Source organism: Nicotiana tabacum, chromosome 22 (genome assembly GCF_000715075.1).
Source record: "Nicotiana tabacum cultivar K326 chromosome 22, ASM71507v2, whole genome shotgun sequence".
NCBI classification, from domain to species: Eukaryota; Viridiplantae; Streptophyta; class Magnoliopsida; order Solanales; family Solanaceae; genus Nicotiana; species Nicotiana tabacum.
In genome coordinates, this window is record NC_134101.1 from 6,125,312 (window position 1) to 6,197,400 (window position 72,089).

At 39.2% G+C, this 72,089-nt stretch overlaps 1 protein-coding gene and 1 pseudogene across 1 annotated transcript in view; both read left to right on the forward strand.

Annotated features, from left to right (window-relative positions):
• The window catches only part of LOC107830534 (putative serine/threonine-protein kinase PBL25), a 4,622-nt gene extending 195 nt beyond the window's left edge, over nucleotides 1–4,427 (forward strand). Inside the window, exons 1-5 of the mRNA XM_016658129.2 lie at nucleotides 1–226; nucleotides 697–893; nucleotides 1,561–1,750; nucleotides 2,346–2,737; nucleotides 3,804–4,427. The exon at nucleotides 1–226 is cut by the window's left edge and continues 195 nt beyond it. Of these exons, the coding sequence (XP_016513615.2) occupies nucleotides 19–226; nucleotides 697–893; nucleotides 1,561–1,750; nucleotides 2,346–2,737; nucleotides 3,804–4,166 (1,350 nt within the window). The 5' untranslated portion in view covers nucleotides 1–18 and the 3' untranslated portion in view covers nucleotides 4,167–4,427. The remainder of the gene's footprint in view (nucleotides 227–696; nucleotides 894–1,560; nucleotides 1,751–2,345; nucleotides 2,738–3,803) is intronic.
• Nucleotides 4,428–5,705: 1,278 nt separating this feature from the next.
• LOC107808477 (tropinone reductase homolog At5g06060-like) lies at nucleotides 5,706–46,667 on the forward strand (annotated as a pseudogene).
• The last annotated feature ends 25,422 nt before the right edge of the window (nucleotides 46,668–72,089 follow it).

Here is a 72,089-nt window from a genome sequence, read left to right on the forward strand (position 1 = left end):
TTTAAAGAATAAAAAGACATGATTTGTTTTTCATGTTTTTCGTCCAATGGGAGTACAACATCCAAAAGGAAATGTACAAAAAGAAAAGAAACATCAACAACTGCTGTTCATCCTCATAGAGAAAACTTATCGCCACAACAAGCACAACCTTGGTCGTCTAAGCCAAAGACGCATCAATATAAGCCACATTCTCACCCGCCGCAACGACCACAGTCGTCACAGCCAGGTAACCCGAAACAGATTCACAATTTAAACGTGATACGTTCATTCTTTATATTCTTACCACTACCCATTACACTTTTGAAATGATTCAAAATTTAATATTTATTGAAATTTTAGTGATTTTTCGCATATATCTGAGTCTGGCATAAAATTTGCTGAATTCAAAACTCTTGAAATCCATATTTTTCATGTAAACTTTTCATTATGAATCGTTCTTTTTGGACCGATTTTGATCCTTACTGCTTCAATTGTTAGAGAACCTTTAGGATATATAGTAACATCAATCGAAAACTAGAGGTGGATCCAAAATTTAAAAGTAATGAATTGTGGTTTATATTATATTTGTGTACGTCTTTCAATTTTATTCTTATACCAATCGAAATGATTTCACAGCCCATTATAGCATCAGCTAATAGGAATATTTTCGTGTGATGTTTTCTTTTCCTAAATAAATCATATATTTCCAATTCTCAGAAAAAATAAGAAACGTTCCAGCAGAAACCAGACACCAAAATTCATCTAAGAAGGATGAAGAGAACAAGAATATTGCAGCTCAAACTTTCACTTATAGGGAATTGGCAACAGCTACAAAGAATTTCCGTCAAGAATATCTGATTGGTGAAGGTGGATTTGGACGTGTTTATAAGGGTCGCCTTGACAAAACTGGCCAGGTACTTCAAATATTTTAAAAATCTGCTAATAAATTGCTCTGGATAATGAAAAGGAGCCTTAGAGCTACAGTGAAATTGTTTCCGTGTGACCTATAGGTCATGGGTTCGAGCCATAGAATCAGCCATGATATCAGGGGTAGGCTGTCTACATCACACCCCTTGGGTTGTGGCCTTCCCCGAATCATGCGTGAACTCGGGATACTTCGTGCATTGGTTTGCCCGTTAAATTGATCTGTATAATACATTTGAACCTGAAATTGTACTAGTATTAGTTCATTTTTCTTCTACCTATGGTTTCTCTATAATAATTTGCAAATCTACATCGGCTTTGATTCTCTTATTAGCACTTGTGCCAGTAGAGATTTCTCAATTACAAGATGTATCGAAACCTTAGGTAGTAAAAACGAGTTATGTTCAATGACAATTTGCATAGATTTTTTTATACTATCAGGTTAAATTGACCTACAATAGCACGTAACTCTTCCTACGAAGTCAAATTTGCTATAACTATACTGATAGTATAAAAGTTCTTTACATATCTGACTATATAACTTAAATTCGATAGAAAGGAAATAACCAGGACATGTCTTTTACCTTACTTGAATAGCTGAGTGGTCAATGGTCGTTGATAAAAAAAACAAGTCCTAATCCGAGACTTCTCTTTCAGGTTGTAGCAGTAAAGCAGCTTGACCGTAATGGATTACAAGGAAACAGAGAATTCCTTGTAGAAGTGTTGATGTTAAGCCTTTTGCACGATACCAATCTTGTAAATTTGATTGGATATTGTGCTGATGGAGATCAGAGACTTCTGGTGTATGAGTATATGCCATTGGGGGCATTAGAGGATCATCTATTTGGTAAAAAGAATTTCTTCTTATTTTTCTACCCTATTTTTCTTGCATTATTTGCCTTATTCTCCACGTTAATAATCCCTCTTTTTATGAATTGTTAAATGTAATTATCTTTTTATAATCAGATTGCGTAAAGATAGCTATAGGTAACTTTTCGTGAAAAAAAAAATCAGTAACCTGAAAAATAAAGCAGTTGTCACGCTATAACATGTCAAAGTGCACCGATAATGTAAATAATCTTTGCATTGCCAGTGTATAGAAGTTAAATTGATTCTTTGTCCTCCACAATCATACAAAAAGAAAAGATTGAAAATAATGAACTGGAATCTTAGTATCCAATTTGTCATATGTAAACTCTTTTTACTGATGCAATTTGCTCCCGTTATCTTATTACCTTATTGTTGCTATTATTTTTTGCTTACTTTTCACTGTTCCTTGAGCCGAGCGTCTATCAGAAACAGTCTCTCAACCTTCATAAGGTAGGGATAAGGTCTGCATACACATTACCCTCCTCAGACTCTACTTGTGGAATTACACTGAGTTTGTTATTGTTGTTGTAATACATAGAAAAATATCAAACTAATATAGAACTATTTTTTAGATATTCCACCAGATCGAACTCCACTGGATTGGTTCACAAGGATGAAAATAGCATTAAATGCAGCAAAGGGTCTTGAATATTTACATCATAAAGCCAATCCACCAGTTATTTACCGTGATTTGAAGTCCTCAAATATCTTGCTGGATAAAGAGTATAATGCAAAATTATCAGACTTTGGTTTAGCCAAACTTGGACCAATGGGTGATAATTCCCATGTTTCTTCCAGAGTTATGGGAACTTATGGTTATTGTGCACCAGAGTATCAAAGAACAGGACAACTTACTGTCAAATCTGATGTCTATAGCTTTGGTGTTGTTTTATTGGAGCTAATTACAGGACAGAGAGCTGTTGATACTACAAAGAATGGCCATGATCAGATTTTAGTTGCTTGGGTAAGTGAAACATTTTTCTCTTCCTCTGTTTTAACCTATGTTGTTCGGACTCTTCAAAAATCTCGCCAGATATATATCGGATTCTTCAAAAGTAGTGTATTTTTTAAAGATCCAACATGGATGAGGTAATATTTTCAGAGAGTCCAAGCAACATAAATATTTTAATGTTAGAAGCATTTTCATGATTAGGTGATCTTTTGGTAGAAGGATTTTAAGTTTTATATATACTGACAGTACAAAGATTTCGCTTATAATATTGGTGCACTTTAACCTTTAATAGTAGGTTAGTTATATTTTTACCTGGTTATTGATTAAAACTTACACTTATAAGTTGGCCTATAAGAATAAACATTGTACTCCCTCCGTTTTAATTTAGATGAGGTACTTTGACTCCGCAAAGAGTTTAAGAAAAAAAAAAACTTTTGAAACTTGTGGTCTTAAAGCTTAAGGGGTAAAAACTTTGTGGGACCATGACATTTGTGTGGTTATAAAAGCTTCTCATTAAGGGTAAAATGAGTAATATAAAAAGTTTAAAATTAAATTATTTCCAAATTTATAAATGTGTCATTTATTTTGGAACAGACTAAAAAGGAAAGTATCTCATCTAATTTAAAACGGAGGGAGCAACTCTTTATTGCAAACCCGATATATAGTAGCCTAAAAATAGAATAATAACCTACTATAGCCGATTGAATTATAATGATAGTGTATACATTCTTTATAGAGAAATGCATATTTTTAGGTACTCCCAAAAATGACTGAGAAAATATATATTCTTTTTGTATATATGTGTATTATATATATAATATATTTTATCATTTTTTGCCTAGCGAATGCAATTAGTTTCGACTAACCAGAAAATGTTGTATTTTGCCCTTCTCTATTCTGTCATTATATATAACTTAAATCCTTTTTGTTTTATGTTTTAAGTTATTATTACCGTAATCCCATGGTGTTGTACATAGTTTCATCTAATTTTGGGATATTTACGCAAATAGTCAGTCAGATTTACCTTTTATTTTTTTAACCGTACATGAATTATGCATCGGTCTCTCTAATTTTTTAGGCTGAGCCAATTTTCAAAGACACAAATAGATACACAGAATTGGCAGATCCACTTCTTAAAGGAGACTTCCCAAAAAGAAGTTTCAATCAAGCAGTTGCTATTGCTGCAATGTGCCTACAAGAAGATCCAGCAGTACGTCCACTGATCAATGATGTTGTCACTGCTCTCAGTTTCCTTTGGGCTGAATCATCTGATAACGGATTCGTTTCGTCAATATCTCCTGATCCATTACCTGAAGTTTCAGCTGATAATGAAAGTGATAATGAAGAAATTAAAACATCTGCAAAAGAACGTCAGAGAGCAGTTGCAGAAGCCATAGAATGGGGTTCAAATTCAAGAACTCAAAATGAAAGATTACCATAGCATCTTTTTATAGTTGGCGTATGTAAAATTTTGCCTAAAACAATGGCAGTTTATTGTCATACATTTGAATTGTAAGTGAGTTTGAGTCCGAGTATGAGACTGTAGTGATCTTAAGGCGTTACTTCATATCTCAAAATTGATATTTACTTTCTATTATTTTCAGGCGGAGTTATTTGTTGTATATATAATTATTAGTTTTCTTAAAACATACATATATTACAGGCACATAGATCCGTCAATGGTGTCGGATGAAGCCTCTTATTACAGGGTGTTTTCGCGACTGATCTTCTTGTTTTTTTATTTTTGAGTTAATCATTTGATATCCGGAACTCAGTGGTCCGATGAATCTGAATTCTTTCCGTAGAAAAGTTACTATGGGGGTTTAGCGCTCCCTACCAAAGAAGACTTCACTTCTAGGTCTCGAACTTGAAACCTCTGGTTAGAGAACCTTTACCATTCTTCTACGTGTACCCGTTGGTGGTTGATCTTCTTGTGGTTTAGCGCTCCCTACCAAAGAAGACTTCACTTCTAGGTCTCGAACTTGAAACCTCTGGTTAGAGAACCTTTACCATTCTTCTACGTGTACCCGTTGGTGGTTGATCTTCTTGTTCTTCAACTATATATATATATATATATATATATATATATATATATATCAACTTCAAATTTTCAATCATCAAACAGATGTTGGATTGAAGTTTGTTTGATGTGACTTTTGTGGCTTCAGTACTCCATAGAAATGACTAATTAAGTGATGGAGGAATGAGAATCAAGTGCTAGAAATTGTTGAATTCTTAAGGAAAATAAAGCCAGGAGTAAGAATAGTAATTCAGATATTTCATATGTGATGGCGTATTACAAACGGGCAGTTTTATTACAACCATTTTACTAAGGAAACAAGGTAAATTTGTATAGATAGATCAATTGAAAGAACAAGAAAAAAGTATTATTTCAACCATTTTTGCAGTTTCTAGTAAAATTAATTCAATAAAATAATAGGAGAAATTTTGAAATGAAAGAAAAAAAATATTTTTATTTTATTTATTATTTCTAGAAGTTATTCGAGGAGCACCTATGTCATGTTGTTTAAGTCGGTTGAATTTTAGAAAACTTAAGTCATGTTCATCACGTCCAGAGAATGAAATGATGTTTGAAAAAAGTCAATGAAATGTTTACGAAATCAAAGTTAGCATTAATTTGCTAAAATATAAATGATTTCATTAATTTACAAACGTAACATATTTAAAATGTTGGGTATAACTTAACAACCGTTTACTTATTTCTATGTAACTGAAAGGTTGAATAGCCAAATAGATATACATTAATGACTTAGTCATTAAAATTACTGAGGTGGATGCTGATTTGTCATCCCAATGACTGTATTTACGCTTCACACGTTAAACATTAGTTTTGAAGAGGTGCAGATGTTTGAATACCATAATGGAGTATTGATCAACCAATATTTGTCGAATTTGAAAAAAAGAATTAGATCCTCTTATTTTGATTCTCGAATCAAGAAATCCATGAATTAGAATCCTAATGGATAAAGATATAAATGGTCCAATCGGAGCAAAAATTTCCAATAACATTTGGAACAGTCTGTTTCGGGGCATAAGAGTGGTTTTCAAGTAATGTTCCATTAATACAAGGGTGTATATACCTTATCCTATGCGGTTTTAAGGGACACCACTTCGTCAATTATTTTTACTATTTATGTATAAGAAAAATAAAAATGTTAGGGATAAATATAAAAAATGATACTACTTACAAATACAATAAGTTATTTATTTGTTCATTTCTTAAAATTATGACACCGCTTATGAAAAATCATGCGTACGCCACTGGACTTCGGAACACAATCATGTGCAGACTATAAGTGTCTTTTGACTATTCAACCTAACTAAAAAGAAGAAGCTGCGAGATTAAAACACTCCTATTGGCTATAGATTCTACAAGTTTGCTGGAAATTTGTATTGAAATTTAAAGCTTGTAACTATTGCTGATCATCTTTAACAACCCTACTAGGTAGGACGTGAAACTAAACAAAAAAAAGGAAATAAAATGAAACAACTGGGAGCAACACATTTATTAGTGAATTATAGATGTTACAAATAAGAGTGGTAAATACTCTATTTCTTTTTGAAAATAGTTATATATATATACCGCAAAAACATTCTAATCAATCAATGGCGAAGATTGAAGGATTTGCCAATAGATGCTCTTACTGGTTTGACTGCTCTTGTCACTGGCGGCACTTTTGGAATTGGGTGAGTTAAATTTTAAATTTTCTTCTACAGTAGTGTTTGGTATTGACGGAAATCATTTTTTTAGGCAAATGTTTTATGAAAAAGTCGTTTTTGATTTAATTGCTAGATTTTTCAATAAAAAGGAGAAAATGACTTACCTCACTTATGGAGAATAACTTTTAACTTCTTATTCGTTGTTCCAACTAACACTAAGACATTATCATTAATACATATATACTTGAAAAATTAATTCACTCACAAATCGAATACGAAAAAATAATTTTCCATGAAAAATGGTACTAGAAACACTCAACACGTTTTGCAGTCATCTTATTAAGTATGGATGGTATGGATGACCATTATGTTTTTTCTTGGGATCTTTACACAAATAGTCTTTCGGATTCACGATTTACTTTTTTCGTCAATATACATAGATATTTATATGCGGTTATACACATATCGCACATAGATTATACATATATTATATATTGTTGGCTACTTAAATTTAAGCGATTGGATATGCGACTGTTTTTGGTTAATTCTTCTTTTTTCTATAGGCGTGCAGTTGTAGAGAAGCTTGAGCAACTTGGTGCAACAGCGTACACATGTTCGAGAGAAGAATCAGAGCTCAATAAATCTTTGCAAGACTGGGCAGACAAAGGCTTTCAAGTAAAAGGTTCGATATGCGATGTAACCTCTAGAGAGCAAAGAGTTCAGCTCATGAAAAGGGTTTCCTCTGCATTCAATGGAAAACTCAACATTCTTGTGAGAACTATATCCTTAGTAATTAATTGTTGGTTAAAGTATAGAAGGCGAGTTTTAGAGCAACAGGAATTTTTGTAAGCGGTGTCGAAATTTATAGAAGAATAATAACTTTAATTATCATATTTTTGGACAAGAAGTAGCCTTAATCTGTTGGTTTTGTTGAGTCTTAAATTAGAAAAGGTCACGAGTTCGATTTTATTTCTTCACAATTTTTAACCACAGAGGCTCTCTCAAATATTTGAAAACAATGTGTTAGTTGTGTATCGATTCTTTCACTTTTTAGAGCAAAATCAAACACATAACCAACATACTGAGACACAATTTATGGAAAATGACGTCATTTTTTCCTAAGTTATCCGTTTCCTCACGGTATTGTCACGACCCGAAATTCTCACATTCGGACCGTGATGGCGTCTAATATTTCACTTGCTAGGCAAGCCAACGTTAGAATAATATTATCAATTTTTAAAATAATTTTTAAATTTATTAATAACAAAGAACAATTGCGGAAGTAAATTCTGAAATATAATGAATAATCCATAAAAATAACGGTGTCTAAATACCATCCCACGATTGGTGTCACAAGTGCACGAGCTTCTAGAATAAATATAAATAAAGGTCTGAGTTACCCGATTTATTTCTATTATTTGTTGTTACTAATATTGCGTACCGGTTAATGTAAGTGACCCGCCTTAGCCTCGTCACTACTTCGTCGAGGTTAGGCTCAGCATTTACCAGTACATGGGGTCGGTTGTACTGATATTACACTCTGCACTTCGGGCTACGTGCCGCGATGGAAGTTATACCAGGATGAGATCCTTGTGATTACATTCACGTGTTTTAAATTCTCCATTTGTGAAATCTTATATAGTACTAATAGGAAGTCATGCCTGTTAGGCTTATATGATAATTCTTTTATGTTTTTCTGTGCATATTCAGCCAGATTCGTGTTGTAATTATTGAGTTTTAGCCTACGAGGCGAGTGCCTAGATGGCGTTAAATATGAATCGTTAATTCGGGTAAATAATTATGAGGTCTTCATGCCTCGCGAATTAGTGTCAATATTGTGAAAATTTGAAACGAGATTTTTGGTTATTACGAGATTAATTGAGGATGCTGGAATTAAGAATGAACAATTACTATGACCAGAGATGTGGTTATGGGCATACATATGATGTGTGCGTAGGCACGAGTTGCTATAGCTAGTTGAAACTAATAGCGTGCGTTGATGTAAAAATAAGGCCTTTTGAAAATGTTTGGAATATAAGAAATTGGTTTTAAAGTGTATAAATGTAGATAAAAGAAATAATCTCAACTGAGATGGTGTTGTCGAACCCATGTTAAGTTTGCGGTGACATAGAATCACCGGCGAGTATGGGTGTAGTAAATACACTCAGTAAATTAAAGTCCTTAGAAAGATTCTTGGCACGTTCGAGGACGAACATATGTTTAAGAGGGGGGAGAATATAACGACCCGATTTATCATTTTGTGAATTAGCATCTTGCTCAGTGACTCAAGGTCCCCAAAAAGCTTTGTAATGTGTATTATGACTTGTGTGGGTGCTCGAGTTTGATTTACGGAAGATTCAGAACTTAATTGAAAGAACTATACTTATTTTTGAAGCTTAAATGAAAAAGAGTTGACCGGAGATTGCCTTGTGAGCAAACGACTCCGAAATGGAAATTTGATGATGCCAATAGCTTCTTATGGTGATTTTGGACTTAGGTGTATATCCAGATTGAGATTTGGAAGTCCATAGGCCAATTTGACGCATTTTGGCTAAAATAGGAAGTTTAAGTTCGAAGTTTGACCAAGGAGTTGACTTTTTGATATCGGGGTTGGAATCTAGTTCTGAAACTCTTAGTTTGTTTAAGCTTGAATTGGGGTATGATTCGTGGTTTTAGCATTTTGTTATGTGATTTGAGGTTTCGAATAAGTCCGTAATATGTTTTGAGACTTGTTGGTATGTTCGGACGAGGTCCCGAGTGGCTCGAGTGAGTTTCGGGATGGTTTCAGACCATTTCTCGGCCATTTTGTAGCTGCTGGTTTTTGGCTACAGTAGTGTGCAGTGTGATCGCGGAAGGCCTTTTGCGATCACGTAGAGTAAAATCCTGTTGTGACTAACCTGACTTTGGAAGCATATATCTCGCAATCTATAAGGAATTTAGATATGATCCAAAAATAAAAGTTGTAGCCATTGGTGTCTATTTTTCATAAAGTTAAACCATTTGTTATTTAGAATTTTGTACAAAATGTTATGACCATTAAACTAGAGACTGTTCGAAAGAGTTGGAAAAGATTGTTGGAAATTTTGTTAATCGCGATTGCGGGGGAATGGCCGCGATCGCATAGAGTAAAATTTTGCTTGAAATATTTTGTGCTTCGCGATCGCGAGACTTGGTCTGCGATCGCATAGAGGAAATGACTGGGCAGAGAATTTAAGTTCTGAAAATGGGACTTTGTCCCATTTTTCATTTTTGATGAATTGGAGCTCGGGAATAGGACTTCGTCCCATATTGGTCAATTACCCGAATCCATGGTTGTTTTTAACATTTATTTGGTTGAACTCATGGTTGAATGTGCGTTCATATTTTGTAACTTTTGTCGGGTACCGAGACGTGGACCCCACAAGTAATTTTTGAGTTAAATTTCGGATTTTTGTTTGAAAATTAGTATTTTCATATGGAATTAATTCCAATAATTTTTATTGACTAATCAAATTAATTGTGACTAAATACGAGGCTTTCGGAGGCCAATTGGCCAGACAAAGGCATAGCGCAGTAAAGAATTTCACGGTTTGAAGTAAGTATCTTGCGTAACCTTGAGTGGGGGAAATGCCCCTTTGTAACGACCTGACCGGTCATTTTGATTTCTAGAACCCCGTTCCCCTAAATAAGACCTCCCGTACATTCTTTTACTATTTTATGACTTGCGGGATGGTTAGTTCGAGATTTGGAAGAGTTCAGGTTGAAATTGGAACACTTGGTTAAGGCTGGCTTAAAAGGCCATGTTTGACTTCGATCAGCATTTTATATTTCGGAGTTGGTCCCAGCGGCGCACCATAGACTTGCTCGGATTTCATATAATAATTGAAGTCAACTCAGCAATCATAACCAATTATCATTTCCATCAATTTTGTTGCAGCGTGCAACCCACTCTCACAATATATTCATATTCAATTCTGTTGCAGCATGCAACCCGCTCTCACAATATATTCATTTTCAATCCTCTCATATAATTATTTTTAATCAAGTGTATATATTAACTTTTAAATAAGTCTATTGCGGCATGCAATCCGATCCCCCAAATATTGACTTTTAATAAGTCTATTGCGGCGTGCAATCCGATCCCCCAAATATTGACTTTTAATAAGTCTGTTGCGGCATGCAACCCGATCCTCCAATATGGACTTTTTAATAAGTCTGTTGCGGCGAACAACCCGATCCTCCAATATATCCATTTCAATCAATTCTGTTGCGGCGTGCAACCCGATCCTTCAATATATCCATTTACCAATTCTTATAGAAGTAATTTCCCCAATAAATACAATAATTACTATAAAATTATAAGACAACAAGCATACAATAATCATGATTTAATTATGAAACAAACAATGACAAATAGAAAATTATTATGGAAATCGGGGAGAAAATAGTTAGTTTAATATTTAACATGCTTAATGTCAAATAACAATTGAGACACATAATTCAAATAGCATGTAACAATTAATGCAGGAATTCAAGAAATAATATTTGACAAAGAATAGGAGAGAAACAATTATTATAATAATTAATTCATGATTAAAACAAATTATAATTTTTCAAGTAAATATGCAAACAATTAATTTAACGACGTATAGACACTCGTCACCTCGCCTATACGTCGTTCACATGCATTTCACATAACAAATAGTTTAAGGGTTCTATTCCCTCAAGTCAAGGTTAACCACGACACTTACCTCACTTTGCAAATTCCAATCAATTATTCGACCACAAATTTTCCTTTTAAATATATCTCCAAAGCTTCAAATCTATTCATAAACAATTCAATATAATCAATACGAATCATAGGAATTAATTCCATATGAATTTACTAATTTTTCGGATAAACATCCGAAATTCATTAAAATATTTGCTAGTGGGACCCACGTCTCAAATATCGGAAAAACTTACGAAATTCGAACACTCGTTCCGATACGAGTCCAACCATATAAAATTTATCAAATTCCGATATCAAATGGACCTTCAAATCTTAAATTTTTGTTTTTGGAAGATTTTATAAAATTTCCAATTTCTTCCATCTAAATCCGAAATAAATGATGAATATAGACTTAGATTTATGAAATACAATCACTATATGATAAAGAACACTTACCCAGTTCGAAATCATGAAAAACTCCTTTGAAATCGCCCCTAAACCGAGTTCTAATTGAGGGTTTGTAAAAAATGGGAAAAATCCCATTTTGGTTCTGTTTTAAGTCACAGGCGTCAGGCCTTCTTCGCGTTCGCGAAGGGCCTGTCGCATTCGCTTTGAGTAGAAGCCCGTGGCTTTCACGTTCGCGAGTCCTCCTTCGCGTTCGTGAAGGCTTTTCACCCCTGGCCTTCGCATTCGCGTGCCAGTGCTCGCGCTCCCGTAGAAGGGCGACTGACCCCTCCCCCAGGCCTCTAAAGCTCCGCGTTCGCGTTGAGCTGGTCGCGTTCACGAAGGGTAAAGTCCCCATAGCTTTGCGTTCGCGAAGAAGGAAAATTCAGCCAACCCAGTTTGCTCTTCGCATTCGCGAGAGTACATTCGCGAACGCGATGAAGGAAATACCAGAAGCCTGAAGTTGCAGAAAACCAGATTGTTCTAAGTTCAAAATCATCCTGTATCCTATCCGAAACTCACCCGAGCCCTCGGGGCTCCAAACCAAACGTGCACATAAGTCCAAAAACCTCATACGAACTTGTTCGTACGATTAAATCGCTAAAATAACACCTAGAACTATGAATCGGACACCAAATCAAAGGAAGTTTTCAAGAAAACTTTAAAACTTATATTTTCACAACCGGACGTCCGAATCACGTTAAATCAACTCCGATTCTCACCAAATTTGGCAGACAAGTCATAAATATTATAGTGGACCTATACCGGGCTCCGAAACCAAAATACAGACCCGGGGTTAATAAATCCAACATCAGTAATTTCTTAAAAATCATTAAGCTTTCAAGCTTTTAATTTTTCATCAAAATTCCATATCTCGGGTTAGGGACCTCGGAATTCAATTCCGGGCATACGCCCAAGTCCCAAATCAGGATACGGACCTACCGGAATTGTAAAAAGATTGATCTAGGTTTGGTTGCTCAAAATATTGACCAAAGTCAACTTAGTTGAGTTTTAAAGCTCTATTTCACATTTTAATCCATTTTTCACATAAAAACTTTCTGGAAAATTATACGGAACTGCGCATGCAAGTCGAGAATGATAAATGGTGCTTTTAGAGGTTTTAGAACACATAATTACTTATTAAATTTAAAGATGACATTTTGGGTCATCACATTTTCCACCTCTAAAAGAAACGTTCGTCCTCGAACGGAGTTAGAAAAAAAGTACCTGAGCTGGTGAATAAGTGTGGATATTTACTCTACATGTTCGACTCGGACTCCTAGGTAGATGCCTCTACCGACTGACCTCTCCATTGCATTCGAACTGAAGGATAACTCTTAGACCTCAACTGTCGGACCTGCCGGTCTAGAATAGCCACCGGCTCCTCCGCGTAAGTCAAATCTTTGTCCAATTGGACTGAGCTTAAATCTAACACATGGGACGGATCACCATGATATTTCCGGAGCATAGACACATGGAACACCGGATGAACCACTGATAAACTAGGTGGTAATGCAAGCCTGTAGGCTACTTCACCTACCCTTTCAAGAATTTCAAAGGGTCCGATATACCTAGGGTACAACTTACCCTTCTTTCCGAACCTCATTACACCTTTCATAGGTGAAACTCGGAGCAATATTATTTCTCCAACCATGAATGCAATATCACGAACTTTATGGCTGGCATAACTCTTTTGCCTAGACTGAGCTATGCGGAGTCGATCCTGAATAATCTTGACCTTATCCAAGGCATCTCATACCAAATCGGTACCCAATAACCGAGCCTCTACCGGTTCAAACCAACCAACTGGCGATCGGCATCGCCTTCCGTATAATGCCTCATATGAAGCCATCTGAATGCTCGACTGGTAGCTATTACTATAAGAAAACTACGCAAGTGGCAAGAAATGATCCCAAGAAACTCCAAAGTCCATAACATAAGCGCGAAGCATATCTTCCAATTTCTGAATGGTGCGCTCTGACTGTCTGTCTGTCTCTGGATGAAATACTGTACTCAACTCAACCTGCGTGCCTAACTCACGATGTACAACCCTCCAAAAATGTGAGGTAAACTGCGTACCTCGATCTGAAATAATAGACACGGGCACACCGTGAAGGCGGACAATCTCACGAATGTAAATTTCAGCTAACCTCTCTGAAGAATAGGTAACTGCCACTGGAATGAAATGTGCTGACTTGGTCAACCTGTCCACAATGACCCATACTGCATAAAATTTTCTCTAAGTCCGTGGGATCCCAACAACAACATCCATAGTGATACGCTCCCACTTCTACTCAGGAATTTCTAACTTCTGAAGCAAACCACCAGGTCTTTGACGCTCGTACTTAACTTGCTGACAATTCAAACATCGAGCTACATATGCAACTATATCCTTTTTCATTCTCCTCCACCAATAATGTTGCCGCAAATCTTGATACATTTTGGCGGTACCTAGATGAATAGAGTACCTGGAACTGTGTGCCTCTTCGAGAATTAATTCACGAAGCCCATCCACATTAGGCATACAAATACGACCCTGCATTCGTGGAACTCCATCTTCCCCCACAGCAACCTGTTAAGCATCACTGTGCTGCACCGTGTCCTTAAGGACAAGTAAATGAGGATCATCATACTGCCTCTCTCTAATACGCTCATACAAGGAAGACCGAGCGACTGTGCAAGCCAGAACACGACTTGGTTATGAAACATCTAACCTCACGAACTGATTAGCCAAAGTCTGAACATCTGCAACTAATGGTCTCTCACCAACCGGAATATACGCAAGACTGCCCATACTCACAGCCTTTCTACTCAAAGCATCGGCCACCACATTGGCCTTTCCGGGGTGATACAAAATGGTGATATCATAGTCTTTCAACAACTCTAACCATGTTCTCTGCCTCAAATTAAGATTCTTTTGTTTGAACAGATACTGGCTATGATGATCAGTAAATACCTCGCACGAGACACCATAGAGGTAATGCCTCCAAAACTTCAGCGCATGAATAATGGCTGCCAATTCTAAGTCATGAACATGATAATTCATCTCGTGAACTTTCAACTGCTGCGACGCATATGCAATTACCTTGTCATCTTTCATTAATACTGCACCAAGCCCAATGTGAAATGCGTCACAATATACCGTATACGATCTTGAAACTGTGGGTAATACCAATACTGGCGCCGTAGTCAAAACAGTCTTGAGCTTCTGAAAGCTCAACTCATACTCGTCTGACCATCTGAATGGGACACCTTTTTGGGTCAGTCTGGTCGATGGGCTTGCTATAGATGAAAATCCTTCCATGAACCGACGATAATAATCTGCTAAACCTAGGAAATTCTGGATTTCTGTAACTGAAGTAGGTCTAGGCCAATTCTGAACAGCCTCAATCTTCTTAGGATCCACCTTTATGCCTTCTGCCGATACAACATGCCGCAAAAAGGCAATTGAGTCTAACCAAAACTCACATTTTGAAAACTTGGCATATAATTGATTTTTCTTCAAAGTGTGAAGCATACTTCGAAGATGCTGCTCATGTTCCTCCCGACCGCTGGAGTAAATCAAGATATCATCAATGAATACAACCACAAAAGAATCCAAATAAGGCTTGAACACCCGATTCATCAAATCCATAAATGCTGTTGGGGCATTTGTCAACCAAAATGACATCACTAGGAATTCGTAATGCCCATACCAAGTCCGAAAAGCTGTTTTAGGGACATCAGATGCCCTAATCTTTAACTGATGGTAACCAGAACACAAATTAATCTTCGAAAATACCTTGGCACCCTGAAGCTGATCAAATAAGTCATCAATTCTTGGCAGCGGATATTTGTTTTTGATAGTGGCCTTGTTCAACTGCCGATAATCTATACACATCTGCATAGAGCCATCTTTCTTCTTTACAAATAATACTGGTGCACCCCAGGGCGAGACACTGGGTCTAATGAATCCCTGATCAAGCAAGTCTTGTAACTGCTCTTTCAATTCTTTCAACTCCGGCGGGGCCATACGGTATGGTGGAATAGAAATAGGCTGAGTGCCCGGAGCCAAATCAATACAGAAGTCAATATCTCTGTCGGGTGTCATCCCAGACAAATCTGCAAGAAATGCTTTTGGAAATTCACGAACAACTGGTACTGAGTCCATAGAAGGAACATCCGCACTGGGATCGCGAATATAAGCCAAATAGGCTAGACACCATTTCTCTACCATACGCCGAGCTTTCATATAAGAAATAACCCAGCTGGCAGAATGACCAGGAGTTCCATTCCACTCTAACTGAGGTAACCCCGGCATGGCTAGAGTCATTGTCTTGGCATGAAAATGCAATATAGCATGATAAGGTGACAGCCAATCCATACCCAAGATGACATCAAAATCTACCATATCAAAAAGTAGAAGATCCACACTAGTCTCAAGATTACCAATAGTAATCACACACGGACGATAGACATGATCTACTGTAATAGAGTCTCCCACCGGTATAGATACACACACAGAAGTACTCAGAGAATCACAAGGCACAACCAAATATGAAGCAAAATAAGAGGACACATAGGAATAAATAGATCCTGGATCAAATAGAACTGAAGCATCTCTATGGCAAACTGGAATAATACCTATGATCGTAGCATCAGATGACTCGGCCTCAAGCCTAGCTGGAAAAGCATAAAATCGGGGATGGGCCGCACCACTCTGAATTGCGTCCCAGGGACGGCCTTTAACTGATTGGCCTCCACCTCTAACGGTCTGACCTCTACCTCTAATGGTCTGACCTCCACCTCTAATGGTCTGACCTCCACCTCTAGCTGCCTGACCCTTACCTTTACCTGGCTGAGCAGGCGATGAAGCAACCGGTGCTGGTATGATGGCACGAGAATCTTGCCGAGATCTGTTACTTACCAATCTAGGGCAATACCTCCTAATATGACCAATGTTCCCACACTCATAACACCCATCCTGATGCCATGGCTGCTGAAGCTGAAGCTGGCCCAAATGGGTCGGATAACCGTTGTAGTAACTCTGGAGTGGCGGTGCATTGATAGGAGCTGAATGTGCACTAAATGCTGGCTATCCATAGTAAGGCATAATAGGACCGTGACTCCTTGAAGCACCGGGAGATGCATGAAGCGCTGAATGAAACGATCTGGGAGGATGACCCCTACCAAAATTACCCATGCCTCCAGACGAAACATCATCGAAACCACCAAACTGACGAGGCCTATTATCAGACCTCTGCCCTCTCTCTTGTGAAAGAACCATCTCGATCCTCCTCGCGACATTAGCAGCCGCTTGACAAGAAATCTCACTTCCGGTCTCCTTGGCCATCTGAAGCCTGCTAGGTGAGTGAGTCCCTCAATAAACCTCCTCACTCTCTCCCCCTCAGTAGGTAGTAAAGCGAGAGCATGACTGGCAAAATCCACAAAACGGGACACATACTGAGTAACAGTCATACTGCCCTGCTGTAGATGCTCAAATTGCTTGCAGAATTCCTCTCTCAGTGTGATAGAAAGAAACTTCTCCAGACATAGCTGAGAGAACTGCTCCCAGGTAAGTGCAGGCGATCCAACTAGTATGGTCAATGTATAATCTCTCCACCATCTCTTGGCGGAACCCGTCATCTAAAAAATAGCAAAATCAACCCCACTGGTCTCAACTATACCCATGTTCCACAGCACCTCATAGCAGCGTTCAAGATAATCCTGTGGGTCCTCAGAAGGTGTACCACTGAAGTGAACTGGAAAGAGCTTAGTAAACTTATCCAGTCTCAATAAGGCCTCAAAAGACATGGCGGGCCTATCACTGGTCTGTGCCGCAATAATTAGCTAAACTACCCCAACTGGCGGGGCTACTGGAGCCTGATTCTGGGGAGCCATCTGCTCCGGAGTGGGAGTAGTCGGAGTTTGTGCTCCTCCCCCACCCTATGAGACGGCTGGTGCCACTGGAAACATACCATTCTGGGCCACGCCCTCCATAAGACTTACCAAACCGACTAGAGCATCCTGAAGTAGTGGAGTGGCTATGAATCCTTCCGGGACTTGAACTGGTCCAACTGGTACATTCTGAACTGGAACTTCCTCCTGAAGGTCCACCTGAGGTCCTACAACCGGTGCAGGGTCCACCTGAGGTCCTACAACCGGTGCAGCTGCTCGAGCTCTGGACTGAGCTCTACCTCGGCCTCTGCCTCGGCCTCTAGCACAACCTCGTCCTCGACCTCTACCCCTAGCCATAGTTGCCACCGGGGGTTCTGGTCCCTGTCCACCGATAGAGGTATTACGTGTTCTCACCATCTCCGAGAGAATAAGAGTAGAATGATTCAATCATCAATGATAGAATAAAATCGCACGACATAAAAAGAAAGAAGTGATGTTGTTCCTAAACTTCATTTCCTTTGAGATATAAGTACAGACGTCTCCGTACCGATCCTTCAGACTCTACTAAGATTGCTCGTGACTCATGAGACCTATGTAACCCAATGCTCTGATACTGTCACGACCCGAAATTTTTCACCGACAGGACCGTGATGGAACCTAACATTTCACTTGCTAGGCAAGCCAACATTAGAGAATCATTAAATTAATTCCTTATTCCCATTCAGTAATTAACAATAATTAACTAAGATGAAATATAATAAGTACCGAATATCATAAAACTGTATTAATTATTACCACCCGGATCTAGAGTCACAATTCACGAGCATTCTAGAATTTTCTACAAGTAATAGTCTGAAAGAAATACAACTGTCTGAATGAAAGAAACAGTAGGACAGAGAAGATAGACGGGGACTTCAAGGTCTGTGAATGCCGACAGATCTACCTTGGGTCTCCGGACAGCGGTCCAATAGCAAAAATTCTCGATCAACCCGAGCAGGTACCAAAATCTGCATAGAAAGTGCAGAGTGTAGTATCAGTACAACCGACCCCATGTACTGGTAAGTGTCGAGCCTAACCTTGATGAAGTAGTGACGAGGCTAAGGCAAGGCACCTACAAGTCAACATGTACAATTTAACAGTGTATATACCAATAAAAGAAATGAAGAACTAAACAGGAAATGTTGGGTGGGGAACATACTGAGGGGAATACAAGATAAAGAACCACAACAGAATGATCACCGGAGCAGTCAATATACCATGAATCGACAGGAATAGTGAATACAATAAAGGAAAAATGCACGGCATCACCCTTCGTGATTTTACTCTCAATCTCACCAATAAATCAATAGAAACGACACGACATCGCCCTTCGTGCATATCACGACCCGAAATTCCCTCATTCGGACCGTGATGGCGCCTAACATTTCACTTGCTAGGCAAGCCAACATTAGAATAATAATAACTAATTTTTAAACAATTTTTAAGTTATTAATAATCAAGAAAACAAAAGCGGAAGAAAAGTTTGAAATATAGTGAAATAATCCATAAAAACAAAGGTGTCTAAATACCATCCCAGAATTGGTGTCACAAGTGCACGAGCTTCTAGAATAAATACAAATAAAGGTCTGAATAAATAAAGTTGTCTGGAAATAAATACACAACTAAAGTAAAATAGACAGGACTTCAGAACTACGGATGCCATGCAGTTATACCTCAAGTCTCCTCTGGTAGTTGGAATCCGAGCAAGTCTATGGTACGCCGCTGGGACCAACTCCAAATTCTGCACAAGAAGTGCAGAGTGTAGTATCAGTACAACCGACCCCATGTACTGGTAAGTGCTGAGCCTAACCTCGACGAAGTAGTGACGAGGCTAAGGCGGTTCACTTACATTAACCTGCACGCAATATTAATAACAACAACAAATAATAGAAATAAATCAGGTAACTCATTTATAATAATTGAAGCCAACTCAGCAGTCATAATCCATTATTATTTCAACCAATTCTGTTGCAGCGTGCAACCCGCTCTCACAATATATTCACATTCAATTCTGTTGTAGCGTGCAACCCGCTCTCCCAATAAATTTCTTTTAATCAAGTCTGTCATATAGTTTTTTCAATCACGTATATATATAGACTTTAAAATAAGTCTGTTGCGGCGTGCAATCTGATCCTCCCAATATTGACTTTTAAATAAGTCTATTGCGGCGTGCAATCCGATCTCCCAATATGGACTTTTTAATAAGTCTGTTGCGGCGTGCAACCCGATCCTCCAATATGGACTTTTTAATAAGTCTATTGCGGCGTGCAACCCGATCCTCCAATATATCCATTTCAATCAATTCTTATAGAAGAAATTTCCCCAATAAATGCAACAACTAATATAAAATTATAAGACAAAAAGCATACAATAATTATGATTTAATTATGAAACAAACAATGACAAATAGCAAATTATTATGGAAATCAGGGAGGAAATAGGCAGTTTAATATTTAATATGCTAAATGTCAAATAACAATTAAAAAACATAATTCAAATAGCATGTAACAATTAATGCAGGAATTCAAGAATTAATATTTGACAAAGAATATGAGAGAAACAATTATTATAATAATTAATTTATGATTTAAAACAATTTATAATTTTTTAAGTAAGCAGGCAAACAATTAATTTCACGACGTATAGACACTCGTCACCTCACCTATACGTCGTTCACATGCTTTTCACATAGCAAATAATTCAAGGGTTCTATTCCCTCAAATCAAGGTTAACCACGACACTTACCTCGCTTTGCAAATTCCAATCAATTACTCGACCACAACTTTTCCTTTTAAATTTGTCTCCAAAAGCTTCAAATCTATTCACAAACAATTCGTTATACTCAATACGAATCATAGGAATTAATTCCATATGAATTTACAAATTTTTCGGATAAAAATCCTAAATTCATTAAAATATTCGGCAGTGGGACCCATGTCTCAAATCCCGAAAAAACTTACGAAATCCAAACACCCATTCCGAGATGAGTCCAACCATACAAAAATTATCCAATTCCGATGTCAAATGGACCTTCAAATCTTAAATTTTTGTTTTTGGAAGATTTTATAAAAATCTGATTTTTCTTTCATAATTCACGGATTCATGATACAAATGAGTATGAAATCATGAAGCATAATCAATATAGGATAAGGAACACTTACCCCAATGTTTTCCCGTGAAAATCGTCCAAAAATTGCCTTATCCGAGCTCAAGAATGGAAAAGGGTTGAAAATGGGACGAATCCCATTTTCTAGAACTTAAGTTCTGTTTCTCGGACTTTTACCCTTCGCGAATGCGGTCAGTGCCTCGCGTTCGCGAAGCCTAAATTTGTGATTTCCCATTTTATACTTCGCGAACGCGAGGGCTACTTTGCAAACGCGAAGCTTGCCTAGTTTGGCCTTCGCGAATGCGAGATGCCCTTCGCGAACGCGAAAGCAATTATCCTGGCCAGCCTCTTTCCCTTCGCGAACGCGAGGCTTCGATCGCGAAGCTTTGAACCACAAGCCTTAGCGAACGCGGTCACTCTGTCGCGAATGCGAAGCATAAAACTTGCCAGCCCCACTTTGCTCTTCACGTTTGCGAGAGTACCTTCGCGAACGCGAAGAAGAACACACAAGAAGCCTGAAGTCTGCAGAAAACTAGATTTCCTAAGTCCGAAATCATCCCGTAGCCCATCCGAAACTCACCCGAGCCCTCGGGGCTCCAAACCAAACATGCACCCAAGTCCTAAAACATTATACGAACTTTCTCGCGTGATCAAATTGCCAAACTAACACCTAGAACTACGAATCAGACACCAAATCAAAGAAAATTTTCAAGAAAACTTTAAAACCTTTATTTTTACAACTGGACATCTGAATCACGTCAAATCAACTCTGTTTCTCACCAAATTTGGAAGACAAGTCATAAATATTATACTGGACCTATACCAGGCTCCGGAACCAAAATACGGACCCAAGGTCAATATATACAACATCAGTAATTTCTTAGAAATCATTAAGCTTTCAAGCTTTTAATGTTTCATCAAAATTCCATATATCGGGCTAGGGACATCGGTATTCGATTCCGGGCATACGCCCAGGTCCCAAATCACGATACGGACCTACCGAAATTGTCAAAACACTGATCCGGGTCTGTTTGCACAAAATGTTGACCAAAGTCAACTTAGTTGAGTTTTAAAGCTCTATTTCCCATTTTAATCCATTTTTCACATAAAAACTTTCCGGAAAATTGTACGGACTGCGAATGAAAGTCAAGGAATGATAAATGGTGCTTTTTGAGGTCTTAGAATACATAATTACTTATTAAATTTAAAGATGAAATTTTGGGTCATCACAGTGCATTAACTCTCATATCATGGCACGACATCATCCTTCGTGCTTTTACACTCACAATATGGCACGACATCACCCTTTGTACATTAACACTCACAATATGGCACGACATCACCCTTCGTGCATTAACTCTCATATCATGGCACGACATCACCCTTCGTGCATTAACAATCTCCCTTACCATAATGCAATGCATAAATAACAACAGGGTGATAGAATAACAAGTACAAACCTTACTTCAATATTTGGTTCCACAATATAAATCTCAACTTTTAAATAAATACTAGATTACCAACAGAAATCCGTAAACATGATAATGACGATCAATTTAACAGCACTAGTATAAACATTTAGCAATTAGGCATAGGAAGAGACAATATAAGAAAACAGAAGAAACATGGAAAAACAGGTGAATTGGCGGCGCATAAGTACTCGTCACCTCACATATACGCCGCTCACATGAAGTTTACTTAGCAAATAATCTAAGGTTCCTAATTCCCTCAAGTCAGGGTTAGACACAACACTTACCTTGCTCCGAAGGCCACTTAATTCTCAATCACATCTTTTCCTTTAGAATTCATCTCCAAACCACTCGTATCTATTCAAAAATAACTCAATAATATCAAATATTGCTAAAGAAATCAATTATATTGCATAAATTAAATTTTCCTCAAAAAAGTCGAAAAAATCGACCCCGTGCCCGCTTGGTCAAAACCCGAGGTTCGGACCAAAATCCATTTACCCATTCATCCCTGAGTCCGAGTATGTAATTAGTTCTAGAATCCGACCTCAAATCGAGGTCTAAATCCCCAAATTTGTAAAATTCCCAATCTCCCCAAAATCCCTAATTTCTACCCTTAATGAACAAGATTTAAGACTAGGAATTCAATAAATGATGATGGAAATTAAAGAAAACAAGTTAGAAAGTGCAAACCTATGATTGGGCGTCGAAATCCTTCTTCAAAAATCTCCCTAGGTCGAGTTCTATGGAAGAAAATATTAAATTTTGAACAAATCCCGTTTTGAAGTCTGTTTTAAAACACTGGACAGGCCTTCATCGCGTTCGCGAGAGGCCTGTCGCGATCGCGATGCACAGCGGCCTAAGGCCTTCACGTTCACGAGTCTTTCTACGCGTTTGTGTAAGGAAGCTACCCCCAAGCCTTCGTGTTCACGACCCAGTGAACGCATTCGCGTAGAAGAACATGACCCCTCCCCCATGTCCCTTAACCTATCGCATTCACGGGAGACTGATAGTGTTCGCGAAGGGTACCACCCCCAATGCTTCGCGTTCGCGACCAGTTCTTCGCATTCGCGAAGAAGAAATTACCTCCCAGCCTAGTTTACACTTCGCGATCACGAATCACAAAATACCTGTGCACCAGCAACAACAAAACAACAGAAATTCTAAGTCCGAAACATTCTATAGCCTATCCGAAACTAACCCGAGCCCTCGGGGATCCAAATCAAACAAGCACACAAGTCTAAAAACATCATACGGACCTGCTCGCGTGATCAAATCGCCAAAATAAAACCTAGAACTCCGAATTTAGTACCAAATCAAATGAAATTCTCAAGAACACTTAAAAATTTCTATTTTCTCAACTGGACGTCCGAATCTCGTCAAATCAGCTCCGTTTCTCACCAAATTTCACAGACAAGTCTTAAATTTCATAATGAACCTGTAACGGGCTCCGGAACCAAAATACTGACCCGGTACTAACAATGCCAAACATCAATCAATTCTTAAAAATAAATAATTTTCAGACTTTTAATTTTTTACAAAAATTCACAACTCAAGCTAGGGACCTCCGAATTCGATTCCGGGCATGCGCCCAGGTCTCATAATTCGATACAGACCCACCGGGACCGGCAAAACACGGATCCGGACCCGTTTACCAAAACTGTTGGTCGAAATCAACTAAAATCAACCTTTAAGGCATAAATTCTTATTTTCATCAATTTGCAACATAAAAGCTTTCCGGAAATATGCTCGGACGGCACACGCAAATCGAGGAAGGTAAAAATGAGATTTTTAAGGCTTAAGAGCGCATATTCGAGTTCTACAACATAAGATGACCTTTTGGGTCATCACATTCTCCACCTCTAAAACAATCGTTCGTTCTCGAACGGACATAGAAAAGTACCTGGGTTGGTGAAAATGTGTGGATATCTCCTCCGCATATTAGACTCGGACTCCCAAGTAGCTGCCTCAATTAGCTGACCTCTCCACTGCACTTGAACTGAAGGGTAACTCTTTGATCTCAACTGGCGAACTTGCCGGGCTAAAATAGCCACCGGCTCCTCCTCGTGAGTCACATCCTTGTCCAACTGGACAGAGCTGAAATCTAACACATGGGACGGATCGCCGTGATACTTTCGAAGCATGGACACATGGAATACCGGATGAACAACTGCTAAACTAGGTGGCAACGCAAGCCTGTAAGCCATCTCTCCCACTCTCTCCAGAATCTCAAAAGGTCCGATATACCTAGGGCTCAACTTGCCCTTCTTTCCGAACCTCATTACACCCTTCATGGGTGATACCCGAAGTAACACTCTCTCTTCGACCATGAATGCAACATCACGAACTCTACGGTTGGCATAACTCTTCTGCCCGGACTGAGCTGTGCGAAGTCGATCCTCAATAATCTTGACTTTATCCAAGGCATCCTGTACTAAGTCTGTGCCCAACAACCGAGCCTCTCCCGGCTCGAACCACCCAACTGGCGACCGGCACCGCCTACCATATAATGCCTCATAGGGGGCCATCCGAATGCTCGACTGGTAGCTGTTGTTGTAGGCAAACTCTGCAAGGGGCAAAAACTGATCCCACGATCCTCCGAAGTCTAACACATGCACGGAGAATATCCTCCAAGATCTGAATAGTGCGGACTGCCCGTCCATCTGAGGATGGAATGTTGTGATCAACTTAACCCGCGTACCCAACTCACGCTGTACTGCCCTCCAGAAGTGCGAGGTGAACTGTGTACCTCAATCAGAAATGATAGACAGGGGCACCCCGTGAAGAAGGACGATCTCATGAATGTAAATCTCTACCAACCGCTCTAAGGAATAGGTAACTGCCATTGGAATGAAATGCGCCGACTTAGTCAACCTGTCCACAATGACCCAGACTACATCAAACTTCCTCTGAGTCCGTGGAAGTCCAACAACAAAATCCATAGTTATACGCTCCCACTTCCACTCAGGAATCTCCATCTTCTGAAGCAAACAACCAGGTCTCTGATGCTCGTACTTTACTTGCTGGCAATTTAGGCACCGAGCTACATAGGCAACTATGTCCTTCTTCATTCGCCTCAACAAAAAATATTGCCTCAAGTCCTGATACATCTTCATTCGCATCAACCAATAAAATACCGGGAACTGTGGGACTCCTTAAGAATCAACTCACAAAGTCCATCCACATTAGGCAAAAAATTACGACCCTGCATCCTCAAAACTCAATCATCTCCAACAGTAACCTGCTTGGTACCACCGTGCCGCACTGTGTCTCTAAGGACAAGTAAATGAGGATTGTCATCCTACCGATCTCTGATGCACTCGAACAAAGAAGATCGAGCAACTGTACAAGCTAGAACACGGCTGGGCTCAGAAACATCCAACCTTACGAACTGGTTGGCCAAGGCCTGAACATCCAATGCAAGCGGTCTCTCACCAACTGGAATATATGCAAGGCTACCCATACTGACTGACTTTCTACTCAAAGCATCGGCCACCACATTGGCCTTCCCGGGATGATACAATATGGTGATATCATAGTCTTTCAATAGCTCCAACCACCTTCTCTGCCTCAAATTGAGTTCCTTCTGCTTGAACAAATACTGCAAGCTCCGATGATCCGTGAATATAGTGCCTCCAAATCTTCAGCGCGTGAACAATGGCTGTCAGCTCTAGATCATGAACATGGTAATTATTCTCGTGAACCTTCAACTTCCGTGAAGCATATGCAATAATCTTGCCACCCTGCATTTATACCGCACCCAAACCAATACGGGATGCGTCATAATATACTGTATAGGGTCTTGAACCTGTGGGTAACACCAATACCGGTGCCGTAGTCAAAGCTGTCTTGAGCTTCTGAAAGCTCGCTTCACACTCGTCTGACCACCTGAACAGGGCACCCTTCTGGGTCAATCTAGTCAACGGGGCTGCTATGGATGAAAACCCCTCCACAAATCGACAGTAATATCCCGCCAAACCCAGGAAACTACGGATCTTTGTAGGTGAGGTAGGCCTAGGCCAGTTCTGAACTACCTCAATCTTCTTAGGATCCACCTAAATACCATCTGCTGATACAACGTGACCGAAGAAAGCAACTAAACTCAACCAAAACTCGTATTTTGAGAACTTAGCATATAACTGGTTGTCTTTTAGAGTCTAAAGAACGATCTGAAGGTGCTGCTCATACTCCTCTCGGTTGTGGGAGTAGATCAAGATATCATCAATAAACACAACCAAAAAGGAATCCAAGTAGGGTTTGAACACCCGGTTCATCAAATACATGAATGCTGCTGGGGCATTTGTCGGCCCAAATGACATCACTAAAAACTCATAATGCCCATACCGAGTCCGAAAAGCTGTCTTAGGAACATCAGATGCCCTAATCCTCAACTAATGGTAGCCAGATCTCAAATCAATCTTCAAAAACACCGGGGTACCCTGAAGCTGATCAAATAAATCATCAATTCTCGGCAATGGATACTTGTTCTTGATGGTGACTTTGTTTAACTGTCGATAATCTATACACATCCTCATCGATCCATCTTTCTTCTTCACAAATAACACAGGTGCACCCCAGGGCGAAACACTAGGTCAAATGAAGCCCTTATCAAGCAAATCTTGCAACTGCTCCTTCAATTCTTTCAACTCTGGCGGGGCCATATGGTATGGTGGAATGGAAATGGGCTGAGTGCCCGGAGCCAAATCAATACAGAAATCAATATCCCTGTCGGGTGGCATCCTCGACAGGTCTGCAGGAAACACCTCTGGAAACTCGCGAACAACCGGCACTGAATTCATGGAAGGAACCTCCGCACTAGAATCGCGAACATAAGCCGAATAAGCTAGACACCCCTTCTCAACCATATGATGAGCCTTCACATAAGAGATAACCTTGTTGGTAGAATGGCCAAGAGTCCATTTCCACTCTAATCGAGGCAATCCCTGCAAGGCTAAGGTCACTGTCTTAGCGTGACAATATAATATGGCATGATAAGGTGACAGCCAATCCATACGCAGTATGATATCCAAATCAACCATATCGAGATGTAGAAGATCTACACGAGTCTCAAGACTCCCAATGGTGACCACGCACGAACGATAAACACAATCTACAATAATAGTATCCCCCACTGGTGTGGACACATACACAGGAGCACTCAACGTATCACGGGGCATAACCAAATATGAAGCAAAATAGGATGGCACAAAGGAGTAAGCAGACCCCGAGTCAAATAGAACTGAAGCATCTCTACTGCAAACTGAAACAGTACCTGTGATAACAGCGTCAGATGACTCAGCCTCAGGCCTGGCTGGGAAGGCATAACATCGGGGCTGGGCCCCACCACTTTGAACTATGTCCCTTGGATGACCTCTAACTGGATGGTCTCCACCTCTAACGGCCTGACCTCCACCTCTAACAGTCTGGCCTCTACCTATGGATGCCTGACCCCTTCCTCTAGCTGGCTGAGCAGGTGGTGCAGCAACTGGTGCCAGAACTATGGCACGAGAACTCTGATGCAGTGAGCTGCCCGTTGCCCGAGTGCAAAATCTAGCAATGTGCCTCGGATCACCACAAGTATAACATAATCTCGGCTGCTGTGACTGCTGACCCTGAAACTGACCCTGTCGACCTGAATAACCACCCTGATAGCTCTGAAATAGAGGTGCACTAATAGGAGTGCATTGTAGGCTAGCTGGTCGAAATAATGCATCTGAGGCCATGACCACCTGAGGCACCATGGGATGCCTGGAGCACTGAATGAAACGGCCTGGGAGGATGGCCTCTACCAAAAGTACTCATGCCTCTAATGAGGCACCGCTGAACTCACCGGAATGATGAGGTCTCTTGTCAGACCCCTGACCTCCCTGAGTAAGAACCATTTCGACTCGTCTGGTAACATTAGCAGCCGCCTGAAAAGAAATCTCACTCCAGTCTCCTTAGCCATCTGCAATCTGATAGGCTGAGCAAGTCCATCAATAAACCTCATCACCCTCTCTCTCTCTCTCTCGGTGGGAAGTAGAAGAATAGCATGACGGGCTAAATCCACAAAACGGGTCTCATACTCAGTAACAGTCATACTGCCCTGCTGGAGACAATCAAACTGACTGCGACGCTCCTCTCTCAATGTGATAGGCATAAACTTCTCTATGAAGAGCTGAGAGAACTGGTCCCAAGTAAGAGCAGGCGACCCAGCTGGTCTAGTCAACAAGTAATCTCTCCACCATTTCTTGGTGGAACCAGTTATCTGAAATGTAGCAAAATCGACCCCATTGGTCTCCACTATACCCATATTTTGTAGGACCTCATGACAGTTGTCAAGATATTCCCGGGGGTCCTCTGAAGGAGCACCACTAAAGTGAATAGGAAAGAGCTTGGTAAACCTGTCCAATCTCCATAAAGCCTCAAAAGACATAGTTGGCCCATCTTCGACCTGTGCCATAATAACCGGCTGAACTAATCCAACTGGCTGAGCTGCCGGAGCCTGATACTGGGGAGCTATCTGCTCCGAGCAGTAGTGGTAGGAGTATGTGCTCCTTCTCCAGCCTGAGAGACTGCTGGTGCCATGGGAAATGTGCCAGTTTGGGACACACTCTACATAAGGCCCACTAAACGGACTAAAGCGTCCTAAAGTACTGGGGTAGCAATGAACCCCTCCGGAACCTGAGCTGGTCCGGCAGGAACAGTCTGGGTTGGAACCTCCTCGTCAAGCTCTATCTGAGGCTCCACTGCTGGGGCTGCTGCTCGGGCTCTAGGTTGAGCCCTGCCCCTACCTCGGCCTCGACCTCGACCTCTGCCCTACATAAGAGCTATCACTGGAGGCTCTGACTGCTGCTCAGATGAGGAAGCGGTACGTGTTCTCGCCATCTGCGAGAGAATAAGAGTAGAAGAGTTCAATCAGTATTTGAGAAAGCAAAATCGTACGATAGAGAAGAATAAAAGTGAAACTTGTTCCTAAACTTCATAACCTCTGGAAGATAAGCGCAGACATCTCCGTACCGATCCTCCAGACTCTACTAAGCTTGCTCGTGAATCGTGAGACCTAGGCAACCTAGTGCTCTGATACTAACTTGTCAGGACCCGAAATTTTCCACTGACAGGACCGTGATGACGCCAAACATTTCACTTGCTAGGAAAGCCAACGTTAGAGAATCATTAAACCAATTACTTATTCCCATTCAGTAATTAACAATAATTAACTAAGATGAAATATAATAAGTGCGAAATATCATAAAACTGTATTAATTACTACCACCCGGATTTGGAGTCACAATTCACGAGCATTCTAGAATTTTCTACAAGTAATAGTCTGAAAGAAATACAACTGTTTGAATGAAAGAAGCAGTAGGACAGAGAAGAAAAACGGGGACTTCAAGGTCTGTGAACGCCGACAGATCTACCTTGGGTCTCTGGACAGCTGTCCAATAGCCAAAATTTTTGATCAACCCGAGCCGGTACCAAAATCTGCACAGAAAGTGCAGAGTGCAGTATCAGTACAACCGACCCCATGTACTGGTAAGTGTCGAGCCTAACTTCGACGAAGTAGTGATAAGGCTAAGGCAAGACACATACAAGTCAACTTGTACAATTTAACAGTGTATATACCAATAAAAGAAATGAAGAACTAACCAGGAAATGTCGGGTGGGGAACATACTGAGGGGAATACAAGATAAAGAACTACAATAGAATGATCACCGGAGCAGAAAATATACCATGAATCAACAGGAATAGTGAATACAGTAAAGGAAAAATGCATGGCATCACCCTTCGTGCTTTTACTCTCAATCTCACCAATTAATCAATAGAAACGGCACGACATCACCCTTCGTGCATTAACTCTCATATTATGGCACAGCATCACCCTTCGTACTTTTACACTCACAATATGGCACGACATCACCCTTCGTGCATTAACACTCACAATATGGCACGACATCACCCTTCGTGCATTAACACTCACAATATGGCACGGCATCACCCTTCGTGCATTAACACTCACAATATGGCACGACATCACCCTTCGTGCATTAACACTCTCCCTTACCATAATGCAATGCATAAATAACAACAGGGAGATAGAATAACAAGTACAAACCTTACTTCAACATTTGGTTCCACAATATAAATCTCAACTTTTAAATAAATACTCAATTATCAACAGAAAATCCGTAAACATGATAATGACGATCAATTTAACAACACTAGTATAAACATGCAACAATTAGTCATAGGAATAGACAATATAAGAAAATAGAAGAAACATGGAAAACAGGTAAATTGGCGGCGCATAAGTACTCGTCACCTCACATATACACCGCTCACATGAATTTCACTTAGCAAATAATCTAAGGTTCCTAATTCCCTCAAGTCAGGGTTAGACACAACACTTACCTCGCTCTGAAGGCCACTTAATTCTCAATCACAACTTTTCCTTTGGAATTCACCTCCAAACCACTCGTATCTATTCAAAAATGACTCAATAATATCAAATATTTCAAAAGAAATCAATTAAATTTCCCAAATTTTCCTCCAAAAAGTCGAAAAATCGACTCCGGGCCTGCTTGGTCAAAACCCGAGGTTCGGACCAAAAATTCATTTACCCATTCACCCCTGAGTCCGAGTATGTAATTAGTTCCGGAATTCGACCTCAAATCGAGGTCTAAATCCCCAAATTTGTAAAATTCCTAATTCCCCCAAAATCCCTAATTTCTACCCTTAAAGAACAAGATTAAAGACTAGGAATTCAATAAATGATGATGGAAATTGAAGAAAACAAGTTAGAAACTGCAAACCTATGATTGCATGTCTAAATCGTTCTTTAAAAATCGCCCTAGGTCAAGTTCTATGGAATAAAATATGAAATTTTGAACAAATCCCTGTTCTGAAGTCTGTTTTAAAACACTAGACAGGCCTTCATGGCGTTCGTGAGAGGCCTGTCGCGATCGCGATGCATTACGGCCTAAGGCCTTCGCGTTCGCGAGTCTTTCTATGCATTCGCATAAGGCAGATCCCCCCCAAGCCTTCGCGTTCGCGACCCAGTGGACACGTTCGCGTAGAAGAACATGACCCCCTCCCCCAGGTCCCTTAACCTATCGCGTTCGCGAAGGGTACCACCCCCAATGCTTCACGTTCGCGAACAGTCCTTCACGTTCGCGAAGAAGAAATTACCTCCCAGCCTAGTTTACACTTCGCAATCGTGAGAGTTGCTTTGCGATCGCGAGAGTTGAAATACCTGTGCACCAGCAATAGCAAAACAATAGAAATTCTAAGTCCGGAACATCCCGTAGCCTATCCGAAACTCACCTGAGCCCTCCGAGCTTCAAACCAAACATGCACACAAGTCTAAAAACATCATACGGACCTGCTCGCACGATCAAATCGCCAAAATAACACCTAGAACTCCGAATTTAGCACCAAATCAAATGAAATTCTCAAGAATACTTTATAATTTCTATTTTCTCAACTGGACGTCCGAATCACGTCAAATCAACACTGTTTCTCACCAAATTTCACAGACAAGTCTTAAATATCATAATGAACTTGTACCGGGCTCTGGAACCAAAATACGGACCCGGTACTAACAATGCCAAACATCAATCAATTCTTAAAAATAAATAATTTTTAGAATTTTATTTTTTTCCAAAAATTCATAACTCAATCTAGGGGCCTCTGAATTTGATTCCGGGCATACGCCCAGGTCCCATAATTTGATATGGACCCACCGAGACCGTCAAAATATGGATACAGGCAGGTTTACCAAAAATGTTCACCAAAGTCAACTAAAATCAACTTTTAAGGTATAAATTCTTATTTTCATCAATTTGCAACATAAAAGCTTTCCGGAAACATGCCCGGACTGCGCACACAAATCGAGGAGGGTAAAAATGGGTTTTTTAAGGCTTAAGAGCACAGATTTGAGTTCTAAAATATATGATGACCTTTTGGGTCATCATAGATACCAACTGTCACGACCCGAAAATCCCACCTTCGAACCGGGATGGCGTTTAACATTTCACTTGCTAGGAAAGCCAACATTAGAATAATATTATTAATTTTTAAAATAATTTTTAAATTTATTAATAACAAAGAACAATTGCGAAAGTAAATTCTGAAATATAGTGAATAATTCATAAAATCAACGGTGTCTAAATACCATCCTAGGATTGGTGTCACAAGTGCACGAGCTTCTAGAATAAATACAAATAAAGGACTGAATAAATTAAAGATGTTTGAAAACAAATGCACAACTAAAGTAAAATAGACGAGAACTTCAGAACCGCGGACGCTGTGCAGTTATACCTCAACTCTCCTCCGAGTAGCTGAAATCCGAGCAAGTCTATGGTGCGCCGCTGGGACCAACTCCGAAATTTGCACAAGAAGTGCAGAGTGTATTATCAGTACAACCGACCCCATGTACTGCTAAGTGCTGAGCCTAACCTCGACGAAGTAGTGACGAGGCTAAGGCGGGTCACTTACATTAACCTGTACGCAATATTAGTAACAACAAATAATAGAAATAAATCGGTTAACTCATTTATAATAATTAAAGCCAACTCAGCAGTCATAACCAATTATCATTTCCATCAATTCTGTTGCAGCGTGAAACCCGCTCTCACAATATATTCACATTCAATTCTGTTGCAACGTGCAACCCACTCTCATAATATATTCATTTTCAATCCTCTCATATAATTATTTTTAATCAAGTATATATATTGACTTTTGATAAGTTTATTGCGGCATGCAATCCGATCCCCTAAATATTGACTTTTAATAAGTCTATTGTGGCGTGCAATCCGATCCCCCAAATATTGACTTTTAATAAGTCTATTGCGGCGTGCAACCCGATCCTCCAATATGGACTTTTTAATAAGTCTGTTGCTGCGTGCAACCTGATCCTCCAATATATCCATTTCAATCAATTCTGTTGCGGCGTGCAACCCGATCCTCCAATATATCCATTTATCAATTTTTATAGAAGAAATTTCCCCAATAAATACAACAATTATTATAAAATTATAAGACAACATGCATAATATAGTCATGATTTAATTATGAAACAAATAATGACAAATATAAATTATTATGGAAATCAGGGAGAAAATAGGCAGTTTAATATTTAACATGCTAAATGTCAAATAACAATTAAGACACATAATTCAAATAGCATGTAACAATTAATGCAGGAATTCAAGAATTAATATTTGACAAAGAATAGGAGAGAAACAATTATTATAATAATTAATTCATGATTTAAAATAATTTATGATTTTTCAAGTAAATATGCAAACAATTAATTTAACGACGTATAGACACTCGTCACCTCACCTATACGTCGTTCACATGCATTTCACATAACAAATAGTTTAAGGGTTCTATTCCCTCAAGTCAAGGTTAACCACGATACTTACCTCGCTTTGCAAATTCCAATCAATTATTCGACCACAAATTTTCCTTTTAAATTTGTCTCCAAAAGCTTCAAATCTATTCATAAACAATTCAATAACTCTATACGAATCATATGAATTAATTTTATATGAATTAATTATTCGGCAGTGGGACCCACGTCTCAAATCTCGGAAAAGCTTACGAAATCCGAACACCTGTTCCGAAACGAGTCGAACCATACAGAATTTATCAAATTCCGATATCAAATGGATCTTCAAATCTTAAATTTTCATTTTTGGAAGATTTTATAAAAAATATAATTTCTTCCATCTAAATCCGAAATTGTCACGACCCAAAATCTAACTAGTCCTGATGGCACCTAACCCATCCCGTTAGGTAAGCTAATTTCCAACTAACCAATTTTAATAATAATTATTAAAGTAATTTAAGTGAATAAAGATCCTGATCTTATACAATCCTCAAGAACTGGTAGTACAAATCATGAGCATCTATGAATAGAGTATACAAAGCGAAAATGAAATAAATACATAGTCTATTTGAATAATACATAAACAGAGCTTTTATAAATCTAAGGCTACCTTGAACAAGAGGCAACTTCAACAGGAACACAGGTACATCTTCAAATCCCGCAACCATCGAGCACAGCAACAACAGCAGCCAACATCTGCACGCAATGTGCAGAAGTGTAGTATCAGTACAACCGACCCCATGTACTGAGTAAGTAACAAACCTAGCTGTAGGTTAAAAGTAGTGACGAGCTTCCACCAAGGTCGGGTACAAAACCAATAGTCCACAACAATCCATAACAACATAAAGCAAATAATACCAGAAGTAACTCAGGGATAAAATACTCAGCCAAATAATGATTTCAAAAATTAAATAGTAGTTCTTTCTTTCAGATACATCAGTGAAAACCCAAATCGTTTGCCGAAGTTTCCAATAATATGAATAGTTTGAAAAACAATAAATTTCTCCAAAAATCTTTTCAATAATAAATAGGATGTTTCATTTTTCCTTCCGGATAACCCGTATAAAACAAATGCATCACTGTGCCCATCTGTCAAAATGTGTGAGAAATCATGAATGATGTAATGTTATACATCATGAGAAAAAATATATCTCTATGCCTGTATGTCATGTGTGCATGCCAATGCGATGCAACTCAGTAAAAAAAATAAATCATAAACAGCCCCTCGGGCAGAACATCACTCATATACAGCCCCTCGGGCAAACCTCACAGTCAGTCGTCCCACTCAGGTATACCTCACAATCACTCTTGCCACTCGGGCATACCTCACAATCACTCATGCCTCCCAGTCACTCAGCACTCGGCACTTGCACTCAGTAGGTACCTGCGCTCACTGGGGGTGTGTACACACTTTGGAGGGGGTCCTTCAGCCCAAGTGCTATAATCTACACGGACAACTCATGTGCTGCACGGACAACTCACGTGCTATAGTATTAAAGTATGCTGCAGGCGGGAAGCCACGATCCAAACTCATCCTCACAATCAGGCCCTCGGCCGATATCAAACATGCTACGGTGTGCAACCCGATCCTATAAATATGCAACATGCTGCGGCGTGCAGCCAGATCCCATAAATATCCTCACAAATCAGGCCCTCGGCCTCACTTAGTCATCAATCTCTCTAGTCTCTAGGGCTCACAATGTCATGAAAAATAGCCCAAAAATGATGATATGATGTATCAATAAATAACAACAGAGACTGAGATATGATATGCAAATGAAATGAATATGACTAAGTATGAATTTTTAATTTAACACAATAATTCACGGCAATATAACCTCTGTGGATCCCAATAATACTGGCACATAGCATCAACATTAATATGCTTTTTAGCTCAATTTCTTTAATACATAAAACCGCATGGAAAATGCCAAGATTATTTAACTATAAAATTCCACAGAAACAATTATGTCACAATTTCTATAGTGCAAACCTACACGTCCGTCACCTAGCATGTGCGTCACCTCCCAACAATTCACAAAATAAAACATATATTCAGGGTTCATACCTCAATTCCAATATTAGAAGAGTTACTTACCTTGAATAGGCCAAATCCAATGTCGAGCAAGCTAAGCAATGCTCCAGAAATTCCATTCTGTGCGTAACAACTTCCAAACGGCTCGAATCTAGTCACAATAATTTGATTCAACCCACAAAAATTATAGGACTTAATTCCAAATCAAAATACTAATATTTTCCATAAAATCTGAAATTACGCCCCAAAAATTACCTGTGGGGCCCACGTCTCGAAATCCAATGAAACTCACAAAATACGATAACCCATCCAATTACAAGTTCAACCATACTAATTTCACTCAAATCCGACTCCAAATCAGTATTCAAACATGAAATTTTCATTTTATGACATTATAGAAATTTCCTTCTATTTCTCTTGAAGATTCAATAATCTTACACCAAAAATGAAGATTAATTCATGGAATATAATCACAAGGGAGTTAAGAACACTTACCCCAAGTTGTGTGGAAACTTTCCTCTCCACAATTGCCCAACCCGAGCTCCAAAATCCAAAAATTGGTGAAAATGTTGAACCCTCGAATTTAAGGTTCTGCCCAGCGATTTTCGCATCTGCGGACAAGATTTGCGCACCTGCGCATCCGCTTGTGCGAGCAAAATGTTGCATTTGCGGACTCCACTCGCTTGCCTAGTTTCCGCTTCTGCGCCCATCCGTCCGCATCTGCGCTCACGCAGATGCGGACTTTTCCCTCGCACCTGCGACCAATGCCTCTCAGCCCTCTACCTGCATCTGCGCTCCTTCTCACGTAGGTGCGATTGCGCAACTGCGAAGCTCCTTCCGCACCTGCATGCCTCGCTTCAGCGCACCCCTTCTTGCACTTGCGAGCTCGCACCTATGACTACTTTTTTGCAGGTGCGATTACACCAGAAGGCTTCAGTTCCAACAGTCTTCCAAATTCAAATATCAATCCGTTAACCATCCAAAACTCACCCGAGGCCCTCGGGTCCCCGTCCAAACATACCAACAAGTTCCATAACATAACACGGACTTACTCGAGGCCTCAAATCATACCTAACAACCTCAAAAATACAAACTACACACGGATTCAAGCCTAATAAGTTTCCAAATTTCCAAATACTACAAACGACGCAGAAACCTATCAAATCACGTCCGATTGACCTCAAATTTTGCACACAAGTCACATTTCACACTAGAGACCTATTCAAATTTCCAAAATCGGATTCCGACCCCGATATCAAAAAGTCAAACCCTCGGTCAAACTTTTCAAAAATTCAACTTTCTGTAATTCAAGCCAAATTCCACTACGGACCTCCAAATACTTTTCCATACACGCTCCAAAGTCCAAAATCATCATACGGAGCTATTGGAATTATCAACATTCAAATCCCAAGTCGTTTACACATAAGTCCACATCCAGTCACTATTTTAACTTAAGCTTTAAACCTTGGAACTAAGTATTCCAATTCCTTCCAAAACCTTACTGGACCCGAACCAATTACCCCGGCAATTCACACAACAACTTTAAAGTACAATTTGAGAAGTAAATGGGGAAACGGGGTTCTAATACTCGAAACGACCGGGCGGGTCGTTACATTCTCCTCCACTTCAATATGCGTTCGTCCTCGAACATGCCAAGAGTTGTTTCCAAGCCATCAAATCACTGTTCCATCTTACCACACACGTACCCGGGGGTGAACCCACGTCACCCTATCCCACATAAGGCTTGATTACACAATGCAACTGAAATCATTAATTTAGCCTTAGCCCATAAACCTTGGAGTTTAATTTCCAACCTTTAAAATTTATTTCAAGACACAAATCTTACATTTACACACCGTATAAGTACGAACAAGTTGCATCGAGATATAACTATTACCACGGATATAATCAACCAACATATTACACAACTCGCATGCTCGTAGCACCATTCCTGATCGCAGTGACTACTCCAAAACCAATCGCATACTAGTATTAAACCCATATCGAACCAAACCTCATCCCAAAACCTTCGTACACTGTTGATAATAAAAGAAACACGCAAAATTTCATGACCATTTACCAGATCAACAAGTCACGGAGCTCTCTTGTCCCAACCAGAACCATAATCGCTTTTTGAGCTGACTTTCAATATTATACTCCCGAATATACCGAAATTAAACTTGATAGTACCCATTCTAGGTCCAATGACCTTATATTACTAAACATAACTGTTCCACAGACATACCGCACCAATATAACTCGGAGCCACAACTCGTGCCATCCGTGCACCAATACGCAAAAATTCAAATGTATCTAGTCATGGAAAATGACTCAAATGAGAGAACTGCCCCGCCAGATTAACAAGTACCTCCACAACGAAACGCTGAAAATTCATCATACACCGTAGAACCATCACCCGATTCTAACACGAGGTTCATGTTATGTACTCCGAGCCACCCTGCTCCGAATTAATAATGACGGAGAGGCAAATGACAAAAATACTACACAAAACCTGAAAGGACATAACTATTAAGCTATCGATCATGCAATACCCAAATACTCATCACACTCAAATTTCGCTATAAAGCTCAAATAGAACCGCACCATCTATGCACATAACCAATGAATCACAACTCCTCGTAGCATAAAGGAGTAACTCACAGATCATTTGAGAACACGAATAAGTTCAACATCAATCGAATGACACATCCCTTAATAATAGCAGTATGGAGCCAACCATTCCAGCTCGGTGTAGAATACACATCTTAATTGGGCCTGCCTATGGACCCCCAAATCAACTCGGGTTACCCAAAAATAGATAAAAATCCCTCCGAAAATCCATAATGACTGAATCATATCACATTTCATCATCAGGGTAGCTCCGGCCACAACTTCACAGTCCACAACCATGAAACAATCTGCTCCTGGGAACTCCCAATCTCCAAATCCATAGAACACGCGAACCACCATATTTGATTCCATCTCCACCGCCCGAATGCCTAACACCTCTCTCATACATGATCATCCCACGAAAAATACTTTGACAGTTCTTTCGTACCACTTGACAAAATTTGAATATCAGCAGTCTATCAACCATGTGAGTACCGCAATACTAATTTATACATCCGTAAGTCAAAATACAATGCGCCTTATGAAGTCCGCCCCTTTCTCATACAACACCAAGTAGTAATAGTATTCATCTTGTTATTTGAAACTGTCCATGTTGTCCAACATTCGTTACCTTCTCTTCAAGACTGTACTGCCACCTTGTACATGAAAATCTAGCTTTCGTACAACACATAACATCTATCTTGCCATCATGTGAAAAGCACAAGAATCTTATTATCAACTTTGAGTCACCAATAATTTACATACCATTTTTATTAGAAACCTTTCTCTTGCTTCTTTCCAGGACGAAATCACTATACACAACATGTTCTCCACACCGGTAGAAACCATCAAGAATACTTTGGAATCCATTTGCACATAATCAATCCCTTAAAACTAAATTCCTCTAACTCGACCATGCCACGTAGGTCGCCAAGTCCATGTGTATTGCCACAAAGCACCTGTAGAAAACCCCCACATCATAAGCAACCAAAGAACCGATCATATCCATTACGATACTGATCCAACCTACTACCCAGTTGTCCTATTTTCTCCGAGTTCCTTCCGAATTTGTCTTCAGATTGATACTTCTTCTTGCTAAAATACCATGATATTTAACCACAACTTACCCTACAAACCTTAGCATAGAATCACAATGCCGTACAGCCCATAAGCAACTGTATTCTTCTTAAGCACCTTCAAAAATACCACAACTATAACACTCACTCTGAGAATACCTTATGTGAATTTAAAAATTTTCTTCTTACCTTCCTTATACAAAAATGTAGAATCCATAGTCATATAGAATTTCCGCAAGTCCAGACACCATCAAACGTAAATCTCAGATTTTATCCATACACAAGTCCGGAAACATTCTCAATTGCTATATATAATTCTCAAACCCACTGGAATTTTCTCGGGAGTCACCCACTTTGCTCAAATCTAATTGCACCGCCCAAATGGGCCAAAAGACACGTGCCCCATTAGCACCACAAAACTCAAAGAAGTCACTCTACTTTAACACCACATATCAAATTCATACTCTGTATTCACTACATCATTCACCAATAACAACTCACTCATCCCACGAATTTCATTTACTCATACGTGCAATATAATCCTTACCAGGAATTTCATTATTCGAGTCATCCTCGATCTCAACTTCTGCAAGTCATAGCTAACCCACAAGTATGCTTGAGGCCAAAACTAAAATTTAATATAAAACCATGAAATTAAGCCGTCTGCAGCAGACTCCCCCACTTGGCTCAAAGCCATAAATCATTTCATTCAATAAATCACAACACCCATACCGTATTACTGCCATGATACTACAGTGAGTTCAACGAAAATGTTTCTCAAGCTCATGCAACACCAACCATAAAATACCTCAATCATCCGCTAAGCATGCGTTTATTTCTCTTGACAGTCAATTCAACTTTCTCAACAAGATTCAAATTCAAATCTCAATACATACCCTCCACTGGTAGAAAAGAAACTCTCCACTCAACATTATAAGGAACACACCTACATAATTACTCTACAGGAGATAACCCACCTGCTCAGCATTAAATTGGCATCTTGTTATACCCTTTCGCAACCATAATTATTATGCAATCACTTAATCTTTCTGAGTCCAAACTCATTAACAAGACATGAGAATTTAATTTGTCCCACAATTTAACAACGTGAAAGATCCCTCAACACACTTATAGCTCGAGACTATAAGTCGCATCTGGACACATTCTGTAGTCACATCATGCTCATCAAATAGCTATTCAACCGTTCATCAAGCCATAAATTCCACTCATAGGGACACTATGGGACATATGAGTCCAAATGTATAAGTTCACACAACTGAAGCTACCAAACCAAAGTTGTGGTCTAAATCTGGCCTCAAGTCCTCCAGACTGGCCCATCACCAGAACACAGAATACACATCTCCAACATCGTTCATGGAATCACAAGCCTGCGATGCACAGCTGATACTGAGCACTCATGTGCGCATACGAATACGTGGAAGGAATTCAAAGAGTTTATGTCTCAAGCTGAATCAATCTCGCACGATAAGGAAAGAAAGATGGGAAGTATATATCCTAAATGCCCTGTAGCCTCTCGAAGATAAGTATAGACGTCATCATACCGATCCGCAAGACTCTACTAGACACTTGCTCATGACTTGTAGAACCTATGAACCTAGAGCTCCGATACCACCTTGTCACGACCCAAAATCCAACTAGTCATGATGGCACCTAACCCATCCCGTTAGGTAAGCCAATTTCTAACTAACCAATTTCAATAATAATTATTAAAGCAATTTAAGTGAACAAAGTTCCTAATCTTATACAATCCCAAAGAAATGGTAGTACAAATCATGAGCTTCTAAGAATAGAGTATACAAAGTGGAAATGAAATAAATACATAGTTTGTTTGAATAATACATAAATAGAGCTTATATAAATCTAAGGCTACCATGAACAAGAGGCAGCTACAACAGGAACGCAGGTACATTTCAAATCCCGCGACCATTGAGCACAGCAACAACAACAGCCAACATCTGCACGCAATGTGCAGAAGTGTAGTATCAGTACAACCGACCCCATGTACGGAGTAAGTAACAAACCTAGCCGTAGGTTGAAAGTAGTGACGAGCTTCCACCAAGGTCGGGTACCAAACCAGTAGTCCACAACAATCCATAACAACATAAAGCAAATAATACCAGAAGTAACTCAGGGATAAAATACTCAGCCAAATAATAATTTCAAAAAATAAATAGTAGTTCTTTCTTTCAAATACATCAGTGAAAACCTAAATTGTTTGCCGAAGTTGCCAATAATATGAATAGTTTGAAAAACAATAAATTTCTCCAAAAATCTTTTCAATAATAAATAGAATGTTTCATTTTTCCTTCCGGATAACCCGTATAAAACAAATGCATCACTATGCCCATCTGTCAAAATGTGTGAGAAATCATGAATAATTTGATGTTGTACAGCATGAGGAAAAATACATCTTTATGCCTGTATGTCATGTGTGCATGCCAATGCGATACAACTCAGTGAAAAAAAAATCATAAACAGCCCCTCGGGCAGAACATCACTCATTTACAGCCCCTCGAGCAAACCTCACAGTCACTCGTGCCACTCGGGCATACCTCATAATCACTTTTGCTACTCGGGCATACCTCACAATCACTCTTGCCACTCGGGCATACATCACAATCACTCATGCCTCCCAGTCACTCAGCACTCGACACTCGCACTCAATAGGTACCAGCGCTCACTGGGGGTGTGTACAGACTCCGGAGGGGCTCCTTCAGCCCAAGTGCTATAATCTGCACGGACAACTCACATACTGCACGGACAACTCACGTGCTTTAGTAATAAAGTATGTTGTAGGCGGGCAGCCCCGATCCACACTCATCCTCACAATCAGGCCCTCGACCGATATCAAACATGCTGCGGCGTGCAGCCCGATCCCATAAATATCCTCAAAAATCAGGCCCTCGGCCTCACTCAGTCATAAACCTCTCAAGCCACTCTGGCATTTCAAAAAAACAGGGTGCTCAGCCCAAAACAACATTTATATGCATCAAAATAGAGTCATAAAATTGAGTTATGTAGTAAACAATAAATAACAACAGAGACTGAGATATGATATGCAAATGAAATGAATATGACTAAATATGAATTTTCAATTTAACACAATAATTCACAGCAATATGACCTCTGTGGGTCCCAATAATACTGGCACATTGCCTCAACATAATTTTTAATATGCTTTTCAGCTCAATTTCTGTAACACATAAAATCGCATGGAAAATGCCAAGATTATTTAACTATAAAATTCCACATAAACAATTATGTCACAATTTCTATAGTGCATGCCCACACGCCCGTCACCTAGCATGTGCGTCACCTCCCAATAATTCACAAAAAAAACAAACATATATTCAGGGTTCATACCCTCTATTCCAAGATTAGAAGAGTTACTTACCTCGAACAGGCCAAATCCAATGTCGAGCATGCTAAGCAATGCTCCCAAAATTTCATTCTACGCATAACAACTTCCAAACGGCTCGAATCTAGTCACAATAATTTGATTCAGCCCACAAAAATTATAGGACTTAATTCCATATCAAAATACTAATATTATCTATAAAATCCGAAATTACGCCCTAAAAATCACCTGTGGGGCCCGCATCTCAAAATCTGACGAAACTCACAAAATACGACAACCCATCCAATTACAAGTTCAACCATACTAATTTCACTCAAATCCAACTCCAAATCGGTATTCAAACTTGAAAAATTCATTTTGTGACATTTTATAAATTTCCTTCTATTTCTCTTGAAGATTCAATAATCTTACACCAAAAATGAAGATTAATTCATGTAATATAATCACAAGGTAGTTAAGAACACTTACCCCAAGTTGTGTGAAAAATTTCCTCTCCAAAATTGCCCAACCCGAGCACCAAAATCCGAAAATGGGTGAAAATGTTGAACCCTCGAATTTAAGGTTCTGCCCCAGCGATTTTCGCATTTGCGCATCTGCTTGTGCGAGCAAAATGTCGCATTTGCGGACTCCACTCGCCTACCGAGTTTCCGCTTCTGCGCCTATCCGTCCGCATTTGCGCTCACGCAAGTGCGGAATATTCCCTCGAACCTGCGACCAATGCCTCTCAGCCCTCTGCCCGCATCTGCGCTCCTTCTCGCGCAAGTGCGATTGTGCAACTGTGAAGCTCCTTCCGCACCTGTGCACCTCGCTTTAGCGCACTCCTGCTCGCACCTGCGACTACTTTTCCGCAGGTGCGATTACACCAGAAGGCTTCAGTTCCAGCAGTCTTCCAAATTCAAAAATCTATCCGTTAAGCATCAGAAACTCACCCGAGGCCCTCAGATCCCCGTCCGAACATACCAAAAAGTTTCATAACATAACACGGACCTACTCGAGACCTCAAATCATACGTAACAACCTCAAAAATACGAACTACACATGGATTCAAGCCTAATAAATTTCCAAATACTACAAACCACGCCGAAACCTATCAAATCACGTCCGATTGACCTCAAATTTTGCACACAAGTCACATTTCACACTAAAGACCTATTCAAATTTCTGGAATCGAATTCCGACCCCGATATCAAAAAGTCAAATCCCCAGTCAAACTTTCCAAAAATTCAACTTTCGACAATTCAAGCCAAATTCCACGACGGACCTCTAAATAATTTTTCGGACACGCTCCTAAGTCCAAAATTACCATACGGAGCTATTGGAATCATCAAAATTCGAATCCAAGGTCGTTTTCATATAAGTCCACATCCGGTCACTATTTTAACTTAAGCTTTAAACATTGGAACTAAGTGTTCCAATTCCTTCCAAAACCTCACTGGACCCGAACCAATTACCTCGGCAACTCACACAACAATTGTAAACTACAATTTGAGAAGTAAATGGGGAAACGGGGTTGTAATACTCAAAATGACCGGCCGGGTCATTACAGAAATAAATGATGAATATAGACTTAGATTTATGAAATACAATTACTATATGATAAAGAACACTTACCCAGTTCGAAATGATGAAAAACTCCTTTGCAATCGCCCCTAAACCGAGTTCTAATTGAGGGTTTGTGAAAAATAGGAAAGATCCCATTTTGGTTCTGTTTTAAGTCACAGGCGTCAGGCCTTCTTCGCATTCGCGAAGGGCTTGTCGCGTTCGCGATGAGTAGTAGCCCGCGGCTTTCACGTTCACGAGTCCTCCTTCGCGTTCGTGAAGGATTATTCCCCCTGGCCTTCGTGTTCGCGTGCCAGTGCTCGCGCTCGCGTAGAAGGGAGACTGACCCCTCCCCCAGGCCTCTAAATCTTCGCGTTAGCGAAGAAGGGAAATTCAGCCAGCCCAGTTTGCTCTTCGCGTTCGCGAGAGTACATTCGCGAACGCGATGAAGAAAATACCAGAAGCTTGTAGTTGCAAAAAACCAGATTTTTCTAAGTTCAAAATCATCTTGTATCCTATCCGAAACTCACCCGAGCCCTCGGGGCTCCAAACCAAACGTGCACACAAGTCCAAAAACCTCATACGAACTTGTTCGTGCGATCAAATTGCCAAAATAACACCTAGAACTACGAATCGGACACCAAATCAAAGGAAGTTTTCAAGAAAACTTTAAAACTTATATTTTCACAACCGGACTTCCGAATCACGTCAAATCAACTCTGATTCTCACCAAATTCGGCAGACAAGTCATATATATGATAGTGGACCTATACCGGGCTCCGGAACCAAAATACGTACCCGGGGTCAATAAATACAACATCAGTAATTTCTTAAAAATCATTAAGCTTTCAAGCTTTTAATTTTTCATCAAAATTCCATATCTCGGGTTAGGGACTTCGGAATTCAATTCCGGGCATACGCCTAAGTCCCAAATCATGATTTGGACCTACCGGAATTGTCAAAACACTGATCCGGGTTCGTTTGTTCAAAATATTAACCAAAGTCAACTCAGTTGAGTTTTAAAGCTCTATTTCACATTTTAATCCATTTTTCAGATAAAAACTTTTCGGAAAATTATACGGATTGCGCATGCAAGTCAAGGAATGATAAATGGTACTTTTCGAGGTCTTAGAATACAGAATTACTTATTAAATTTAAAGATGACATTTTGGGTCATCACATGTATTAATACATATATTTAGTAAAATATTCCGACGAACATGCATCCGCCCTTGTGCATCATACCTCCTTTGAGAAGCCCTTAAACAAAAGGCTTATGAGCGATGTGGCCCTTCTACGGACCCTGTGTGAACGCGGAATGTTTCGTACACTGGCTGCTTTTTTGTTGGTTAAAAGTATAATATATTTTACTTATTTACCAAGTTTATCTTCGAACTGTAGGTTAATAATGTTGGAACAAACATTCACAAGGTCGCTGTCGAATATATTGCCAAAGATTATGCCCACATATTTCCTACAAATTTTGAATCTTCATTCCATCTCTGTCAAATTGCTCATCCTCTTTTGAAAGCATCTGGAGCTGGAATTGTTGTTTTCAATTCCTCTATTTCTAGTGTGCACGTGTCCGGTACTTCCATTTACGGACCAACAGAAGGTGATATCCACTCATTTCTATCCATTAAAACACTGAACAAATCAATGTCGCACTAAAGAATAACTTTGTTTCTTCTTATTAACTAATTGCAGCAGCAATGAATTAGCTTACTCGACATTTGGCTTGTGAATGGGCTAAAGATGGTATTCTGGTTAATGGCGTTGCGCCCTGGTTCATAAATACGCCACTCGTGGAACATGTATTATTCTCTCGTGCATTTTATTAAGGATTTCACTTGTATACATCGATCACAGTATAATTTTCTTATACATTTTCCATGTATTTTAGCCAATCGTGACAGGGTTATTAACTTCATTTTTACTTTGTTAAATTAAGAGAATATTTTGATAAGCTTAAAATTAAAACTAGTCGAACCAACTTTTAAGATTACTATACACTGTTTCATGTTATTATAAGGCTATCATGAACTGATGGTGTAAAAACTTGTATATTGTCTCCGTAAAAAGTTTTAAACTTATACGTTACCCGTGCAATTTTTTCACCATCTCTCCAATTTAACACGTTGCAGAAGTGGAGCTTTGAAGCGACGGTAAAGTTGTCTCCGTGTGACCTTATAGGTTAAGGATTTAAGCAATAGAATCAGCCACTGATACTTTTGTATTAGGGTAGGTATGATGGCTACATCACACCACCTTAGGGTGCGACCTTCCCCGGAGCCTACGTGAACACGAGGTGCTTTGTACACAATATTGATTTTATTTTAAAACTGTCGTGTATAAAAGTTAAATAATAAAATGCGTGATAACCTGATTTTGAATCAATGATGAATTTGATGGCTTTATTAACAGTTGGTCAAGGATAAAACATTTTTAGACGGATTAATGTCAAGAACTCCTCTTAAGCGACCAGGAGAAGTTGAAGAAGTTTCATCTCTGGTGGCTTATCTTTGTCTTCTTGCTGCTTCCTACATCACTGGACAGGTTATAGTTGTTGACGGAGGCTTCACGGTCAGTGGGTTCCAATTCCAACGGCCAAAATATTAATTAGTTCTTATTTGAAAATTAATGGTGGTAGAGTTTCTACCTTAGTAGTACCTTTGTAATAATGCTGTATTTGCTCATGTTCCGTGTTTAGTTTCTCAAGTGTGTTAATTCCAGTTAAAAGCATATTACCCGCTTGTTCTATAGAAAACTAAGTGCCTATCAATTGGTTCCAAGAAAGCAGTCGGGGTTTAACGAGAATTTCATTCCAATCTCGCTATTTCATCCTTGTGTCTTGTGCAATAGACAAATTGTTTGAATGCATATGGGTTGCTATTATTTTATTTTGAATAAAATATGTATTCATATAAGTTAAACTACTGAGATAGTTTGTAACTTGAATTTAAAATTTCGTATAAGATACGAGTGTAATCTTATAATAGGTTATTAGATCATACAATTATTTTAATTGTTATTAGTTTATGAGATATTAATTAATAATAATGTTCTAGCATGAATTATTTTTTGTGATATATAAGATAAATATGTTAGAAGTATGTTGAATTTCATTTTTATGTCACGTTCTTGTTCTTTATATGATTTTGAATTATTATTACATGTGATGTAAATTAATTTAGGATAAAGCATGTATACAACTTGAACAAATTCATGTTCTATAAAAGATCAGATCATCATGCTATTAAAAGTTATTTTAGTAACAATTCCTTCTTGCTAAAATTTGAGTTCTTACTAATAAAATATAAGATATTTTATTATAGAGCTATCCATCAAAATAAATTTTTTTTATTTATTTCTTGTTTTTAAGGAACGGCCTGACAACCAGGAGACTTACAGTTTGAGAATATGTTTAAAATATTTATTGTATTAGGTTCATGGATTGGAAGAATTATTTAATTTTACACTAGACACCTGAACTACTCGGGGAATATAAAATTTAATAAGTTCTTTGCTATCATGATGGTTGAACTCAACTATGCCACTAAGATCGACCTGATTACCAGGGGATTATTTGACATAGAGCTATTTAAGGAAATTGTATAGGGATACAATTGATAAAAGTACCTACATTTAAAATATATGTAAGAAACGACTTGACTTCCAAGGAGCTTATACATATTGTTGAAGGATTCTTTTACTCCACTAACAGAAATAAAGATTTCTTAAACTATAATGAAGGTAAATAGTTTAAAATAATTAGCGAAAATATCATTTATATAAAAGTCCACATCTTTATGATATGTGTAAAATGTTATTATATTTTCTTTTCTATATTTTGGATTTTTCAATATGTCTGCTATATAACTGTGTGGAATACTTGAAACCAACAAGTTGGTAGGACCAAACTTTGATGATTGGTACATAAATTTGAGAATTGTTCTCATGCATGAAAGCTTATTGATCTGATCGATAAGCCTGCCAAAGAAGTCCCAGATGAGGATGATGATGATGACACCAAGATTTATCAGAAATACTTGGAAGAATGTCTTACTACCAAATGCATCGTTCTCGCTTCTATGAGTTCTGAGCTCCAGAGGAAACATCAAGATATCGATCCAACTGCAATCATTGAACATCTTAAGAAGATGTTTGGTACACAAAGCAGGACAGTTAGATACCAGCTATCTAGGGCTTTATTTGGACCTGAATTGACTAGAAACTCTCCGATTGGACCCTAAGTCGATCATATGATTTATCTTATTGAAGAACTTGAGAAGTTGGGGTGCAAACTGGGTAAAGATCTTTCTCAAGATTTGATCTTGCAGTCACACTCTGAATCCTTTTCATAATATATTATTAATTTTAATATGCGTAAAATGGATTGTGATCTTTATGAGATGCTTAACATACTGATTGATTATGAGAACAACTTGCATCTGAGAAGAAGAAAAGAACTGCCATGTTGGTTGGAAACTCTTCTAAGAAGAAGGGTCAGGGTAAAAATAAACCCAAGAAGAAGCCTACTGCGCCTAAGGGTGGTGTGACCAAACCCAAAGGCAAAGGAGGCAAAGCTGACCAATCTGATGCTGAATGTTTCCATTGTAAGAAGATAGGACATTGGAAGAGAATCTGCAAGGAGTATCTTGCAACTCTAAATGACAAAAACATGATAAGACTCAAATGAAAAATATTTTCAAAGTTTGTTTAACTACTACCGATGCTTCATTGTGGGTATTAGATACTGGCAGTGGTTATAACATCTGCAATATGTTGCAGGGGTTCCAAATAAGTAGAAGGTTGAAGAAAGGAAAAATTGATCTACAAGTTGAAAATGGTGCAAAAGTTGCGACCGTAGCTATAGGATCAATTTCTTTAATAATGCCTCAAAGTACTTATGTTGGATGATTGTTATTACGTTCCTAAATTTGTTTCAAACATAATTTCTGCTTCTATGTTAGGCAAACGTGGTTTTCGCATTATTATAAGCAATGTTATTTGCTCTATTTATTATGGTGATAGTTTATATGTGAATGGCTATCTCCAACATGGTGTTTATTTCTTATCTAATGTGAATGCTAATTCGATTATGCATGTTTCAAGTCTTAAGAGGAAAAGAGATGATCAAGTAAATTATATATACCTTTGGCATTGTTGGCTTGGTCATATTGGAGAGAAAAGAATTAATAAGTCGTACAAGGAAGGGTACCTTGACAAGTATGATTTTGAATCATATCCAACTTGTGAATCTTGCCTCAAAGGAAAAATGATCAAATATCCATTTACTAGAAGTGGAGAAAGAGCTACTGAATTCCTGGGACTAATTCATACATATGTTTGTGGTCCCATGAAAATTCAAGATAGGGGTAGATATTTGTCACGATCCAAAGTTCCACCACAGGCGTCGTGATAGCACCTAGTCTCTAAGACTAGGTAAGCCGATTTCCATTACATTTCGAAGCTATTTTTTTAATATAAATTAATACACGTATCGAAAACCAACAACGGAAACAATTATAAAACCTCCCACGACTGGTAGTATTGAGTCACGAACTCTAACTGAATACATGAAATGATCTCAAGGATCAAATATCCAATACTGTTTGATTAATAATTAACAATACAATAAAATGAAAAGACAACCAAGCAGCTCTACCTTGAATACTTGCAGTCACATTTTAACTCTGTCCGAGTCCGATAGCTCCAACACCTGGTTCTGCACAAAAATATGCAGAAGTGTAATATGAGTACACCACGGTCGGTACCCAGTAAGTATCAAGACTAACCTCAGTGGAGTAGAGACGAGGTACAGTCAAGACACTCACTAGTCTTATAGCTTGTGCAATAAGATATACAAAATGATAGGAAACAAATAACAATAAGGGCAACAAGAACACCATTAATAACTCTCAACAATTTATAAATATAAGTACACCCAATTAAATCAAGTATTTCAAATAAATATCTTTCACATATAATTCTTCTGAATATATCTCTTTCAAATATAATTCCTTCGAATGAATATCTTTCAAATATACTTCCTTTAAGTAAATCTCTCTCAAATATAATTTCTTCAAATAAATACCTTTCGAATGTAATTCTTTCAAATAAATCTTTTTGAATAAAAATCCTTCCAAATAAATATTTTGAATACAATTCTTTCAATTAAAAAGTCACCATGTGACACTTCATTTTATAATCATACAACTACGGGTCTCAGCCCATTTTCATATTTTTCATAAACACGGGTCTCAGCGCACTTTCATATTTCCACGGCACTTCGTGCCTATAATTAAATTTTTATATTTTTCCGGCACCTCGTGCCCTCATTTCATATCACAATTGCACGGACAATTCATGTGCCAATATCATCATTATTTACTCACGGCATCTCGTGTCCACATTTTATATCATAATCCGCCTGGCAATGGCCACAGGCCCCAATTTCAACATAAATCAGACTATGACAAATTTACCAACAACAAGACCAATTGCATAAGATATAAAAATAACAACAATGAAATTCACAACATCACATAAAAATTTCCAACGCAACAACCCCACATCATCACATATCATCCCTGACAACAGCCACCATTATCTCTCCTATAGCCACCCTTATCACTCCTATAATAGCCTCCCTTGTCCCTCCACCCTGACAATATCAATAGCCACCCTTATTGCTTCTATAGCCACCCTTATCGCTCCTATAGCTACCCTTATTGCTCCGCCCAGACAATATCCCAACACACATAACAACAGTGAAATGCCTCCCTTATGCCCACATAATATCAAAAGTGAGATGAAACCCTTATATCCTCAAAATGATAACTCAATTAACACAATAATTTACACGGAATATTATCACGGCAATGTAACAAAAATAAATTCATATCACAATTTGCCTAATGGCCACAACCAATTCCAAGGATATAACAAAATCAATTAATTTCACAATAAATAGCCCAAGGCTCCACACAATGTATATAAAACCTCAAAAACAATCAACAGAGATAGAAAAATAATCAACATAGGGCACACCTTCATTAATCCAAATTTAGATAATTATATTAACACTTATTCTTAAGCTTGCTTAATTAATTATTTGCATAGGGAAAATTAATAATGAAATCAAATTCCAAGAAATATCAAACCATCAAACTCACGGAAATCACATAACTATACAGTAATAATTACACCGAATTGTCATATAAAAACAAGTTCAATAATTGTGATTTGAGGCATGGCAATTAGATGATTAAATATATACCAACAATTATCCAATTTACTACACAATATGTCCAAGACTTTAACTCAATAAATTTTGCACATATAAGCCCGAGTACGTACTCGTCACCTCGCATACTTGGCTTTTCACATTTCACAAATGGCACATAAGACTTGATGCCTAAGGGGTAATTCCCCCACTCGAGGTTAAGCAAGATACTTACCTTTTTGAAGTTAGGCCGATATACCAAAATCGCCTTCTTGCTTGAATTGACCTCCGGACGGCTCAAATTTAACCAAATTAATTCAATTCAGTGAATACTAGTTATAGGAATTAATTCCATATGAAAATACTAATTTTTAAAAAAATCCGAAATTTAACTCAAAATTCGCCAGTGGGGCTCACGTCTCGGAATACGGTGAAACTCACAAAATCCGATAACTCATTCAATTACGAGTCCACCCATACCAATTTTATCAAATTTCGATAACAACTCAACCTCCAAATCTTAAATTTTTATTTTTGGAAGATTTTGCAAAAGCTTCATTTTTCTTCCATAAATTCATGGATTCATGATGTAAATGAGTATGGAATCATGAAATATAATCAATATAGGATAAGGAACACTTACCCCAATGTTTTTCCTTGAAAATCGCCCAAAAATCGCCCAAGAACCGTGCTCCAAAAATCCAAAATGAAATGAAGGAAATGACCATTTTTGGTCCTTAAGTTTCTGCCCATCCGTCACTAAAAGTCCATTTTCCGTCACTAAAAGTCCACACCAGAACTTGCTTGCACCATCCTTCATCCAATCGATCATAACTTTATGTACAAATGTCCAAATGATGAATGGTTTAACTTTATGGAAACTAGAATCAAAAGAATACAACTTTCATGTTTTGATAATTTTCCTATTCCTTATGAATCGCGAGATATAAGCTTTCAAAGTTGGCTCCATGCATCAGAAATGTTTGGCAAAATGGCTCTACCAGCTTTCATTAAATCTATCATAACTTTCTGTAATAATGTCCAAATAATGAATCGTTTAACTTTCTGGAAACTAAAATCAAAGGGCTACAACTTTAAAGTTTTAAAAAGTTTCAGATTCCTTATAGATTGCGAGGTATAAGCTTCTAAAGTTGGCTCCACGCACCAAAAATTTCTGGCGAACAACTCTGTAACAGAAATTTTCAGCAACCCTCTTTGTCCGTAATCCATTCCGTTTACCTTCCAAAATCCACCCGAGTCCCTAGGGACCTTAACCAATTATACCAACATATCCCAAAATATAATACGAACTTAGTCGAGGCTTCATACCACGTCAAACAACACCGAAATTACGAATCGCGCATCAAATCGAATTATGAGTTTTCAAATCTTCCAACAATCAAAGAATATTTCCACTCTTCCACTGGATGAATTAATTGAAAATCTCACTGCTTATGAACTTAGGAGACAAACCATGAAGATGGATGTGCCTAAGAAAGGAAGGAGCTTAACACTCAGAATCACTGAAGGTTCTGATCTAGAAGATGATAAAATGGCTATGATCACCAAGGACTTCAAGAAGTACCTAAGGAGAGGAAATGGTTCTTCAAGAAGTGGAAGCTATAGCAAGTCAAAAGCTCCTGAGAAGCAAACTAATGATGGTTGCTATAAGTTACATGACCTGATATAGCTTGTGCGATAAGTAACCTTAGTCGATACACAAGTAATCCCAACCAAGCTCATTGGATAGCAATGAAACGAGTTTTGGGATATTTGAAATATACCCAAGACTATGCATTGCATTACAATAATTATCCCGCAGCTGTTGAGGGATATAGTGATGAAAATTGGATCACCGGATTAACGAAATCAAAATCCACAAGTGGATACGTGTTTACCATTGGTGGAGGAGCAGTGTCCAAGCAGACATGCATCGCCCGCTCTATAATGGAGTCTGAGTTTATAGCTTTAGACAAGGCCGGTGAAGAAGCTGAATGGCTCCGGAATTTCTTAGAAGACATTCCATTTTGGCCCAAACCTGTGGCACCTGTATATATACATTGTGACAATCAAGCAACAATAGGAAGGGCTGGGAGCGTTATGTATAACAAGAAATCTCATCACATTCGACGAAGGCATGATACCGTTAGACAACTACTCTCTAGTGGAATTATCACAATTGACTATGTAAAGTCAAAAGATAATGTATCGGATCCGCTTACAAAAGACCTACCTAGGGAGGCGGTTGAGAAGTCATCAAAGGGAATGGGACTATGGCCGAGGACAAGTCACTGTGGCAGTAACTCTACCTAGAAGACTGGAGATCCCAAGATCTAGGTTCAAGGAGAATAAATAAAGTCATTAATGACGGTTCAACATTGTAAAATAAAATTTCTTTTTGGTCCATTCTCGTGATGAGACAATGTTCAGTACCAAGGATAAAACATTAAGGCTTTTTAATAGTTTCTAAATTTGATATGAGGTATATCAAATAGTGTATCTACGGGATAACACGCTTAGGAATCACCTATGTAACTGTGAAGTGTAAGCCGCTTCAAGGAGAATTCTGTAAGGCAGTTCTCTACACACTTATGAACGAGGTGGTGTTCATGGCTGAAACGAACACAACAATGAGAACCAAAGACGGTTAAGGTTGATTGTGTGACTTATACACCAAAGTTCGACGGTTCAAAGATATCAAATCTACCGATTGACCGAGTATATCCGACATAAGCTCACTACGGAAAGTTCAAAGGGAAATCTACTTATCCAGATGCGATTAATCCTTAATTGCGAATCACACAGTATGTTCATGCATGTTTTTCCACATATGTCCATTCCCCATTCATGCAAGAACACCACAACATAATGGTGTGTCTGAAAGGAGAAATCGAACCTTATTAAATATGGTGAGATCTATGATGGGGTTCACTGATCTTCCAATATATTTATGGGGATATGCTTTGGAAGAAACAATATACATACTTAATAAAGTTCCCACTAAGTCAGTCTCTACAACATCATATGAGATATGGAAAGGACGTAAGCCTAACCTTAAGAATATTAAAGTTTGGGGTTGTCCTGCTTATGCTAAGAGACTGCAATCTGATAAACTTGACTCTAGATCTGATTAGTGTAGGCTCATTGGGTACCCTAAAGAAACAATGGGATATTATTTCTATCACCCTTCTGACCATAAGTGTTTGTGGTTAGAGGAGCAACCTTTTTGGAAAGGGAATTTCTTTTAGAAGGAAATTATAGTAGAGAAATAGAACTTGATGAAGTTCAAGAAACCAATGAATCAACACAATATCAAGATCATGAGACACAAGTTGAAGAACCTTTATTGGATATTTTGAAGTTGACAAGGAAGTTGACATCTTCAACGGTTGAAGTTCAAGAACTAAATGTAGTTCAAGAACAGGTTAATGAACCAGTTCCAAACCAAATTTAATAACAACTAAATCCAACACAAGGTGAGCAAGTTGTACAAGCACCTCTTAGAAGGTCTACACGATAACTTCATGTACCAACTAGATTAAATCTAATTGTACAAGATGATGTATAAAATGAGGTTGATTATAATAATGATGACCGTAAGACCTATGAAGAGTCTATACAAAGTTCTGACTATGAGAGATGGCAAAAGGCCATGGAATCTGAAATGAAATCCATGAAGGAAAATAAAGTATGGACTTTAGTTGAACCTTCAAAGGATATAAAACCCATAGGTTGTAAATGGGTTTTTAAGAAAATGATTGGATCAGACGGAAAGGTGGAGACCTACAAAGCATGTCTTGTTGCCAAGAGATATCGTTAGAAAGAAGGAGTCGACTATGATACGACTTTCTCTCCTGTGGCAATGCTTAAATCAATTCGGATTTTGCTTGCTATAGCAGCATACTACGATTATGAAATATGGCAAATGGATGTGAAAACAACTTTTCTTAATGGTGAGCTAGAAGAGGATGTGTACATGATACAATCTAAAAGTTTTACATCTCCGCCTAATCATAATAAAATTTTCAAGCTACTAAGATCCATTTATGGACTAAAGCAAGCTTCTCGAAGTTGGAATATTCGCTTTAACAAGACAATTGAAAAGTTCAATTTTGTTAGATGCGAAGAAGAGCCTTGTGTGTACAAAAAGTTTAGTGGGAGCACAATCATATTATTAGTATTGTATGTTGATGATATATTGCTCATAGGAAATGATATACCGGCATTGCAAAGTACCAAGATTTGGCTATCTGAACAGTTCTCCATGAAAGACTTGGGAGAAGCAGCTTATATATTGGGGATAAAGATCTATAGAGATAGATCGAGGAAGCTTCTTGGACTTTCCTAGTCTTTGTACATTGATACCATCCTAAATAGGTATAACATGGATAATTCCAAAAGAGGCTATCTACCGATAGGCACTAGAATTACTCTCAGTAGGGAGGATTGTCCTAAAACACATAAAGAGAGAGAACGCATGAGTATGATCCCATACGCTATTGCAGTGGGAGATATCATATATACCATGACATGTACACATCCTGATGTGGCTTATGCACTAGGAGTAACTAGCCGATATCAGGCAATCCTGATGAGAAACATTGGAAGGTGGGGAAGACCATTCTTAAGTACTTAACAAGGACTAAAGACCAATTCCTCATTTATGGAGATTCTGAGTTGAAACTTGAAGGTTATACTGATGCAAGTTCCTCTTCAGATAGAGATGCTAAAAAATCTATTTTTGGTTATGTATTCACCTTAAATGGTGGTGCAGTAAGTTGGAAAATTTCCAAACAAGCCACATTAGCTGATTCAGTGAGTGGATCATAATATATAGCAGCTAGTGAGGCTGCTAAGGAAGCTGTATGGTTGAAAATTTTCTTAACTGAATTTGGTATGGTTCCCTCAATAGAAGGTGCAGTTCCATTGTTGTGTGAAAATACTGGAGCCATTGCTTAAGCAAAAGAACCAAGATCACACAAAAAATCCAAACACGTTCGGTGAAGGTATCACTTGATAAGAGAGATCATTGAACGTGGAGACGTCGAGATTCAAAAGGTTGATGGAAAAGAAAATGCTGCAGACCCTTTCACTAAAGCTCTTGTAGCAAAGGAGTTTGACAAGTATAAGTGGAAATTGGCAATGAAGTACAAAAGCGATTGGCTCTAGTGCAAGTGGGAGATTGTTAGGGATATATTAGATATATCACGACCCAAAATCCAACTAGTCGTGATGGCACCTAACCCAACCCGCACAGTCAGCCAACTTTCAATTATCCAATTCCAATAACAATTATTAAAGCAATTTAAGTAAATAAAGATCTTAATTTTATACATTCCCCAAGAACTGGTAGTACAAATCATGAGCTTCTAAGAATAGAGTATACAAAGCTAGTATGCAGTAAATACATCATCTGTTTGAAAAGTACATAAACGGAGTTCTATGAATCTATGGATACCATGATCAAGGGGCAGCTACAACCGGAACACAGGTACATCTTCAGATCCAGCTCCCAACGAATGCAGCAACAACAACAGTCAACATCTGCACGCAAGGTGCAGAAGTGTAGTATCAGTACAACCGACCCCATATACTGAGAAGTAACAAACCTAGCCTTAGGTTGAAAGTAGTGACGAACTTTTACCAAGGTCGGGTCCACCACCAAATACCAACAACAGTTCATAACAACGTAAAGCAAATAATACAAGAAGTAACTCAGAGATAAGATGCTCAGTGAAATCATGATTTCCGAAAATAATTCTTCCTTTCAAGTACATGAGTGAACACCCAAATCGTTTACCGAAGTTGCCAAAAATATTAATAAGTTTGAAAACAATAATTTTCTCAAAATCCTTTCAATAATGAATGAGATGTTTCATTTTTCTTTCTAGATAACCCATGTAAAACAAATGCATCACTATACCCATCTGTCAACATATGTGAGAAATTATGAATGATATGATACTGTACAGCATGAGGAAAATACATCTCTATGCCTGCATGTCATGTGTGCCTGTCAATGCGATATAACCTAGTGATGAACTTATGTACTCATACTCTTAGAGTACTCAATCTCACTTTCTTACACATTCCACTCATCATGCCCAATCACTCGGTACTATACATGGCCAATTCGGCCGAGGGAAGATCCATCCCGGAATATACACATCAACTGATCATCAGTCACTCAGTACCGAGTAGAGCCAATCCAGCCCGTGGAGAAGATCCATCTCCAGGTATATAATGCTTCGGACAAGATCCATGTCCAGGGAAGATCCATCGCTCAATAATATCAACCACGCTCATTGGGGGTGTACAAACTCCGGAGGGGCTCCTTCAGCCCAAGCACTATAATCTGCACGGATAACTCACGTGCTGCACGGACAACTCACGTGTTATAATAAAGCCTATAAGGCCTGCTACAGGCGGGCAGCCCCGATCCACATAATAATCCTCACAATCAGGCCCTCGGCCTCACTCAGCCATCAATCTCTCTAGTCTCTCTCTCATGGGTTCACAATGTCATGAAAATAGCCCAAAAATGATGATATGATGTATCGATAAATAATAACAGAGACTGAGATATGATAGGTAATGACATGAATATGACTGAGTATGAATTTTTAATTTAAAACAAATAATTCACAGCAATATGACCTCTGTGGGTCCCAAAAATACTGGCACATAGCCCCAACATAATTTTTAATATAATTCTCAGCTCAATTTCTTTAACACATAAAATTTCATGGAAAGATGCCAAGATTATTTAACTACAGAATTCCACATAACAATTATGCCATAATTTCTATAGTGCACGCCCACACGCCCGTCACCTAGCATGTGCGTCATCTACCAACCATTCACATAATACATATATTCAAGGTTCATACCCTCAGCTCCAAGATTAGAAGAGTTACTTACCTCGAACAAGACGAATCCAAAGTCGAGCAAGCTAAACAATGCTCCAAAAATCCCATTCTGCACGTATCAACTTCTGAACTGCTCGAATCTAGCCACAATAAATTTGATTCAGTCCACACAATTTATAGGAATTAATTCCATATCAAAATACTAATATTTTCCACAAAATTCCGAAATTACGCCCCAAAATCACCTGTGGGGCCCAAGTCTAAACATCCGACAAAACTCACAAAATACGACAATCCATCCAATTACAAGTTCAACCATACTAATTTCACTCAATTCTGACTCCAAATCAATGTTCAAAACTCAAAAATTCGTATTATGAATTTTTGGCCAACACCCCCAATTTCCTCTTTAAATTCATCAACAATTTGCTAAAAATGAAGATAGATTCATGGAATATTATCACAAGGGAGTCAAGAACACTTACCCCAAGTTCTGTGAAAAAATTCCTCTCCAAAGTCGCGCAAACCGAGCTCCAAAATGTCCAAAATGAGAAAAAATCTCGGAACCCTCATTTTTAACACTGCCTAGGCATTTCCGCACATGCGGTGCCTGGGCTCCCACCTGCGCATCCGCTTTTGCGGACAAAAATGCGCGCCTGCGGAAATAGCCGGCCTTCTAAAACCTCGTATCTGCAGGCTCACAGATGCGCATTCCCTTCGCACATGCGGCCTCGCAGATGCGGGCAATGTTTTCGCACCTGCGAGCACTGCCAAGTTCCACTCTTGGCTGCTTCTGCGACTGGTTGCACACACATGCGGCTTCGCACCTACGATCAAAGCTTCGCAGGTGCGATCACACTAGTAGGCAGCAGTTTCAGCATTTCCTTAAGTCCGAATTTGATCTGTTAACCATCCGAAACTCACCCGAGCCCCTCGGGACCCCGTCCGAACATACCAAAAAGTTCCATAACATAACACAGACCTACTCGAGGCCTCAAATCATATCAACCAACATCAAAATGATAAATCGCACCTCAAATAAAAAATCTATGGACTTTGAACTTTCAAGTTCTATATCTTGTGCCGCAACACATCAAATCAATCCGGAATGACTTCAAATTTTGCACACAAGTCACATTTCACATTACGGACCTATTCCAATTTGTAGAATCGGATTCCGACCCCGATATCAAAAAGTGAATCCCCCGGTCAAACTTCCAAAAATTCAACTTTAGGCATTTCAAGCCAAATTCCACTACATATCTCCAAATAATTTTCAAGACACGCTCGTAAGTACAAAATCATCATACAGAGCTATTGGAATCATCAAAACTCCATTCCGGTGTCATTTACACATAAGTCAACATCCAGTCACTATTTTACCTTGGAACTAAGTGTTCCAATTCATTCCAAAACCTCACCGAACCCGAACTAGTTACCCCGAAAATTCACACAACAACTGTAAAGTACAAACGGAGCAAAAAATGGGGAAACGGAATTGTAATACTCAAAACGATCGGCCGCGTCATTACATTCTCCCCCCCACTTAAATATACGTTCGTTCTCGAACGTGCCAAGAGATGTTTCCAAGCCATCAAATCACTGTTCCATCTTATCACACACGTACCCGGGGGTGAACCCACATCACCCTATTACATATAAGCTTGACAATACAATACAACTGAAATCATTAATTTAACTTGCCCATAAACCTTGGAATTTAATTTCCAACCTTTAGAATTTCTTTCAAGACACGAATCTTACATTTACATACTGTATGGGTTTGAACAAGCTGTATTAAGCCATAACCATAACCATAACCACATACATAATCACCTGACATATTACATAACTCGAATGCTCGTAGCACCATTCCTGATCACAGTGACTACTCCAAAACCAACCAAATACTAGTATTAAACCCATATCAAACCAAACCTCATCCCAAAACCTTTGTACACTGTTGATAATAAAATAAACAAGCGAAATTTTATGACCACTTACCAGATCAACAAGTCACGGAGCTCTCTCGCCCCAACCAGTACCATAATCGCTTTCTAAGCCGACTTTCAATATTACCCTTCCGAACATACTGTAATCAAACCCGATAGTACCCATTCTAGGTCCGATGACCTTATATTACTAAACGCAACTATTCCAAGGACATGCCGCTCCAATATAACTCAGAGCCACAAACTATGCCATACGTGCGCCAATACACAACAATTCAAATGTACTCAACCATAGAAAATGACTCGAATAAGAGAACTACCCCACCAGATAAACAAGTACTGCCACAAAGAAATGCTGAAATCCATCAAACACCTTAGAACCATCACATGATTCTAATACAAGGTTCATACCTTAACATAACTCCGCTGCAATGTGTGACCCCATTGAAATGCTGGTCCATAATATATACCTCAGGACACCCCGCTCAAAGTCAATAACCACGGGGAGGCAAATGACACAATGCCACACAAAACCTAAAAGAACATAGCCAATATGCAATCAATCATGTAATACCCAAATACTCATCTCGCTCAAATTCTGCCATAAGGCTGTAACGACCCGACTGGTCATTTTGAGCTCTAGTACATTATTCAGTAGTTTGAGGCCATGAGAAACTTCACTTCAGGTATTATGACTGGTACACGTGGTCGGAATTAAAGTTTTGGAAGTTCAGAGTTGATTTGAAAAGAAAATTTCCATTTCGGAAGCTTTAAGTTGGGAGAATTGACTAAGGTTGGATTTTGGAGTAAACGATCTTGGAATTGGGATCTGAAGGTTCTAAAAGGTTCGTATGATGAATTCAGACTTGGGAGTATGTCCGTATCGGGTTTTGGATGACCCGGGAGCATTTCAGCGCCTATCGTGGAAGTTGGCATTTTGGAAGAATTTCATTAATTTGGGTTGAAGTGCATTTCAATGTTATCGATGTCTGTTTGGGATTCCAAGTCTAGGAATAGCTCCGTATGGAGATTATGGTATTGGTAGCGCGTCCGGAAGTGGATTCGGAGGTCCGTAGATCATTTTGGAGTCATTTGGCTAAGGCTAGAAATTTGAAGGTTTTTGAGAAGTTTGACCGGAAGTGGACTTTTTGATAGCGGGCTCAGAATCTGATTCCGAAAGTTGGAGTAGGTCCGTAGTGTCAAATGTGACTTGTGTGAAAAATTTGAGGATAATGGAACGTGATTTGATAGGTTTCGGCATCAATTGTAGAAGTTGAAGTTTAAAAGTTTATTAAGTTTGAATTGGGGTGCGATTCATGATTTTGATGTTGTTTGATGTGATTTGAGGTTTTGATCAAGTTTGTGTTATGTTATAGGACTGGTTGGTATGATTGGACGGGGTCCCGGGGGCCTCGGGTGTGTTTCGGGGTGGTTTCAGACCAAAATGGAATGATTTGCTGCTACTGTATCTGGTATCTGGTTTCCCCTCTTCGCGAATGCAAAGGGAGTTCGGCGTTCGCGAAGAGGAACTTTGAGGCTGCTGGGATTTGGCCTTCGCGAACATGAAGGTTGAGACATAAACGTGAAGGTTGAGATGCGAACGCGGTGAAGAACTTGAGGAACCTATGCTAACACGAGTGGGGAGTCGCGAACGCGTAGAAGGAAATGAGGACTGGGCCTGAGGATGTTTGGCCTACACGAACGCGAGGTTGGGTATATGAACGCGAAGCAGTGAGGGCGGAAAGCTTCGCGAATGCATTTTGAGGAACGCAAACGCGAAGAGGAAATTGTGGGCAGTGTGTCTTTGGCCTTCGCGATCGCGAAGAAGGGCGGACCTGGGCAGTGAAGTTTTATATACGGGATTTGGCCATTTTCCTCCACATTTCATTTTGGTTGGGCAATTTTTGGAGCTTTTGAAGAGGAGATTTCATCATCTATTATGAGGTAAGTAATTCCCGCACATTGTGAGTTAAATACATGGTTTATATATGGATTTAGACATGGAAATTTGTAGAAATTATGGGTTTTGGTAGGAAAACCTAGAAATTGGTATTCTTGGATTTTGATCACGAAATTGGGCATGAAATGGAGAATAAATTATATATTTGAGTTCGTGGGGTTATGCATAAAGTTTATCTTCGAAAATTTTCGAAATCCGGGCACGTGGTCCCGAGGGTAATTTTATCAACTTTTCGAACGGAGTTGGAAATTGTTATAAAATGATTAACTAGGAGTACTAAAGTATATTTTGATTCGGTTGCGTCATATTTGATTAGTTTTGGAGCGACGGGCATCAGTTTAAATTGTCGGAGCGGCTTTGAAGCCGGTTATGGAATTTCGGAGCAAGGTAAGTCTCCTTTCTAACCTTGTAAGAGGGATTTAACCCCATAGGTGAACTAAATTATTATGTGATTCTATTTGTGGGGGCTATGTACGCACGAGGTGACGAGAGTCCGTAGTAGCTACTAACTATGCCTATGTCCGGGTAGTTTTAGGCTTACATCATGCCTTGTTGCTATTGTTGTTGAGTTTATGTTTATTGCTTGCCTTGAAAGGAAGCGAGATTGAGTTATCTTATTAAACATTTTCGAAAGGAGTTGAAATTAAGGAAAAGTTGGTAACTTAAAGGTTTTCATTTGAGCTTCGTATTTTTGAAAAGAATTGAGAAACACCATCATAACTTAATAAATCTATGTGTAACCGCGTCGCATGTATGTTTCGCGAGCGGGGTAATTTCCTTAAAAGGCTACAAGCTGAATTTTCCTTATTTTGAAAAGAATCAAGAAAGAGATATGATTTTAAATGTTAAATTTATATTTGACCACGTCGCACGTATGATTCGCGAGCGGGGTATTTCCTTCTACCACTCTTATGAGATCGGGTCGTTTGCCTCGGCAGGATTTATGTACCACACCCTCATGGGAGTGGTTCGTTCACCTCGGCAGGTTAATAGATGCATCTATGGTTCGCGTTGTTCGACCCTCAGCAATGCACAATTTACTTTTATGTTGGATCGGGCCATACGCCTCTTTCCTATATATATTATCCCCGTGGAATCATGCGTAACATTTGGCAAGAAGACAGTGTATCTAAGGGTTTTTCCCTGATTTGAATTATGACAACCACATATTTGATGAGATCCACTACATATATGCTCCGATTACGGAGGGAACTCGCTAGTTGAGAGCTTGAGTAAATTGTAAAGAGGGAAATTGTACAACGTACTTTATACTTGTTTGTTTCATATATTTACTGTCTCATACTCATTCACTTCTTTATTGTACCTTATATTATTGATGGCCACAGTAAGTGTCGGAGTCGACCTCTCGTCACTACTTCTTCGAGGTTAGGCGGGACACTTACTGGGTGCGCATTGATTTACGTACTCATACTACACTTGCTGCACGTTTTGTACAGGTACATATATGACTAGTGACCTTGTGGGCGCGGAGGCGCGGTTATTATGGGGACTTAGGTGAGCTGCATCTTATGTATGACCTACAGCCAGCAGAGTCTCCTTTAGAGTGTTGTATTTTCTTTTCTGTCCAAATTTGTATTCCGGGCAGTTATTGTATTTTATTTTAAATTCCTAGAAAATGCTCATGCACTTGTGACACCGGGTTCTGGGATGATTATGGGATGTTCAGTATTGGAATTAGAAAACATTGTTATTTATTCTGTAAATTCATCTTTTACTACATAAATTGAAGTAAAATTTACAATTTCAAAAATATTAACATGAGAATTTAATTAATTATTTAGTGTTGGCTTGCCTGACAGTGGTATCTGGCGCCATCACGACCTTTAACGGATTTTGGGTCATGACAAAGGCCCCCAATAGAACTGCACTATGTGTGCACATAACCAATGAATCACAACTCTTCGTAGCATAAAGAAGAAATTCACAGATCATCTCAGAACAGGAATAAGCTCAACATCAACCAAATGGCACATTCTTCAATAATAGTAGTATGGAGCCAACCAATCCGACTCGGTGTATAATACACCTCCTAATTGGTCCTACCAATGGTCCCCCAAATCAGTTTTGGTCACCCACAGTAGATAAATAACCCTTCAAAAATTCACAACGACGGAGTCATAATACATACCATTATCTGGCTAGCTTCGGCCACAACTTCACAGTCCGCAACCTTGAAACAACCTGCTCCAAATTCATAGAACACATGAATCACCATTTCTGATTCCATCTCCACCGCCCGAATGTCTAACACATCTCTCATACATGATCATCCTACGAGGAATATTTCTCCCATTCTTTCGTGCCACATAGCAATGTCTTAAAATCAGCAGTCGATCAACCAGGAAAATCCCGCAATACCTATGAAATATCCATAACTCAAAACATAATGCGCCTTCTGAAATGTACACCCTACTCATGCAATACCAAGTAGTTATAGAATTCCTCTAAACATCGAATATTGTTTATGCCCTCTAAGAATTTATGACCTCCCTTTCAAAGCTAAACCGTGACCTTGCACACGCCAACTTAATCCCACACAACACACCGCCTCTATCATGCTATCATTTGAAAAATATGAGAACCTCATAATCATTCTGAGTCACAAGTAAAATACATATCCGATTAGCCAGAAGCCTTCCATCTGATCCCATCCGGTAGAAAATCACAATACTCAACATGCTCCTCAGGCCGGTAGGAAAATACCCATCTTAAACCGTGGTAGAAATCCTCGAGAATGCTTTGGAATCCATTTTTCACATAATCAAGCCATCAGAGTTGAATCTCTCTAGATCAACCAAGACACGCAGGTCGTTAAACCCAGGTGTATTGCCACAAACCACCAATAGAAAACCCCCACATCATAAGCACCCAAAGAACCGATCATATCCATTGCCATATTGATCCAAGCTACTACCTAGTTATCTTATTTTCTCCGAGTTCCTTCCGAATTGTCTTCAAATTTATACTTCTCCTTGCTAAGACACCACGATCTTTAGCCACAGCTCACCCTACAAACCTAGTATAGAACCACAACGCCCTGCGGCCTATAAGCAACTGTATTCTTCTTAAGCACCTTCAAAAATACCACAACTGTAACACTCACTTTGAGAATACCTTATGTGAATTTGAAATTGTTCTTCTTACCTTTATTATACTAAAATGTAGAATCCATAATCATACAGAATTTCCGCAAGTCCGAAAAAATTTTCAGTTGCTCTATATAAATCTCGGACCCATTAGAACCTTCTCAGGAGTCACCCACTCGGCTCAAATTGAATTGCACCACCCAAACGGGCCAAAAGACACACGCCCCATTAGTACAACAAAACTCAAAGAAATAACCATGCCTTAACACCACTAGCCAAATTCATATTCCATGTCACTACATTCTTTGCAATTTACAACTTAATCATTCCATAATTGTTTTTCTCATATACTCATAAAGCGCAATATAATTCGTAACCAGGAATTTCCTTATTCGAGTCATCCTCGATCTCAACTTCTGCAAGTCATAACTAACCCACAAGTATGCCTCATACCAAAATTAAAATTTAACACCTAACCATGAAATCAAATTGTCAGTAGCAGACTCCCCCACTTGGCTCAAATCCATAGATTAAAACACTCCATAATTCACAATACCCACACTCTATTACTGTCATAATACCGTAGTCAGTGCAAAAAAATTCTTCTCAAGCTCATACAACACCAACCATAAAAATACCCCAAATCATCCGCTAAGCTCGCAATCATTCTCTTGACACTCAAGTCAACTTTCTCAGCCAGATTCAAATTCAAATCTCCACACATACGCCCCAATGGCAGAAAAGAAACCCTCCACTCACATTACAAGGAACACACCTACGTAGATTACTTTCCAGGAGATAATCCACCTACCTAGCCTTGAATTGGCGCCTTGTTATATCTTTTCACAGTCATAATTACTATGCAATCACTTAGTCTATCTGAGTTCAAACTCATTAACCAGACATGAGAATTTAATTTGTCCCAAAATTTAACAATTGTGAAACATCCTTCAAAACATTCACACTCGTAGGGACATTATCGGACATACGAGTCCAAATGTACAAGTTATAACTGAAGCTACCGAGCTTAAGTTGCGGTCTAAACCTGGCCTCAAGTCCTCCAGACTGGCCCATCACCAAAACACATAATACACATCTCGAACTTCATTCATAGAATCACAAGCCGGCGATGCATAACTGATATCGAGCGCTCATTTGCGAATACGAATACATGGAAGGAATTCAAAGAGTTATGTCTCAAACTGAATCAATCCTGCACGATAAGGAAAGAAAGATGGGAAGTATATATCCTAAATGCCATGTAGCCTCTAGAAGATAAGTATGGATGTCATCATACCGATCCGCAAGACTCTACTAGACACTTGATTATGACTTGTAGAACCTATGAACCTAGAGCTCTAATACCACCTTGTCACGACCCAAAATCCAACTAGTCGTGATGGCACCTAACCCAGCCCGCTAGGTCAGCCAACTTTCAATTATACAATTCCAATAACAATTATTAAAGCAATTTAAGTAAATAAAGATCTTAATTTTATACATTCCCCAGGAACTGGTAGTACAAATCATGAGCTTCTAAAAATAGAGTATACAAAGCTAGTATGAAGTAAATACATCATCTGTTTGAAAAGTACATAAACAGAGTTCTATGAATCTATGACTACCATGAACAAGAGGCAGCTACAACCGGAACGCAGGTACATCTTTAGATAGACTGATATACACATGCTAAGCAATAATAGATCAACTCTAGTCTCCATTCCCCCAATAGTTACCACACACGACCGATACACACGATCCACAATAATAGTATCGCCCACCGGTGTAGATACACGAATAGGTAAGACTAAGGACTCACAGGGCATATCTAGATAATGAGTAAAGTACGATGATACATACGAAGAAGTGGAACCAGAGTCAAATAATATAGAAGCTTCCTTGTGGCACACTGAGACAACTCTTGTGATCACTGCATCTGAAGAAACAACATCTGGCCTGGGAGGAAAAGCATAGAATTGGGCCTGACCGACACCTGATCGGCCTCCCCCTCTTGAGCGACCCCTAGTTGACTGAGCCCCACCCGAGCTGGCTGGGCGGGTGGCGAAGTAACTGGTACTGAAGTCGTAGTCTGACTCCTCTGCTGCACTAGACCTCACGGGCTACGAGGACACTGCCTCCACATATGCCCAAACTCCCCGCACTCAAAGCAAATCCCTGGTACTGGTGGTGGTGGGGACTGAATCGGGCCTCGAGAACCAAAATAACCGCTAGAAGCACTCGGTGAAAATGAACCCTTAACTGAAGGAGCACGAGATGAACTCTGGGTTGGAAGGGCACTGAGAGATGACTGGCTTTGATGAGAATTGTATGAACCATGGCTGGATGATGCACCACGGTGAACTAGACGACCCGTCTGAGCGTGACTGTAAGAACGACCCCTACTATAGTAGACGTTGATACTACTGAAACCACCTGATTCACGAAGCCTCTTGGCCTCCCTTTCTCCTGGCTATGGACCATCTCTATATACTGAGCAATGTCAACCACCTCATCAAAAGTAGCACCAGATACCCTCTCCCGAGTCGTAAGCAACCGCAGCTGATATGTGAGGCCATCAATGAACCTCATAATCCTCTCTCTATCCGTGGGAACCAACCAAACTGCGTGACGAGCCAACTCAGAAAACCTCATCTCGTACTGTGTCATAGATATGCCCTCCTGACATAACTACTCAAACTGTCTGTGTAGCTTCTCTCTGGCGACCAGTGAGGTCTTGTGACATACCCATCGTGCGAAGCATCAACTAGCACTTATCCAGGAAACCCTGAGCATCCTCTGACTCAACACCACTAAATGATGGAGGCTGAAGCCCCCCAAATATTTCAAGTCTCCCTTGCTCATCATCAGCCATAACAGGGACCACCTGGGCCTGAGCAGCTAAAACTGGCTAGGCTAGTAGTGCCCCCGGTATCTGAAGTCCATGCACTACCTGCTCCGGAGTACGGGCGACAGGGGTATGGGTACCTCCCTCGACCTGAGAAGTGGCTGGTGTGGCTGAGCCGAAACCACCTGAGCAAGGCCAATGCAAACAATCAATATCTGTGCTAGAGCCTCCTAAAGGCCTGGAATCACAATAGGCACAACTGGTGCCTGAGCTGGTCCCCCCAGCCCATCTATATCAGGAATCTGCTCTTGAGCTAGAGTAACTGGTGGTGCTACAGGTGCTACTCCAACTGCTGTACAAGCTACACCTCGAGCTCTACCTTGGCCCCGGCCTCTCACGGCCCTAACTGGTGGCACTGGTGGCTGACCATCTGATCTGGTAGTACGTGTCCTCACCATCTGTGAGAGAATAGAATAACAAAAATTTAGTTTCCGGAATCAACAAATTCGCACGACAGAATACAAGAAAGTGAAATTTTGCTAAAGGTTCGGCAGCCTCTCGAAGATAAGTACAGACGTCTCTGTACCGATCCGTGAGACTCTACTAAACCTGCTCATTACTCGTGAGACTTATGTAACCTAGGCTCTGATACCAACTTGTCACGACCCAAAATCCTAACCTGTCATGATAGCGCCTATTGTAGTACTAGCCAAGCCGACATTACGGAATAAACCCAACACTTTTAATAGAAAAATGAATTAAAGCATTTTACATAACAAGGATTTTCATAAACAGGGATAGAAGCCCAAAACTCAACGCGAAATTCCCAACTATCGTGGTGTCACAGAGTACATGAGCATCCATACATCACAGGTATGGAAAACACAGTCTATAATTGTCTGAGACTAAATACAATAAGCAAGAAGATAGGGAAGGAGAGACAAGGTCTGCGAAACACCGGTAGCTACCTCGGAATCTCCGGAAGATCAATTACGCAAAGAAATCAGCGCCCACTGTGTCCGGGAATACCTGGATATGCACACGAAGTGCAGGGTGTAGTATGAGTACAACCAACTCAGTAAGTAACAACACTAAATAAAGAATTTAAAGCAGTGACGATTGTCACGCCCCCTTTTAAGGAGGGTATTAAAAGAGGAGAGTAACCACTTAACGGTTTAAGGTGCGTTAGGGCACCTATTTGCATATGACTCGGGTTTGACTAGTTTGCATCACCAAAGATCGGGTAAGGGCTCAAAATTACCTCGAAGAGAAGGTGTTAGGAACTCTTCGAGGTCCACAACTGTGGGTCCCGGCTGAACTTGAATTATATGAATTAGTCGGATAAATAAAGACAGAGAAAGCAAGAAGTTTGAGAAATTTTATTATTAAAATGCTTTGGGGAAATACAAACACTTGATTCAAATATAAAAAGGGAATAAGATGGGGGTCCTAAGTTTTTTAGCCTAAAGGATCACCCCGTACAACATAAATAATACTTCGTAACTCCTTCAAGATGGGGTGTTACTCGTATTATTCAGCGGGCACAAACTATCATCTCTTGCTACCCGATTACTATCTTTAAGTTATTACCTAAAGTGCACTAGTTCAATTATAAGTCGTACCTAATGCGTGCACTACCCATCCCATACCTATGATCCAGGAGGCATTGGACCTCTATTTTGGATAGTTTTAGACTTTACTTATGCTGCTCTGAAAAATGTCAAAACTAGGAAACAATTCAAATTAAATAGGACTGCACTTAAGGACAATTAAAGGCTCAAGTTAACCTCCGCAATTAGACAACAAATGCACGCAAACATATTTCTATGTTAGGCATTAGACAATTTCAGAATTGAGGAAGATTGAAGTCATTAAGCTTCATAAACATGGTTTCAATATGATCTGATACAAATATGCAAGCAGTTTCAGATGCAGGGCGCCACTTTAGACCTATGATTTTTAAATTACCAGTTTGAGAGTATCTGATACTGCTAAGTTGTTTATTGAGATTATAGATTATAAGTTAATAAAGCCTATAGGCATGATCTCTAAGTGGTTTACACAGTAAGGGACAGTAAAAATTATTGGAAATGCTCAGAATTACTCATGCTTTCTAATAGTGACGTGGCTAAGCAATAAACAGCGTTTGAAGAGTCCAGTATCAGCACTTAGAGAGAGTAGTAATACCCTATAGGCAGGATTTCTAAAGATTGGCAATTGGCACCGATGTTTTTATATTTAGCTCCTATAAGCATGGTTTCTAGGTGCAATAGCGAATTAAATAATTAAAATCCTTTAGGCATGATATCTAATGAACGTGGTGCAATTATGCAAATTGAAGGACAGTTATTGGCATTTATTTCCTATAGACATGCTGTCTAGCGACACATAGCAGTAGGCATTGAAATAAATAAAGCACTTATGCTTTGATAGCATACAAGTTGTGTGAGTGTGTGATTTCCCTAATGGCATGATTTCTAATAGTGTACATAGAGAGTGAATGCACATATAGCAAACATATCATTAAGTCCTATAGGCATGTTATCTAACCATCGCATATGAATATTAAAATCTACCCCATTCCCTTTTACTAACAACCCTAATTGTTTATACAAAGATTATTACATGCCCAATAATGAGTAAAGCAACAATGTTACATAACAGTGAACACGCCCACAGTAGGCTCAAATAAATACCTAGCATTGCCTGGGCCTTCCCCATCTCTTACAACATACCCAGGCCTTCAACAGAGAGTCACGTTCAATACATGACTCAAGGGTTCATAGAAGAATCCAAACCAATTTACTTAACCACAGCACCAAGTGTTGCGCCACTTGAAACAACCAAATTCTAATACACAGTACATGACAGGGGAAATAGAATAGTAGGAACAATTTTGGAGGTTGAGGGAGTGACTAAGGACCAAGCCCTAGTGTGTCAAAGTTCACAAGGGTTTCAATTGGACCTCGAGCAGTGCTCATACTAGGGAGGCCAACAATAGAACCTAGGTAGCCTTAGCTTTCAACCGGCTAAGAATGAAGGATTCAGAATAGCATAAGTAGCAAGTAAGGAAGGTGGATAGTGATGGAGGGACAGAAGTTAGGTGATACACTTATACTTAAAACAGACATAGTCAAGTTGAGCATACAAAACAATTAATCAAGCAAATCACAAGACTTTGTTCAGTAGAACTTCAACATTTAGCAAAGTAGCACATAAAAGCCCCATATTAGAGGGAGGAACAGGTTTGTAAATTTTGACAAAAGTTAACACAAATAGGTTGAGACCTAAGAAGTCTAATTTAGGTTAAGTATACATCTTAGAATCAATAAGATAGACATATTAACTCTCATCAGGAAACAAGGCTGCATTGAGACATGATAGGGAGCACAACTTATGACAGAACCACATGTGGGAAGGGTCAGTGGAGAAACAAGTTTGTAGTCACAGATGCACAATACAAACAAGTTAAAACCTAAGAGATGATTCTAAACACACATCCTAGTGTCATGCTAATCAGTATTTAGACATGATGGGGATGCACATTGTGACAAGCAAAATAATCACTAAAAGAACAGGATATCAGATGAACCATAGACATGCTGGGGAGACATACTAGCATAGAAGCAAGGTCATACTCGATAGAAAATGGTCTTAATACAAATTGAAACATATTGTACATACAGGACAAACATTGCAGAGATTCAGAGCATTATAAGATAGCAAGCTCATACCAAACAGCACATGTAGATATTCTGGGATTGGCACAATAAATTATTTAACTAAAGAAGGTCTAAGATATTCCATAAAACAAAATGATTCAAGCAGGGCATGGAAGATAAGTTGAGGTAACTTTTAAGATCTCAGTCAATCACTAATGGGTATGGGGCTCATGTTGAGTGACACAATAGCAGGGGAACATGTTATAATTAAAACATGAATTTCTAACACAAGTGTGAAGCATTCATTATAGAGATTAAGGACAAGGCAAGTAAGAAAGTTTTAGGGAATGTTCAGGCACCAATACACTGGTTAAACAAACTTAAGAGAATCAGATTATCCAAATTAGACTTAAGCAAT